The 72089-nt window shown below is 40.1% G+C and overlaps 3 protein-coding genes across 4 annotated transcripts in view; all 3 read right to left on the bottom strand.

Annotated features, from left to right (window-relative positions):
- Nucleotides 1-3408: 3408 nt before the first annotated feature.
- Nucleotides 3409-4019, bottom strand: LOC131833080 (large ribosomal subunit protein uL5-like). Its single transcript, XM_059176313.1, has one exon. The coding sequence runs from the start codon at nucleotides 3988-3990 to the stop codon at nucleotides 3454-3456; it is 537 nt and encodes a 178-aa protein (XP_059032296.1). The 5' UTR covers nucleotides 3991-4019; the 3' UTR covers nucleotides 3409-3453.
- Nucleotides 4020-15536: 11517 nt separating this feature from the next.
- On the bottom strand, nucleotides 15537-41223 carry RSPH3 (radial spoke head 3). The gene is made up of 9 exons (XM_059176433.1): nucleotides 41219-41223; nucleotides 35434-36366; nucleotides 30950-31037; nucleotides 23554-23695; nucleotides 21874-22019; nucleotides 20685-20888; nucleotides 19055-19217; nucleotides 17122-17208; nucleotides 15537-16143 (listed from the first exon to the last, which is right to left on the bottom strand). The coding sequence occupies exons 1-9, from the start codon at nucleotides 41221-41223 to the stop codon at nucleotides 15869-15871; spliced, it is 2043 nt and encodes a 680-aa protein (XP_059032416.1). The 3' UTR covers nucleotides 15537-15868.
- Nucleotides 41224-70570: 29347 nt separating this feature from the next.
- TAGAP (T cell activation RhoGTPase activating protein) overlaps nucleotides 70571-72089 on the bottom strand; it is a 10274-nt gene continuing 8755 nt past the window's right edge. For both annotated transcript variants that reach the window (XM_059176633.1, XM_059176634.1), the window contains one exon: nucleotides 70571-72089. This exon is cut by the window's right edge and continues 574 nt beyond it. In XM_059176633.1, the coding sequence (XP_059032616.1) occupies nucleotides 71396-72089 (694 nt within the window). In that variant the 3' untranslated portion in view covers nucleotides 70571-71395.

The raw sequence follows: 72089 nt of genomic DNA, 5'->3' as shown, positions 1-72089 counted from the left end.
TTTTTTTTTCATTCTCTTGACAGTGCCTTTTGCAGAGCAGAAATAATTAAATTTAATGAAGTCCAGCTTATCATTCTTTCTTTCATGGATTATGCCATTGGTGTTGTATTAAAATCTCATCACCAGGGCACCTGGTTGGCTCAGTTGGTTAAGCATCTGCTTTTGGCTCAGGTCATGATCTCAGGTCTTGGGATTGAGCCCCTCACTGGGCTCCCTGCTCCATGGGGAGTCTGTTTCTCCCACTGCCCCTCCCTCTGCCCCTCCTCCCACTTGTTCTCTCAATGTCTCTCTCTCAAATAAATAAATAAAATCTTAAAAAAAAAAGTCATTGCCAAACATAAGATCAACTAGGTTTTCTCATGTTATAAGAAAGTTTTATAGTTTCACATCTTACATTTAAGTCTTGATCCATTTTAAGTTGAAGAGTGTAGTGTCTGTGTCTAGATTCATTTTTTTCATGTGGATGTCCAGTTGTTCCAGCACCATTTGCTAAAAAGGCTACTGTTTCTCCATTATACCGCCCTTGCTCTTTGCTGGGTCAGTTGACTATACGTACATGGGTTTATTTCTGGGTTCTCTGTTCTGCTCCATTGATCTGTTGTCAATTCTGTTGTTATTACCACATTACTATAACTTTATAGAAAGTCTTGAAGTTGGGCACTTTGTTCTCAGCTTTTAAAATTGTGTTGTCACTATAGGTATTTTCCCTTTTCATATAAACTTTAGAATCAGTTTATTGATATCCACAAAATAATTTGCTGGGATTGTGATTCGGATTTTATTACATCTGTAGATCAATTTGGAAAGAATGGACATCTTAACAATATTGAGCCTTCCTATCCATCAACGTGGAATGTCTCCCCATTAATTTATTTCTTCTTTGATTTTATTCATCAGACTTTTGTGGTTTCCCTCATATAGTTTTTGTACATATTTTGTTATATTTTTACCTAAGTATTTCATTTTGGGGGTCTAATATAAAGGGTATTGTGTTTTTAATTTCAAATTCCGCTTGTTAATTGCTGGAATATAGAAAAATAATTGACTTTTATACATTAACCTTTTACCTTGCAACCTTGCTATAGTCAGTTATTAATTTTCAGAGATTTTGGGGGACTCAGATTTTTCTTTCTTTTTAAAAATTTAATTTTTTAATAAGTCTTAAATTTTAATTCTGGTATAGTTAACATACTTTGTTATATTAGTTTCAGGTATACAATACAATGATTCAACAAGTCTGTACCTTACTCAGTGCTCATCAGGATAAGTGTACTCTTTAATACCCATCAGTTATTTTGCCCATCCCCCTCCCCTCACTTCCCCTCTGGTAGCCATCAGTTTGTTCTCTAGAGTTAAGAGTATTTCTTTGGTTGTCTCTCTCTCTCTTTTTCCTTTGTTCATCTGTGTTTTTAAAAAATTTTTAAATTTTGGGGCACGTGGGTGGCTCAGTGGGTTAAGCCTCTGCCTTCGGCTCAGGTCATGATCCCAGGGTCCTGGGATTGAGTCCTGCATCGGGCTCTCTGCTCAGCAGAGAGCCTGCTTCCCCCTCTCTCTATGCCTCCCTCTCTGTCTGCTTGTGATCTCTCTCTGTCAAATAAATGAATAAAATCTTAAAAAAGTAAAGTTTATAAATTTTATTATGTTATGTTAATCATCATACAGTACATCATTAGATTTTGGTGTGTTCTAAGATTCATTGTTTATGTATAACACCCAGTGCTCCAAGGACTATGTGCCCTCCAATACCTATCACTGGACCAAACCATATCCCAACGCCCACCACCAAACCCTCACTTTGTTTCTCAGAGTCCACAGTCTCTCGTAGTTCATCTCCCCCTCTGATTCCACACCCCCTTCCTTTTCCCTTCCTTCTCCTAATGTCCTTCATGCTATTCCTTATGTTTCATAAGTACGTGAAACCATATGATGATTGACTCTCTTTGCTTATTTCACTCAGCATAATCTCCTCCAGTCCCATCCATGTTGATGCCAAAGTTAAGTATTCCTTCTTTCTGATGGCTGAGTAATATTCCATTGTGTATATGGACCACAACTTCTTTATCCATTCATCTGCTGAAGGGCATCTCAGCTCTTTCCACAGTTTGGCTATTGTGGACCTTGCTGCTAGGAACATTGGGGTGCATGTGCTTCTTTTCACTACATCTGTATCTTTGGAGCAAATACCCGGTAGTGCATTTTCTGGGTCATAGGCTATCTCTATTTTTAATTTTCTGAGTTTTGTTATTCAAACTTCACATGTGACTGAAATCATGTATTTCTTTCTCTGACTGACTTATTTCACTTAATATTATATTCTCTAGTTCTATCCATATTGCTACAAATGGGAAAATTTATTCTTTTTAATGGCTTAATTATATAATTTAAGTTCTTTTTCTGTTGCTTCATTAGTAACAGGAATTCAAAGGATTTCTGTACATTGACTTTGTATCCTATGATCTTACAGAATTTGTTAATCAGTTCTTGTAATTTTTTTGTGGAATCTTTTATATTTTCTACATATATTATCATGTCATCTGCAAATAGTGAAGTTTTATTTGTTCCTTACCAATTTGGATGCCTCTCATTCCTTTTCCTTATCTGATTGCTATGCCCAAGACTTCCAGTCCTATGTTGAATAAAACTGGTGAGAGTGGACATCTTTGTCTTATTTCTGATCTTAAGGGGACAATGTTCAGTTTTTTGCCATTGAGTATGATGTTAGCAGTGGGGTTTTCATACATGGCCTTTATTACGGTGAGGTATGTTCCCTTTAAACCTGTTTTGTTGAGGGTTTTTATCATGAGTGGATGCACTTCATCAAATGCTTTTTTGGCATCTATTGAAACAATCATATGGTTTTTATCCTTTCTGTTATCAGTGTGATGTATCACATTGATTGATTTGCAAATATTGAACCATCCTTGCATCCTGGAATAAATCCCACTTAATCATGGTGAATGAGTTTTTATATGTATTGTTGGATCCAGTTTGCTAATGTTTTGTTGAGGATTTTTGCATCTGTGTTCATTAGAGATATTGACCTACAATTTTTTTTTTTGGTAGTGTCTTTTTTTTTTTAAAGTAGGTTCTATGCCTAGCATGGAGTCCCATGGGAAGCTTGAACTCATGACCCTGAGATCAAGAACTGAGCTGAGATGAAGAGTTGAACACTTAACTGACTGAACCACCCAGGTACCTTTGTAGTGTCTTTATATGGTTTTGGTATCAAGGTAATGCAGGCCACATAGGAAGAACTTGGAAATTTTCCTTTCTCTTTTATTTGTTGGAATGGTTTGAGAAGAATAGCTAAGTCTTCTTTATATGGTTGGTAAAATTCACCTGTGAAGTCATCTTGTGTTGGACTTTTGTTTGTTGGGAGTTTTTTTTTTTTTTTTTTTTTTTTTTACATTTCACTGAAAAGTTTTTATTGGCCTTTTGGATAGAAACGGGGATTTATTTGCCAGGAAGGATGATCCCATCATACTTCTGCTGGAACCAGCGCATGGCCTCCTCTTTGCTGATTCTGTGTTTGGCCCCAGTGCAGCCTGTCCTGCGCTTCTTGTCTGCGATGCTGAAACCTGGCCTACCCAGCACCACATAGAAGTCCAGGCCGTAGATCCCAATGCTTGGGTCATACTTGATACCCAGATCGATGTGCTCCTGGATCCCAAAGCCAAAGTTTCCAGTATCAGAGAAGTTATTTTTTCTTAACTCATACTCTCGAACCTTTAGACCTTTCTCCAGGATTTCTTCTGCCTTGGCCCCACGGACTGTGCAGTGGACAGCAATCTTTTCATTTCTCCTGATACCAAAGGATCTAACCGTGTATCTAGCTTTGGAGAACACGGGGGTCTGGCCTGTGAGCTGCTCCAGCACCTTGGCTGCCCGGGTCAGTCTGTCTCCACTCTCCCCCACGCAGATGTTGAGGCAGAGCTTGCGGATGCGAAGTTCCCGCATGGGGTTCTCCTTTTCACCTTGATCCTGCGCCATGGTGGAGAACAGGAAGAGGAGTTGGGAGTTTTTTTGATTACTGTTTCAATCTCATTGCTGGTAATCAGTCTGTTCAAATTTTCTATTTCTTCCTGATTCAATTTTGGAAGGTTATATGTTTCTAGAAATTTATCCATTTCTTATAAATTGTCCAATTTGTTGGCATATACTTTTTCATAATATTCCATTATCCTTTGTATTTCTGTGACATTGGTTGTTATTTGTCCTCTGATTTTGTTTATTTGAGTCATCTCTTTCTCTTCCTCTTGACAAATTTGGCTAAAGTTTTATCAATTTTGTTGATTTTTTAAAGAATCACCTTCTGGTTTCGTTGGTATCTTTTTTTTTTTTTTTAGTTTCTGTTTTGTTTATTTCTGCTCTAATCTTTATAATTTCCTTTCTTCTGTTGGTTTTTGTGTTTTGTCTGTTCTTTTTCTAGCTCCTTTAGGCATAAAGTTCGATTGTTTATTTGACATTTTTTTCTTGCTTTTTGAGTTAGATCTGTATTGCTATAACATTTCCTCTTAGAACAGCATTTGCTGCTTCCCAAAGTTTTTGGACTGTTGGCTTTTCACTTTCATTCATCTCCATGTATTTTTTTATTTCTTTGTTAATTTCTTAGTTGACCCATTCATTGTGTAGCAGCACATTATTTAACCTTTGTGTATTTGTGTTCTTTCCAGATTTTTTTCTTTTGATTGGCTTCTAATTTCATAACCTTGTGGTTAGAAAAGATGTATGTAATGACTTCTATCTTCAACCCTGAGATCAGGACCTGAACTGAAATCAAGACTCAGATGCTCAACTGACTGATCCCACAGGTGCCCCGTATTATTGGTTTTTGATTTACAGTTACCATTTGGTTTGTATATCACATCTTCTGTGTATAGCAGTTTATGTTAAGTTGATAGTTACTTACGTTTAAACCCATTCTTTACTCTTCTCCTCCCCATGTGTTGTATATATGGTGTTATATTTTATATCCTTTTGTTTTGTGAGTTCCTTGACTGATTTCTACAGATATAGGTTATTTTTATTGATTTTGTGCTTCTTACTTTCCTTACTCTTGCTTATGATCTTTCCTTTTCACTCAAAGAGTCTCTTTAACATTTCTTGTAGGGTTGGTTTAGTGGTAATTTTTGGGAATGTTTGGGAAATTATTTCTTCTTCTATTTTGAATGATGGTCTTACTAGATAGAGTATGTATTCTTGCCTGCATATATATATATATATGTATTTTTTTCCTTTCAGCACTTTGAATATATCATGCCTTCTTTCTAGCCAGGAAAATTTCTGCTGAAAATCAGCTGATAGCCTTTTGTGGTTTCCCTTATATGTAACTCCTTTCTTTTCTTGTTGCTTTTAAAATTCTCTATCACTACTTTTTGCCATTTTAATTACTATGTGTCATGGTGTGGACCTCCTTGGGTTGATTTTTTTGGGGGATTTCTGTGCCTCTTGGATCTAGATTTCTGTTTCCATCCACAGAGTTGGGAATTCTTCAGCTATTATTTTTTTTCTTTCTCTTTTATTTATTTTTTTTTAAAGATTTTATTGATTTATTTGACAGAGAGAAAGAGAGACAGTGAGAGCAGGAAGACAAGCAGGGGGTGTGGGAGAGGGAGAAGCAGGCTTTCCACTGAGCAGGGAGTCTGATGTGGGGCTTGATCCCAGGACCCTGGGATTATGACCTAAGATGAAGGCAGACACTTAACTGAGTCACCCAGGCATCATTATTATTTTTTTTTTCCAAACAAATTTTCTGTGCCCTTTTCTTTCTCTTCTTCTTCTGGGATCCTTGTAATGTGAATGTGATTATGCTTGATGGTCTAACTAAGTTCCTTAAATCTATTCTCATTTTGCATAATTTTTTTTCTTTCACCTGCTCAGCTTGCTTACTTTCCATTACTCTCTCCTCCAGGCCACTGATTTGTTTTGCTTCATCTACTCTACTATTTATTCAATCTAGTGTATTTTTAATTTCACTTACTGTGTTCTTTATCTCTGATTGGTTCTTTTTAATTTTACTGTTAAGGGTTTCACTGATGTCCTCCACTTTTTTTTTTTTTTTTTTTTTTTTTGTGAATGCAGTGAGTATCTTTATGATCTCTACGTTAAATTCTTTAATAGGCATATTACTTATCTCCATTGTGCTTAGGTCTTGTCCTGTGATTTTATCCTCTTCTTTCATTTGGGACATAATCCTCTGTCTCCTCATTTTGTCTAACTCTGTGTGTCTGTTTCTGTGTGTTAGGAAAGACAGTTGTGTTCAGGGAAGTGTTCAGTTCCTGTGGTGGTAATTGGTCAGTTTGGACTGCCTTGGGCTTGAGGTGAGTCAGACTGGACATTTGCTAAATATGCGGTAGCTCTATAAATTGTAGGACACTTTTCTTCTGTTGTTCCCTGAGCAGCTTTCATGGGTGGGTTAGACCTGCAGTCAGACCAGATATCTGCCTCCAGCCCACTGCTGGGGGCTCCATCTGACTGGTGTTGGGTATGATTATCTTTCCTTCACCCCAGAGCAGGAGTCACTTGGAGTGGTGCTGGCCACTGTGGGAGCTGCTTTTGCATGGCCAGTCCTGGGGCACTGCCCTGGGCTTTGACCAAGAGTGCATCAGAGAGAGTAGATTTGAGGAAGCACAGTTGGGGAGTTGTGTCAGGGCCCTCGTGCTAGCAAGCTTTGCTTGCCACCATTACACTCTGGGCAGAGCTGTGCAACGCAGGGTCTGAGGTGGGCCATCTGGAGGGGTGGGTTAGTGGAAGCACTGGGCAGGGAGAATGGGCAGCAGTGCTAGCCAGTTAGGTAGCAATTTCTGCAAGTGGCTGTGTGTTCACACTTGGGGGAAGGGGAAGGAAATGGTGCTTGCCAGTTCCTTTGTTCCTTGATGCCCCTCTGGGACACATGTTGACATTAATAAATACTCTCCTTCCTGTATGGCTTTTCAGACTCCTTCTTCCATGCTGTATCTCCATGGACTGTTTGTGGTGCCATCTATTTAAGGGCAGGGACTCAGTTTCCTCTGCCTACTGGCTTTTCCAGAGCCAACCCTGCTGATTTTTAAAAAATTCCAGGTTTTAAGTCCTACTGGTTGTTAGGACTCATGAAATTCTGTCCCTCTGGTTTTCAAAGCCAAATGTTATAGAGATTCATCTTCGCCATGTGGGCTTCCCAGTGTGGGGGTCTGTTTCTCCCCTCTTTCCAGGCCCATGGCGTCTCTCCCTCCTGTGGATAGTCCTGTGAGACCATTTAGTTTCTGATCACTTCTCTGCCTTTCTAACCATCTTTACTGTATCGTCTTCTCTACATTTATTTGTGGACTTTATTCTGCCAGTCTTCAGATCATTTTTGGGGTTATTTATACGTGTGTGAGTGTTATCTAGTTGATGTGTGAGATGAGGTGAGCCTGTGTCATCTTCCCCAGAAGTCCAGACTCAGATTTCCTACGTAGATAACCATGTCACCTGTGAAGAGAGACAGTTCTATTTCTTCATCCCCAATCTGTATACCTTTCATTTCCTTTTTTTTCTTCTTATTGCATTAGTTAGGACTTCCCGTATGACATTGAAAAGGAATGGTTATAGGGGACATCATTGCTTTGTGCCTGATTTTGTGAGAAAGGTTCTAGTTTCTCACTTTGATGTTAGTTTGTGGCTTTTTATTCCTCAAGTTGAAGGTTTCTCCTCTGTTCCTAGTTTACTAAGAGTTGTGTGTGTGTTTGTTTGTTTTAAATAATGAATCGGCATATATTGAATTATGTCAAAATCTTTTCCTGCATCTATTGATACAATCATGTGATTTTTCTTTTTTAGCTTGTTGATGTCATGGATTCCATGAGTTGATATTCATATGTTAAAAACTAACTTTGTATACCTGAGTTAAATCTCACTGAGGTCATGGTGAATAATTCTTTTTTTAAAATACATGTTGTACTCAATTTTCTAGTATTTTGTTGTGGATTTTTTGCAACTAGGTTTATAAGAAATACTGGTCTATAGTTTTCTTGTAAGGTCTGGGTGGTTTTGGTGTTAGAGTAATGTTAGTCTCATAGAATGAATTAGGAAGTATTCCCCTTCCTCTGTCATTGGAAGAAATTGTAGGGAACGGTATAATTTCTTTGTTACATGTTTGGTAGAATTTAAGTTAATCATTATTGATTCAATTTCTTTAATAGATATAGGCCTATACAGACTATTTCCGCCTTCATTTTTTAAAAGGAGATTTTATATATTTATTTGTCAGAGTCAGAGAGAGAGCACAAGCAGGGAGAGCAGGCAGAGCAGGCAGAGGAAGAAGCAGGCTCCCTGCCAAGCAAGGATCCCAGTGCAGGGCTCATTCCCAGGACCCTGAGATACATTACCTGAGCTGCAGGTAGGCACTTAACTGACTGAGCCACCCAGGCATCCTATATTTCCTCTTTCATTTTTTAAAAAAATTTTATTTTATTTTTTAAAAGATTTTATTTATTTATTTGAGAGACAAAGATCACAAGTAGGCAGAGAGGCAGGCAGAGAGAGAGGGGGGGGAAGCAGGCTCCCTGCTGAGCAGAGAGCCCGATGGCGGGGCTCGATCCCAGGACCCTGATGAGCCAAATGCAGAGGCTTTAACCCACTGAGCCACCCAGGTACCCCTCCTCCTTCATTTTTAAGAACAGTTTTGTTGGACTTTTTGAATGGCAGCCTTTTCTTTTGTAGTACTTTGAAAATACTCATTGTTTCCTGCCCTCTATGGTGTCTGATGAGAAATGAGCTATTACTCTTATTGAGGAGCACTTGTATATAAGTTATTTTTGTCTTACTGATTTCAATATTCTCTCTGCTTCTGTCTCCTAACAATTTGACTATGGTCAAATTGGTAATTTTGGATCTCTTGAGTTTATCCCACATGGAATTCATTGAGTCTCTTGGATGTAAATATTAACATTTTTCATCGAATTGAGGACATTCTCAGCCCTGGTTTCTTTGAATTTTTTTTTTTTTTAAAGATTTTATTTATTCGTCACAGAGAGAGAGCACAAGCAGACAGAGTGGCAGGCAGAGGCAGAGGTAGAGAGAGAAGCAGGCTCCCCTCTGAGCAAGGAGCTCAAAGCCAGACTTGACCCCAGAGCCCTGGCAGCAGCTTAACCAACTGAGCCACCCAGGTATCCCTCTTCGAATGTTCTTTCGGTACTTTTATTTTTCCTCTTCTGGGATTCCCATTATGTGTCTGTTAGTATATTTGTGGTGTCTCACATGTCTCTGAGGCTCTGTTCATTTCTCTTCATTCATTTTTCTTTCTGTTCCTCAGAGTGGATTCTTCCAATTGACTTAACTTCAATTTCATTGACCCTTCTGCTAGCTCGTGTCTGTTATTGACTCTGTAGTGAATTTTTCATTTCAGTTATTGAGATTTTCCATACCAGAATTTCTATTTGCCTCTTTTTAAAGTATTCTAACCTCTTGGTGTCCACTATTTGGTAAGACATCATTCTCATACTTTAATTCTTTAGACATGGTTTCCTTTAGTTCTTAGAACATACTTACACTAGTTGATTAATGCCTTGTCCAATAAGTTCAAGATTTGGACTTTCTTTTTTTTTTTTTTTTTTTTAATTTTTTTTTTTTTTTTAAGATTTTATTTTATTTATTTGAAGGAGAGAGATCACAACTAGGCAGAGAGGCAGGCAGAGAGAGAGGAGGAAGCAGGCTCCCTGCTGAGCAGAAAGCCCGATGTGGGACTCGATCCCAGGACCCTGAGATCACGACCTGAGCCGAAGGCAGTGGCTTAACCCACTGAGCCACCCAGGCGCCCAAGATTTGGACTTTCTTAAGAATAGTTTCTATCCAGTGCTTTTTTTCTTCTGCATGGGCAATACTTTCCTTTTTTTTTTTTTTTAATGTTGTTTTTTTTTTTTTTTTTTTTTTTTTTGTGACATTTGGACAATTTAAAGAATGAAAATATGGTAACTCTGGATATCGGATTTGTGTTCTGCCCCTCCAAACTGGATTTTTTGTTGTTGTTGCTGTTTATTGTTGTTGCTGTTTGTCTCTTTAATAGCCTTCCTGAATTAATTCTCTGAAATCTGGATTTTTTGCTGTGTGCTACCTCTGAAGTCTCTGCTTGGTTAGCTTGGTCTGCTAATGATTAGACAGAGATTTCCTTCAATGCCCTGAACCGGTAAGGCTTTCACCCTTTGCTAAGGGACTTCTGTGTAGGTTGAGACATGCCCTCAATACTTAGCTTTTAACTCCTGCTTGTGCAGAACCTCAAGGTCAGCCAGAGATGAGAAATTAGGGCCTCCTCTTGGCCTTTCCAGGGCATACACACAGCCCTACAAAGCACCCTACATATATATATTCTCAGTAATACATTGAAGCTTTTCAAATCTCTCTATGGTCATCTCATTCCCCAGGTTTCCACTTCAAGTTTGCTGTTTGCTGCAACAGGTACTTCTGCCTCAGGCAGCTGCAATGTTAAACAACTGCTGATTTTTTTTTTTTTTTTTTTAAATTACAAATGCCTTGTGTTAGGACTTTCCTCACTGAGCAAGCTCTGAGTCAGGTCAAATAAAGATAAGCCCTGTTAATGGAATTTTCTAGGGAGCTGCCAGACAGGTCAAACATCGACAATTTTCTGAGGATGTGGCTTTTTGGGGAGCTCTAAGCCCGTTTTGTTCCATTTTAACGGCTGATAGGCTGCTGGTTTTCTCAGTTACCGTGGGTGTAAGTCTGTTGGTTTTCATGGTTATCAACAAACTGGAAAGAAAGAGATGTGAATTGAAGGGCAAATTAGAATGCCACAAGGTTTAGTGTTTTTACTGAGATACAGCCATTTTTCTTGAATAAATGTTCTTCATTGTCTTAAGTTTTTGGTTAATTTCCAGAGTTCTTAAATGTTGATTTTTGACAATTCTTGCCTGTGTTCTCTTTGCCCTTATGAAGGAGATTTCCAGTGGTCTCCACCATTCCAGAAGTGGTTTTCCATAAACAGTAATCTCTGTACTGTGCTGTAATATAATGATGTACTCAGGGCATGCTGAGGAACATTCTACTTTGGATCCAGAATGCTGTGCTTTTTGAGCTATCCCTTTTTTCCCTTTTTCTTATAAAAGTTAGCCTTTGGGTCTTCCCAGAGCAGTCCCTCTTTCCTTGTTAATAGGCTACTTCCAATATGCTGTGGAGTTGATAATGAAATAGCTGAATTGGTTAGCAATATTGTAAAGTAGCTTTAGATGATCCACTGCAATGTGTGTGGACTTTGTGACATAGTGACTGCATACGGATCATTTTGGCTTTTTTTCTCCTATGTTTTAAAAATGAGGTTTCTAGATATCGGAATTTGGAAGTGAGTTGGTGCTGTCCACATCGTGGGAGAGGGCAGTCCCGCAGCACTCCCTGCTGAGTCAAATTACAGCTATAGTAGTCTCCCTAATTCTGGGAAATGGGTTTAAGATGATGCTGAACAGACAGAGGAGTTTCAAGGTAACAGTAACTAGGATGGAGGGTGAGGAAACTCTGAAATTACGCCATATGAGGAATAATTGGGAAGAGTAGTGATACTTCATTCCAAGAAGAGAAACTTTGAAGAAAGGAAAAACTTATTGGAATGTAGGAGAACACTGATATGCAATAAAATCATTGTTTTCTTGCATCATACTCCTACCAAATGGCATGGTTATGATAAAAAAGCATAGACTATTAATGGGACATTCTGACTCAGAAGAAGATGCATTTCTAAAAGTGAGAAATATCCAACAATATAATTGACTAAGCATTTATTTAATATAGCCTGGGCCTGGGGGGACAAAATTAAGTAAGATAGAATTGGTATTCTAGAGCTTCTCATAAAGTGAAAGCCCCATGCTTAGTCATTAAACGAGGACTAAAATGATCGTCAACCATACTGTATTGGATAGAGGCCTTGGGTATATGACAGCTAAGGTCCGTTCTGAAATTACCATTTTCAGGGTCTGCGATACAGGGTGGAGTCCACTGGCAGATGAGTTTAGGGAAAGATAAAATATTCAGTGTGAGTCTAGAGTCTCCAAGGAATACCATGTATTTCTCAACTCTGTCTCCCAAGGCCTCTTCATGGTTATCAAGTGAAGCTGGAGGCAAGTTAACTTTACCTTAGAGTTTTACTGACACCTAGTGGTAAGTATGGATATCAATATAATCTAAAATGTCTGAAGACAATATATACAGTAGCACAAATAAAAATGCTTCATACTTACAACAATTATAGATGCATATAGTGAGGAAAAAGTCATTCATGCTTTGAACTCTCTTCCTGAAAAGACTTAAAACTGTTTAAATATTATCAAGTATTTTCATCCTAAAGTTTCAAACTCTAGTATCTTCATAGATTTTATTTATAAGCAAACTTATAGTGTCGTTACTGTTTCTTCTGAGTCACATATTTCAGTCATTACTATTTTTAATGGTTTATAAAAAACACAAAATATCATCTAAGCTATCAATGTACCAAATTTTAATTACAAATCTATTAAAGTTCATAGCACTAAACTACAAAGGCAAATCTCCTCCAATTCAAAGGGAGAATTACAGTTACCAATCCAATATTATTAACAGTATTTTTTACTGTAGTGGCATCTGATTTGTAACATTCTTGACAAGCCAGGAGAAGGTTGGTTCTGGTTAAATCTGGGAATTATTGCTAAGACACAATAGCTGCTAATTGGTCTGTGGGGGAATTAAACCCATCGGTCCTTTCCAGAATGCCTCTATGCTAAATAAATTGAGATGCGTGGCTACCTAAAATCAATAACCTATTGACCTATAGAATATATATAAAAACTTTCTGTCATTCACCTATAGACAAACTAGAAATGTGCCAAGTTTTTCATAGTAAGTGAAGCATTAGAATATTAAAATTACAGATTTTAAAATGTAGCTGTTGTGGTTGATACAATTTAACAACATGATAAGAAAACGGAAGTCTTCTAGGATAGAAGTGGGTCTCAGTAACATTTTGATGGTTATGGTACCATCGCATTTTGATATGATACAAAAATGCCACTTGTCCCATCCCCATTATAACTTTCTTTCTTTTAAAAAGATTTTATTTATTTATTTGACAGAGAGAGAGAGAGATCACAAGCAGGCAGAGCAGCAGGCAGAGAGAGAGGGGGAAGCAAGCTCCCCGCCAAGCAGAGAGCCCGATGTGGGGCTCGATCCCAGGACCCTGAGATCAAGACCTGAGCTGAAGGCAGAGACTTAATCCACTGAGCCACCCAGGCACCCCCCATCCCCATAACACCTTTCAAAGGAATAGTAGTCTCCAAGTATGTTTTGCTTCTGCAGGTCACCCACCCTCCCACATTCAAAAATAAAACACAACTGATAAACCGGTTCTGTTTCCTAATTTCAAAGGCAAACCACCTTACCTTATGCGTGGAGAAAGCCAGCCCAGGCGTGGCTCCGGTGTCTGCGCTTCCAGTCACCATCCTGAGCTGCTCTGAGTGACTTTCTAGGCCGTGTCAACATCCCTCAGCTCAGCGGAAGTCAGGGTGGCTTGTACAGGAAGATGCCTACCTTGGAGAGAATTACTTTGACCTCCCTGACCTATTTTAGTGATATGGGAATTGATCACTATCAGGGCTGACCATCTCTATAAATGTATTACATAACACGCATTTTACTACTTTTTAGCTTCTGTAAGCTTAGTGTTAGTAGGAACAATGGAAAGGAATAGAACTCATAAGAATAGTATTAGCAAGTGTAGGCAAAGCCAATTTAAAGTTTCCGTTCAATATTGTTTCTGCGGGTAATATATAACCTGTTTCTCTAAGTTTTCTCACAGGGAAGTGACCTAACCACTATTTCTTTTTTTAAAGATTTACTAACTTATTTTTGAGAGAGAGTAAGAGACAGAAAGAGGACAAGTGTGAGGGCCAGAGGGAGAGAGAGAATCTGAAGCAGACTCCCCGCTGAGTGCGGAGATGAACTCGGGGCTCCATCTCAAGACCCTGAGATCGTGACCTCAACTGAAACCAAGACTCCGATGCTTCACTGACTGTGCTGCCCAGGCACCCCACTTAATCATTTTTTTCTCTCTAGCATTGACTAGGATGGCATTAAGCTTAACCAATTTCAGTATGAAGTCTACAGATTTTCATATATTTAATAAATTGAATTAATTCGTGGAATTATCGAGCACAGGTCTGGATGTTTAGCTGAACATCTGCTGAAAGTTTAATGGATTTGGCTATTGTAGAAGAGGATTAGAATTGTAGAAGATAATCAACCTCTAATCCATTTTGAAAGCATTTTTAAAATTGGTGGTATTTGAAAATCAGTAAGAATAATGATTCACAGTGACCCCAATTTTAAAAATGTCTTGCTCTTTTTTTTTTTTTTTTTAAGATTTTATTTATTTACTTGACAGAGATCACAAGTAGGCAGAGGGGCAGGCAGAGAGAGAGGTGGAAGCAGGCTCCCCGCTGAGAGTCTGATGCAGGGCTCAGTCCCAGGACCCTGGGATCATGACCTGAGCCAAAGGCAGAGGCTTAACCCACTGAGCCACGCAGGCGCCCCGTCTTGCTCTTCTTGCCAAGCCCCCAGTCAGGTTCCCTGCTCAGCAGGGAAGTCTGCTTCTTTCCTTCCCCTGCTCATGCTCTCTCTTGCTCAGTCTCTTTCAAATAAATAAATATAAAATCTTTAAAAAAAAAAATCTGTGATTTTCTTTTTTTTTTTTTTTAAGATTTTATTTATTTATTTGACAGAGATCACACATAGGCAGAGAGGCAGGCAGAGAAAGAGGGAGGAAGCAGGCTCTGTGCTGAGCAGAGAGTCCGATGCGGGGCTCCATCCCAGGACCCTGAGATCATGACCTGAGCCGAATGCAGAGGCTTTAACCCACTGAACCACCCAGGCACCCCAAATTTTCAATAGCACAGGTAAACTCTTCAGACAAGTTCAGGTTAAAAAGTTACATGTGAATTCCGTATAACACAGTCATAATATATATAATAGCTTACCGTATTTTAAAAAGAGATTTATATGTACTAATGTTTAAGGTCTAAGATAGATTGTTAGCTGAAAAATGCAAACTATACATTTATATGTACATAAAGAAAAAGGAACCTGTATATTTTCTAATGTTCAAATATATATGTATATGAATATCTTGATAAAGGCCTAGAAGGTACAGCCCTAATTATAACAATGATAACAATGATTATCGTTGAGGAGGGGAGGGGAACTGCCTAAGGCAAAGTAGGGACCAGCTTTACCGGTGTTGTTTGAAATGTTTGAATAGCAGGGATGTGAGAAAACAGACAAGAGCCTATTACCAATTCAAAGAATCCCTTGAACCTTACTTGAACATTGAGGACGGAAGGGGTAGCGATCTATTTAGTCTCACACAGGTAAGGGTGTATGTGTTGGTCCTTACAAGGAGGAGCACTAAAGCTTTCAGTGATGTGACATTTAGGTATTTTTTCATGGGGTAGGTAGAATAGTTTTCCTGTAGAGCAGAAAGTCTCAGTGGCTAACAGCACTGATATCTAACATTAAATATGACACTAAAAAACAAACAAACCACAAAATCAGAAAAATTAAGGGAAAATATATTTGTTAGTTCCATTCGTGGTAACAGAAAGCTTGTAATCAGACATGATTCTCATTAGAGTTACAACAACACAGCTTCTAGATATCTACCATTAAATAAATGAATTAAATTTCATTTTTAATTAGTTTTATTATTTCAACATATTTGATTTGCCCAGTCCATGAGACAATGTTGAGTAAACACAACATAATTTCCATAACCTGAGGGGACCTGCGCGTTACCTGATCGCTTGCAACGCTGACTGGCCGAGGAGCGTGTCCCGGCTCGAAGGCGCCCCTCGGTGGCAACCGTTCTCTCCCTGAGGTCTTCTTATTGCTCATCCTCTTCTTCTTCCATGAAGCTCCCTTCTTGGGGCGACATGTCCCCCACATACCTTCCATTGCTTAGTGTTCTTTGCAGGGAGTCCCTGTCTGAAAGGGGCCCCTGTGGCTGTGACATACTTCGTTTAAGGAACTCCTCATCCGTCAGTGGTGCTCCCATCGCTCCGGGACCACCAAGCCCATCCTCAGGCTTCACCTCTGGGGGCGGGTACTCCTTATGCTCGTACATGGACAGTCTCTTTTCCACCACCTCGCGAATCAGCACTGGAACAGTACATGTGCAAAAGTCACTGTGATTGCTCCTGTTAGAGCAGTTGTAAGGCTGACTTACAGAGGAGCGGGACGCATCTGCCAGACCTCAGCCCTTCCCTGTGTTAGTTCTCTACAACGGCAGCACCACTCCACTTCTACGAGACCTAATGCGCTGAATATGAATTCAGATCAATGCCTGTTCTAACGGAGCAGGATTTATACAGTCAAGAGAGAAGATACTGATTCTGATCAAATTACACAAGAACCAAAAATACTATTGAGGGTAAAAATTGGTGCCTTTGTTAATATAATTGAGCTAATGAAACTTTAAAAATGAAAACTATAAAATTTAACATCTTTCTTCTATTTATTCTTTCTGTTGAAAAATCTCAGAAATGAATGTTTAAAAAAAAGATTATATTTAAGGGGCGCCTGGGTGGTTCAGTGGGTTAAGCCTCTGCCTTCGGCTCAGGTCATGATCTAGGGTCCTGGGATCGAGCCCAACATTGAGCTCTCTGCACAGCGGGGAGCCTGCTGCCCCCCCCCTCTTTCTGCCTACTTGTGATTCTTTCTGTCGAATAAATAAATAAATAAATAAATAATTTAAAAAGGATTATATTTAAAGAATATTTTATTTTTTTAAGTAGTCTCTACACCCAGTGTGGGGCTTGAAATTATAATCCCAAGATCAAGAGTCACATTCTACCAACTGAGCCAGCCAGGTGCCCCAGAAGTGATTTTTTGTTTTTGTTTTTGTTTTTTGTTTTTTTTTTTGAGAGAGAGAGAGGAAGCACACATGAGGGCAAGGACGGAGGGGGAGAGGGAGAGAGAATCTTAAGAAGGTTCTACGACCAGCACACAGCCTGGTACATGCGCCATCTCACGACCCTGGGATCCTGACCTGACCTGATACCAAGAGTCGGATGCTTAACTGACTGAGCCACCCAAGCGCCCCCAGAAGTGACTTTTAAGTAAAATAAAAGAGCTTACTGTCAAGCACTGTTCTTCCCACCATACTGTATTCCATGGTTTTCTCAACTTCGTTCATTAGCCATGGAAGGAATCCCATCTCAATATCTGTAATAAAAAAAGGTTAATTTTGTTACAATGAAATTCAATCATTATACTGATTTTAATAAATTATTATAGATAGGAAGAATCTGTGCCTTCCCCCTAATTGTTGAAGATTCATCAACACTGTTTCCTTAATACAAAATGTCAAATAGACTTACACAGCATTACTTTTGCCACATTCTCTAAGCATGTTGTGGTCCATTTCCCTTCTATTGCAGTAAAAAGAATATTTTCAAAACTATGAGGTCTTCCTTGGTGTCCAGGCCTTTGGAGCTAACTGCACAGGTGCACTCTGGCTTGCTGAAGGAGGTAGGGTGGGGGTTGGGGAGTAGGGAGGAAGATGTGGGTCTGGGAGCAGAACCCCAATTCAAATGTGATGCGAATATGGGATCGAACCGTGCTGATAAAGAGAAGCCTGAAGCCTGGGCCCTAGGACAAGCTCTCCAAGGGTCAGAGAGTGTCTGAGAAGAAGGCCATCCAGAAATGGGTCAGAAACTAGGTGCTTCCACTAGTGATAAAGTTGTTCAAACTGAAATGGAAATCTACTCTACTGTGTGAGCCTTTAAAAAAATATGATCCATTATTATACACACTTTAATGTTTCAAAATGGCTTTTTGCGGGGGGGGGGGGGATGGCATCCATTAGTTTTCAATGGGATGACAATAGAGAATGTAATAGGGTATTACATTCACTACTAGAAATCATTTTTAATCTGAGGCATGAGGCTCATTTTAAGCTTCTAAATGATCTGTAACTGACTTTTCCAGCAATTTCTGAGAGGAAAAAAAAAGTTATCAGCCTCTATGACTACCAGCAGAGGTCTAGCTAGACCCCAGGGGGTTGGCAGGGCAGCACGGAAGGAGCAGTGGGTCTGGGGTCAGAGTCTGAAGCTGAATGGCTGCTTGGGAGAAGGCATTTCACTTCTCTGAGCTTCAGTTTCTACTTCTGAAAAATGGGAATTCATTTGCCCTATCTACCCCCTCCCCCCATCAGGGTTCCTGGAAGGGTCAAATGGAAAAATACTACATAAATGGTAAAGTATGATATAACTGTAAACCAGTGGTTGTGTGTAATCTGACCTCTCTCTATGAATTGAGTATGTATTCAGTGAAGATTAACATTACTAACCTCTGCTCCACAATACTATTAGCCTTTTGAAATAGGACCTGTATACAAAAGCAATGTGCATCTAAGGGCTTTTGAACCTGAGGAAGGAGGGTGAGGTTCCTTTGGTCAGGTTAGCTGAGGGGTGGGTCTGGGTGGGTGCTCACAGAAAGCTGACAGGTGTGAGTTCTCTAAAGGTAGAGACCAGGTCTCCTCATTTTTATCTCCCACACTTAATTCAGTTCCCAGGGTGGTGGAGACACCTAATTAAATGAATTCACGACTTTCATTGCTGTCCCCAAAGGGTTTTTGAGTGGAATAGGAAGTCAGCTGAGAAAAAGTGAACAACTACTTCTGCACATATTTTATACATATTATGTTCCGTACATATTAGGATATTTAGCTCCTAAATAATCCTTGTTTCACCCATGAGGAAACTGAAGGTCATACAGCTGCTCGATGGTGAAACTGGGACCCAAACTCGTTTTTGACATCAAGCCCGTATTTCTGCCTACTACCCAATGTTGCTTCTTAGTACAGACAGACTGACACCCTAAAATCATGAGCTTTATAGTATACCTCTCAATAATAGCAGTACTTACTTAAAACAACTATAATTGACTTAAAAATTTTGTTTTATAAAGATAGATTCCAATTCAACATAAACATGGGCAAGGGACTACTTGGAAGCACTAGGAAGATGCGTATTGCAGCACTGATCCTACACCACCTCCACCAACCCACCTCTTTCAATGGGATCGTAGAAGTAGCCACCGTCCCTGAGACTGTCGAACACGGACGGGAGGAGGTCCGCCAGGTAGCGCTGCGCGAACACTCGGGCGGCCACTTTCTGCGCGGTCTCGTTGTGCTTGTAGACCACTTCCCACTGCTGCTGCTTACGCCGCTCCTGCGCACAGAAAACACCACCGCGCACGGTTACTTAGCCGGTCAGGTGCTCCCCAAACACTGAATCTAGCGAGTGGAAGAATCTGGACACGTATTTGTATCAAAAAATGGACAGCAAGGAATCGGAATGGTTCATAATTTTCATTCAAGATTTAAATGAATTTCAACAGCTACTGGAATTGATTTCAAAAAAGAGATGGAGCTCAAGGGAAGACTCATCTCCTGATCCACTTTTAAGTAAAACCACTTGAAGATGAACATGTTTAACTGTATGGATAATATCAAAGAATAATAGTTATATGTATTTGTGATTTGTATTACCATAAACTATTATCAATACAACAGTTACAGTGGCTCAGACATCTTCAGGTAAAGAACGTGGATCCGTGAGTTGTCTCATTTGTGAGCTTCTCTGAGTTCATAGAGCTCTGAAAATTATAAACCTCCCTTTTGTTGTTGTTGCTTCTTATAGACTACAGGATATCTATAAAGCTAAGGAACCATCTCCTCTACTCCCATGTGGAAGTGGGAGCATTAATATAGTTTCTAATGAAGTCTATTTTCAGAATTTAAGCAAGTATAAATCTAGGTGATTTTATTCATTATTTTCATAGTATATTTCCTAATAGTAAATAAACAAGTACATTTCCTTTGATAAGGATTTCCCCGATTTCAACAAAGCTAATTTTGCCACTGTTCATTTCACATTTGTAAACAAATAGTCTTGCATTTGTATAATCTCTACCATAAGCCCTATGCCCTTTACACAATTAATTATTCATCATGGAGAAAAATGGAAAGTCTATTTGATTAGGTATTAAGTAGAATATGCAAACAACTAAGCTATTCTGTGCAGTAAACTAGACTTTGGGAAATTATTTGAACTCTTTTAGGTATTCAGGCACTCCTATATACTTTATCTATTCAGTGTCCAACATAGGGCAGCAATTATTGCCAGACCCAGATAGACTCTCAAAGATCACAGAGTTTAGTGTTTCCTGACTGAAGGTAATTGGCATACTTTATGTTTTATTTTTACTTTTTAAAAAGATTTTATTCATTTGACAGAGAGAGAGAGAGAGCAGGAACACAAGCAGGGGGAGAGGTAGAGGGAGAAGCAGGCTCCCCACTGAGCAGGGAGCCCAATGCGGGTTCCATCCCAGGATCCTGGGACCATGACCTGAGCCGAAGGCAGATGCTTAACCGACTGAGCCACCCAGGCATGCCTGTTGGCACATTTTAAAAACTAGATTCTAAAACTTTTCTTACTAAAAGTTCTATAAACCTGTAATGTAAATGTAAAAAAGTTTGTAAATGTAAAGTTTGTTGCTCAGTTATCTCCTCTTTTGTAGCAACAAACATTTTCCTGACATATTTGCAAAGATTTTTAGCCTATGACATACCACGTGATTCAGGACATAATCTGTTAAATAGCCAAAGACTAAGAAAGAAAACTAGAATTCTATACTTTTTCTTCTCTGTGCCGTCTCTCTTGCTCTTCAAGTCGTTGAACTTCAGCGAGTTCAGCGCTGCGCAGCTCCTCATACGCGTGCTGACTGGCCCACAGGTTGGCCAGCTCCTCTTCTTCCATCACTTCCAGAAGAGACTGCTCAATGGTCTTTCCCACCAAAACTTCTAACATTGGTTTTACTTCAAGATCAAAGTCAAAGAGCTTAAACACACAGGACAAAGCAAGTTAAAAAAATTTTTTTAAAGCAAGTTTAAAATTTTAATCATGAACCAAATGCTCAAAGAAAGAATATCCAGAAAAGAGGTAATGGCAGGGTTCTCTATTTATTGAGGATCTTCTGTGTGCCAGACGCTGTGATGGTGACTTACTTATGGTTTCCAAAACTCACAACAGCCATACAGGGCACACAGAAGAGCAGCCAAAAATTATAAAAAGACTTACGTACTCATCAGAATGAACTCTGGTACTCAACAATTTTAAGATCAAATTCTGAAACCCAAAAGAAATATCCTTATATTTCTTAATTTTTGCCCTTTCTATTAGATTTTCATTAACAGTTTGAAGAACCAAGGAACTAAGGAACAAGAATAACGGGCATTTTGGTGATTCTTCTCTAGAATTTAGAGGCAAATATACCCTTCTATGTAGTTTGTGAAGACTTACTTTATTTCCCAAATTCAGTGCAATTCCTTCAAGTAAATCTTAAATCTCACTTAAGTCATTATGTGCATAAGAATTGCCCTCTCTTCAATTTCCTAAACTGGTCTATTTGTGCATTCTACATTGATATGAAAATGTAAATATTTTAGAATTTTTTTCCCTAACATAGAGTATCTTCATGAAAACTATATAATTTAAAAGCAACTAATAGGGAACCTCTTATACCAGAGATAGTATTTTTCTTTATTTGGTACAAGTTTACCTTGTATCCCTATATTAAGTATGCAAACACACAAAAATCAAAGTGCAGATATTCTAAAAATATTTCTAATGCTTTTTATTTCTGATCAGCAAAGAGGGTAAATCAGAACATTGTAGTTCAGAATAAAACTATTATAGGTACATTTGGAAAGAAATCCAGTAGGTAGCATCTTTATGATTATGAAGTGGTTTGTAAGCTTTTAACTAAACCTAACTTTACCTATTTATAAAGAAGATAGAAGGAAGTCCAAATAATGTACTGTACCTCTCCTTCCAGTATTTGGGTGGCCACATCTTTGCCAGTTTTGGCAGGAATAAAGAGGGGTGTTGGTGGTCTGTCCAAAAAGGCATCTGTTTGGCATTCCACATCAACTTCTATTATGCGGTCAGCAATTTCTTCAAGGTATATTTCTAAGAGAATACCGTACAAACCGAGTTTGAAATTCTGTTCTATTTCAAGCATATACGTGTATTGAAACTTTAGCTCCTTCAAAACAGAATTAAATAGATCAGAAAAGAAGTGCTCAATTGTGGGATTAAATTCATGCCTTGTCCTAAGCAGTTTTATGTATTTGGAAGAACACTGAGCCAGTTGGGCTAGGGCATTTATGGAACGTTGAGAAAGCACTGAGCTTAGTACTTGAAAATGGAACTAAAGAACATGAAGCTTAGGTGAATGTAAGATGCAAAGTATGATTAGAGACGGAGAGTTAATAATCCATCTGTATAACAGAATCCTAAGATAGTAAACATATAAAGATTTTAAAATTCCTGGATATTTTAAAACTTAGGCACCATGTTACTTGATGTTCCCTCTAGGCTATAGATCATTAAACAGACACACGAAACAAATTTCACCTTAGGAATCATTTATCCTAGGCAAGGGCAGTGTAGTATCATGCAAAGAACATGAGAACTGAAGTCAGATGTTGAACACAGGACCTAGTCAAGTTACATCTTCTTAGAGCCTGAGTTTCTTTATCCGTAAAAGGGATCATAATGACTCATCACAAGGAGTTTTTAATAATAAAGGAGATGCACAGGTAGAGGACTGGAATGGTCTCAGATATAGGAAAACTCAATACAAAGCAGCTGCTACTGTATCACTTGATATTTTGATGTATAAAGAAACACTAAAATTTAGCTCTTGTAGAATTATAGCTACATTGGCTAATTATGGACATATATGCATTCTAGTCTTGGCCTCAAGGTAGGGGGGAAAAGACCTGGAATGGTTTGGTTCCTTTTGTCCTAACTACCCAGCAATAACTGGTAAAACCACTCACCATCTTGGCAAGATGCAAGGTGAATCCTGAGTAGTTACATCAGTCTAAGGAAAACACCACGTGTTGTCTGATTATCAAGATCCTGACAACACCACCGCTCAACCCTAGAGGTCCCGGTAATCCTGGGAACAGCCAAATGAGTAGGAAAGCCTGGCACTGGCCCAGCAGAGCCCATGTGGCCTTGGGGAATGTGTGCAGTGAAAGAAGGACAGAGCAGAAGCGGCTTTGGGGAGAGAAGGGGAGGAGTCAGATCTGGCTGAGTTCATGCCTCTCAAAAGACAAAATGTCAAAGTAGAACTTCCTTGCTCTCTTCTCCTGTAGGTCCAGCAGGGATTCATGTCGGGATATAAAAAAAAAAAAAAAGAGAGAGGAATAATCCCAGGTGGAGAGAGAAGTATGTGAAAAGAGCTAAGAGAGAATTAATTTGGTCATAAATTTTTTTTAACCTTATTGCATACTTCCCGCTATACCCAATATAATAATAAAATACAGTCTATGAATTTGTTGAATGAATGCGCTCTTCCTACCATGTGACTGGGGCAGTACTGCATAGATTAACGGATATGTAAGTAATATAAAAGCCAAAAAAAAAAAAAAAGAATTGACTTAGAAAAGTGAGCAAACCCAGGAGCCATGATGCCAGGGCCATGGTTACATACCTGTTTGCACATCCACGTGCTTTCTGCCTTCCACTGGTTCGGGGGTTCGTGGTCTGAGCTGTTCTTGGGCTCGTTTTCTGGCAAGAGCCCTCCTCTTCGCCTGCTGCTGTCTCTGAATCTCTAGAGGATCAGGCTGCCCAGGCTGAGTGACAGAAAAGGCTTCTAAAATTTAGAAGATATTTCTCAAAGCATACAGAACTGCCATTCCAGAAGTGGATAGCGTAAGAGCATCTGTCATACAATTCTTCCTGATTATCAGTGACTTCATGATTAAAATTCTGTTTGAATTTTGTCAGGTAATTATAAAGTTATCTGATGAAGCATGTAAGTAACTTCAAAGTGTGACTGTTGCCTGGAATAAACAGCTGCAGAATCCCATCTAATAAATTCTTTTTCCTTATTCAAGCATTTTTACCGTGAATTCCTTGGATGCCTCGTAACCAAGTATACTGTGGAATTACTCAGTTACAATACATTTTAATGTGTAGTTAAGGAACTGAAAAGCACTAGGATCTAAAAAAAAAATCTGAATTTCACATAGACAAAATTCCTGAAAAAATATGTGAGGTCACAAAGGAAATATTCTCAGTCCGAACAAAGCCTGTCCCAGCTATTGTCCCCAAACAATAGCTGATTATGGGTTAAAAATGTAATTATTTACAGTAGAGCTCTGCAATATTTAGAGGTCCTTGATTTCATATCTGTATCTCATTCTGTAATCATTTCCTATAGCTAACCTGTCTTATCTCAAGGTAAATATGAAAAGAATGGGGAAATTTGAAAGACTTTGTGTGGAAAAAAATTTTAATATTTAAAATTAGAATTGTAAAAACAATCTGGTAACATTAAAATTTATTAAAAATATGCCATATTCCCATTTCCCTAATACAGTGGCCATTGTCATTTAAATGCATACACTTTTTCTGGTTGTGATGATATCATAGATTTATTTAATTTATTTTTTTGAAAGAGGGTGAAAGAGAGCACATGAGTGGGATGGGGAGGGGGAGCAGGAGAGAGAGAGAGAATCTCAAGCAGACTCCCAGTTGAGTGTGGAATCCCCGCTGGTTTCTCTTTGCTAGTATTTTGTTGAGGACTTTTGCATTGACATTCATGATAGCTATTGGTCTATAGGTGTCTTTGTCTGATTTGGTTATCAGGGTAATACTGATTCCCTGAAGTTTTCCTTCTTCTTTTATTTTCTGGAAGAGATTGTGTAAATTTATGTAAATTGTGTAAAATCAATGAGAATTAAAAAAAAAAAAAATCCTTGGTAGAATTTTCCAGTGCAACTATCTGGGCCTGGATATTTCTTTTTTGAAAGCTTTTTTTTTTTTTTTTTTCTTTTTTGAAAGCTTTTTTTTTTTTTTCTTTTTTGAAAGCTTTTAAATTAGAGATTCAATTTCTTTAATAGTTATTAAACAATTCAGAATATCTATTTCATGTTAGGTGAATTTTGGTAGTTTATAGTTTAAAGAATCAGCCCATTTCATTTAGTTTGTTGAATTATATGTATAGATTTATTTGTAGTATTCTATTATGATCCTTTTACTCTTTTACTAGATACAGAATCTTTACTAGTTACATCCCTGATATTTGCTTATTTGTTTCTCCTTTTCGACTTCCTTTCTTTTCTTTTTAAAAGATTTTAATTAATTAATTTATTTGACAGAGAGACACAGAGAGAGAGCGAGAGAGAGCGAGCATGAGTGGTGGGGGGGGGAGGGGAGGGGAACAGGGAGAAGCTGACTCCAAGCCAAGCAGGGAGCAGACACCGGGCTCAATCCTAGAACCCTAGGATCATAGCCTGAGCTGAAGACAGACGCTTAACCTACTGAGCCACCCAGGAACCCCTCTTTTACCTTTTTTTGTCAGTTTTGCTAGAGGCTTATCAATTTTACTGATATTTTCAAAGATAAGAAATTTAATCTTTTCATGGTTGCAGGATCTATGGTTATATGTCCTGATAGTCATTCTGGTATCTGCTGTTTGTGTTTTCTTTCTCATTTTTAATTTGGTAGTTTTGCTAGAGGTTTACCAATTTTATTCAGAGAACCAGATTTGGGGTCCATTGATTTTCTCTGCTGTTGTTGTATGCTTTTTAAAAAGGTTCATCTATTTGAGAGAGAGTATGTGTGCATGCAAGCGCACACGCATGGGGGAGGAGGATGGGCGGCGGGGAATCTTCAAGCAGACCCTCTGCTAACTGTGGGGCCTGGAGTGCGGCTCAATCTCAGGACCCATGAAATCATGACCTGAGCCAAAACTAAGAGTTCTACACTTAACCAACTGAGCCATCCAGGTGCCTCTACTTTTTTTTTTTTTTTTGAGAGAGGGTGAGTGCGTGTAAGTGGGGGTAGGAGGGGAAAGAGAGAGAAAGAGAATCTTAATCAGGCTTCACACCCAGCACTGAGCCTGATTTGGGGCTCCATCTCACCCCCTGGGATTATGACCTAAGTCAAAATCAAGAGTCCCATGCTTAGCCAATGGAGCCACCCAGGGGCCCCTATTGTTACTGTTTTCAATGTGAGTGATTTCTGCTTTTATCTTTATTACTTTCTTCCTTCTGCTTGCTTTGGGTTTATTTTTCTCATCTTTTCCCCATTTATTGATGTAGGAGGTTAGATTATTGGTTTGGAGTCTTTCCTTTTTAGTTTTTTTCATTTCAGCGCTGTTTTGGCATGAAACACAAATTTGGATTTGTTGTATCTTCATTTAGTCCTGAGTGGTCTTTCAAAATTCCCTTTAGTATTTCCTCTATGGATTATTTGGAAATGTGCTGCTTAATTTTCAAGTGTTTGAAGATTTCCTGTTATCACCTATTATTGATTTCTAGTTTGAAATTTTGAAAGAGACATTATTCCATTATGGTATGATTTCAAATATCCTAAGTATCTTGAGATTTGTTTTGTAACCCAGGATATGTTCTACCTTGGTCAATATTCCACAGGAGCCTCAAAACTGTATGAATTCTGGTGCAGTCAGTTAACCATCTGACTCTTAGTTTAGTTTGGGTCATGATCTCAGGATCATAAGATCAAGCCCACCACTGGGCTCTGTGCTTAGTGCAGAATCTGCTTGAGGTTGTCTCTCCCTCTGCACCCCTCTGCCCCGACTCGTGCTATCTAAAATAAATAAATCTTAAAAAAAAAAAAGCATATGTACTCTTGTTGTTGTTAGGTGAAAGTGTTGTATAAATGTAAATTACAACCTATTGGTTGGTGATGTGTAGTTCTAAATTTTTGCTGATTTTCTGATAGATGGATATTGAAGTACCAAACTAAAATTATGGATTTGTCTATTTCTCCTTCCAATTTTAGCTTCATGTATTTTGAAGCTCTGTGGTTTGGTGCATATATAGTTAAGACTGCTATATCTTCTTGGTATACTGTGACCTTTTTGCCATTTTGTATTGTCCGTCTTTGTCCACGGTAATATTGTTTTCCTTAGGTCTACTTTATCTGTTATTTAGATAGCCACAACTACTGCTTAAAAATTAATATTTATCTTTTCCCATCCTTTTACTTTTGACCTACCTACATCACTGTAATTGAAATGAGTTTCTTGTAGACAGAACACAATTGGGTCATGGTTGGGGTTTTTTTTGTATTGTTTTGTTTTTGTTTTTTTTTATCTACTCTGCCTATCTATCTCTTAATTGGCTTGTTTAGACCATTTACATTTAAAGCAACTATTACAGTAAAGCAAACTATTACATTTAAAGCAACCATTACAACTATTACATTACATTTAAGGCAGCTATTGCCATGTTAGGGTTGTCTTTTTACTTTTTGATTTGTTTGTTCTAATTTTTGTTTTCTTTTTATTTCCTTTCTGTGAATTAGTTGGAACATTTCTTAGAATTCTTTTTTTAACTGTTAAAAAAGTTATAGTTTTCACTATAACTCTTTGCATAGTTTTTAAAAAAATAGTTGCTCCAAGTTTTACAATATACTATGTACCTGACCACAGTCAACATTTAATATCAACATTTTACCACTTTAAGTGGAAGGCAAAAACTGTACTGCCATTTAGATAGCATTATTTTCCTTACTTTTAAAATACAATCAAAATCTAATCATCTTAAGTATTTTATCTACATATATTAAGCACCACATCACATGATGTTGTAGTTTTGCTTCAACCATCAAACACGATTTTTAACACCCAGAAGACAGTTTATTGTATTTATCCCTATTTTCACCTAATCCAGTGATCTATCTTTCTTTCTGAAGTCCCAAGCCGCCTTCTTTTATCATTTCCTTTCTACTTGGAGAGCTTTCTTTAGCTCTTCTCTAAGGGTAAGTCAGCTGGTGGCAAATCCTCCAGGTTTCCTTCATCTGAGAGCAACTTGTTTTCCTCTTTCTTCCTGAAGAACGTTTTCACTGGATTAGAATTAGAGCTTGATAGCCCTTTTCCTTCAGGACTTGAAAAATACTGTGCCACTTTCTCTGGCCTCCATTGTTTCAAATGAAGAACCACTGTTAGTCAAATAATTGTTCCACTTCTGGCAATGTGTCATGTGTTTATAGCTGCTTTCAGGATTTTTTAATCTTAGTTTTGAAATTTGATTTTGTTGTGTCTTGGTGTGAATTTCTTTGGGTTTTCCCTGCTTGGGGTTCAACTGACTTTTTAGATCTGTAGGTTTTGCCTTTTGCCAAATTTGTGGAATTTTCAAACACTAGTTCTTCAAATATTTTTTCAGTCCCATGCCTTTTCTCCTCTCCAAGACTCAGAAAACATGAATGTTAGACATTTTGTTATTGCTCCTCAGCTGTGAAGCTTTTTTAACTTTTTATTATTATTACTATTTTGTGGCCTGTTTTCTAATTGTCATTCAAAATGGGTAATTTCCATTGATTTGGCTTTGAATTCACTGATTGCTCCCTATGTCATTTCTGATGAGTCATGTGACTTTTTACATATTTTCCATTTGGTTCATTTTTTTTAAAAGATATTTATTTATTTGAGAGATAGAGAGGAGCAGGGAGAGGGACAGAAGGGGAAGGGAGAAGCAGATTCCCCGTTGAACAGGGGGCCTGATGTGGTACTCCATCCCAGAACTCTGGGATCATGCCTGAGCTGAAGGCAGATGGTTAACTGACTGAGCCACCCAGGCGCCCCCATTTGGCTCATTTGTATGACTTCTATTTCTTCGCTAATATTTTCTGTTTTTTCATTTAGGAATGTTCATAATTATTCACTTTTGATTGAAGCATTTTTTAAATGATTACTGCTTTAAAATCCTTGTCAGGTAATTCCTACATCTGAGTCATGTTGGTGTCGTCATCTCTTGACTGATTTTCCTCATTCCGGTTGTGACTGCTCTGGTTCTTGGTATGATGAGCGAATTTTCTTTTTTTTTTTGTATCCTGGAAATTTTGGGTGTTAGGATGTGAAACTCTGGATCTGAATCTTTTTTTTTTTTTTTTTTTAGCAGGAAGTCATCCCTTTTTGCTGTGGCATGCAGGCATGGGTGGAGATAGCAATTCAGCCTCCTGCTAGGCCCCATGTGAAAGCTGAGGATCAATTTGTATCAATCACCTTATTGGTGCCTGGTGGGGGTAGAATTTCAGCTCCCTGCTGGGACACCAGTATTGGGGTATAGAGGAGTGGAGCTCTAACACTGCTTTCTCTCACTTGTTTCTCTTTGTTGCTGCCAGATAGGGTTGAAAATTCAGCTGCCTCCTAACTCTGTTGCCGTCACCCCAGGAAAAGCAGGGTACCAACTTGTACCATCTCTGGCCATCTCACTGCCCCTGGGTGAGAATGGAAGGTAAGCTTCCTGCTCAGCCCTTGTTGATACCACCTCAGTGAGTGAATCAGAGCACCGACGAGTACTGCACAGTTGCTGCCAGTGTGGGGATGGAAGTCCAGTTCGCCGGCCACGTCTTGCTGACTCCACTAGGGGGACAGGGCAGTTTTTCCATGGGGGTTTGGCTGGGGAAGGGCAGTAAAAAGGTTTCTGTTCTGCTAGGTTACCCTTCTGCAGTCTTTTGGATAAAGGCAACAGGCGTGTGCCTGTTGGTTGTGCTGGGTTGCAAGCTTCTCCAGTGTTCTGAATGGGATTTAAGAAGACTTAGGGAACTCATCACTATGTCGCTCAAATCCTGAGGTCCCTAGCCAGTCCATTTCCTTCTTTCTACTTCCAGAATCTTCTAGTGTTTTCTTGTGCTATTGACAAATTCCTGCTTGTCTGGACTGGAAGTCTCAGTATAGAGTTTTTAGGTAAGTTGTTGAATAATTAACTAAAGAACTAAAAAAAAAAAAAAAAAATCAAATCATCACAATATTAATTTTAAAAAACTATAAAAAGGTGATTCTCTTTTTTAGTTTAGATCTAGGTGTGCCAGTGTTTATTGCTATTGCCACAAGATGCCAAATCACATCTATATTGCATGTTTGAGCTGTTGTTTTCAAATGTTGGTCCCTGAACTGGCTGTACCGACTGCCTAGAGAAGTTAATTAATGATGCACTTATCTGTGTCCAACCCTTGAAGGTTCTAAATGCAGCAGATCCAGGGTATGGCCGAAACATACAATATTTTTAGTGAGTTTCCTTGATGGCTTTGATGTACATGCTTCAGAATGTCTAATATTCCATATATCACCATGTGGTGGTGGTGGGCATGTATATATCACACAGTGTTTACAGATTAACTATATTTCATCATCACTCTTAATCATCAAGCCACATCCTAATCATCTCTGTATCCTAGGTACTCAGCACAGGACCTAAAACCCAGTAAATATTATAAATATTTAGAAATTAAAGAAACTAAATTAAATTAGAAATTAAAGAAAAGAATTTTGGATTAAATAATGAGGAGAGTATTATAGTATGAAATAATTTAAACAAACCTAAATAGGTTATACCAGTGCTACTCAAAGTGTTATCTGTGAACTGTTTGAACTGGTCTGTAAAAATTTAATTATAGAAATTGAGAGTTGAAGTGTGTAAGCTTTTAGAGCAGTTTTACAAAGTGCTGTTAATCTAGCAAAACATTGGAGTTTTTGTATTTTTTTAAATCATTGTTTTTAATTGTGGTGAAGGCCATTTTGAAGTGCAGAATCTAGTGGCATTAAGTACATTCACACTGTTGTACAACCATTACCATATCCATCTCCAGACTCTTCGTTTCGCAAAACTGAACCCGTGCCCCCACTAAACACTAACTCCCTAATCCCCGCTCCCTGAATCCCCGGCACCCACCATCAGCCTTGTATTTCACATGTCTTTTTTTAAAAATTAGATTTAATTTTTCTAGTAATCGATCAGTATTTTATTTTATAACTGTTTTAGTCTACAGCAAATTAGAAATGAAAACAAACAAACTGGTCGCTCAGCACAAGTACTTTGAAAAGCTGTGTGTTAGAATATTCAAATTTTACTTACCAGCGGTCCCATCTGTAGAGCATAAGTGTTGCCTCGGATCACCCTTCTGTCATACATTATGTTTCCGTAATGCATAGGTTCTTCAGCTCTGTAAAATAGCAAATTCTAAATAACTATTGTAATAGTGTTGGTCTGTGCAGTTAACTCATTTTTAGTTAGATGTAGACTAAGATACAAATGTTAGGAAAACAGATTTTTGTTTGGGCACAGTCCCTGACAAATTACTACCATTTATGGAATGCTTGCTATATGCCAGACCCTTCACATATTTTATTTATTGCTCACAATAAGCTTCAAGTTGGGAACTCTCATTCCCATCTGACAGAAGAGGAGGGAGATTCAGAAAGGAATGTGCCCAAGGTTACCTAACTAGTAAGTGGCAGAGCTGGACTTAGGGCTGTACATCTGTTAGACTACTTGACAAATGTGAAAATGGACGGTTGGAAAGGGGCCTGCCTTAAAGTACTGGTAATTGGATTCAAGGATTGAAAAGATTCACAGAATCGGGCTTATGAAGTAAGTAAATCAAGTTTCTTGTTGTTTCTTTAAACTCAGAGATATATTGTTAAAATGATATTGTTTTAAATCTTAATAGAATTTTGCTTTGGGGGAATCAGAATATCAGTAGTGAAAAAACATACTGTTGATGTTTTCTTTCAAAGTTCTTTAAATGATATCTGATGTATGGCTATGAAGTCAAATATTGACCCATACCAATAACAGCACTCTACTAGAAATGATTTTGAGAGGGGTTGTAAATTGCTTTTTTTTTTTTTTTATCATATATTAAAACCACTTTTGGATAGCCTGACCTCATATTACTTAAAACCCAGGCATGTAACACTGCTCATCTTACTCGCTCTCTGGGCAGGGTTCAGCTCAGCTGGTCACTCCTTCGCTGAAGCACTCTTTTTTCTAGTTGCCGTGACACCGGGATAGTCTTCAGATTGTTTTTCTAGGACTTGTCTTTCCCAGCCTGTGTTTGCTCCTCCTGATCTCAGGGCTAGGCCTTCTCTTGCCCTTCACTGAATTCATCCATTTTCAGGGCTTTCCTCATAATCCATATACCTAAAACTCCCAATTTTATTTTACCTTTAACTCAGAACTCTCCTCTGAGCTCCAGGAATATATATCCAATTGATATGCTCAGTGACCTCTCACTGAGATGTCTCGAAAGCAACCTCAAGATTGAACTAATTATCACTCTCCCCCTCCAACTTCTTAGGTCTTTAGTGTTCCCTGTTTCTAACTGGTACCAATAACCACCCAACTGGCTTAATCTAGAAGCCTGGGAGTCATCCATAATTCCTCTCTCCTCCTCACTGTCTGTATCCAGCAAGTCTTATTGATTCTACTCCCCAAATCTTTTTCGTATCTTTCCATCGCTTATTGCCACCGCTATATTTTACCTGGACTACTGCAAGAGTCTCTTAGTCTTAACTGTTGGGAACATTTTTCTCAGAATCTGTCCTATACATTGTACCCAGTGAATTTTTTAAAATAGAAAAAATTCTAAAGGACACTTACTTGGTTAAAACCTCCTAGTGCTAATTAACATAATCATGAGGAAAATTTTTGTTTTGATTTCAAACTATCAAAAGCCAAAAAGAAAAAAAAAATCCATAAAACCTATTGCTGGTGAGGATGTAAGGAAAAATATGTTTAAACATCACTAAAGAAAAGGCATATTGTTCCATCTGTTCATGTTAAAAATATACATGATCTAACAACCCCATTCCAGGAATCTGCTTCATAGAAATAAAAAGGCCAGCACAAAAAGTTGTTTATTGAGAACTTCCTCATTGTGATAAAAACTTGAATCAAGGGACACTTGGGTGGCTCAGTTGGTTGGGCAGCTGCCTTCGGCTCAGGTCATGATCCCAGCGTCCTGGGATCGAGTCCCACATCGGGCTCCTTGCTAGGCAGTTAGCCTGCTTCTCCCTCTGCCTCTGCCTGCCATTCTGTCTGCCTGTGCTTGTTCTCTCGCCCTCTCTCTCTGATAAATAAATAAAATCTTAAAAAAAAAAAAAAACTTGAATCAAACTGAATACCTAATCAAAAATCGAAAATTTTAAGAATGCATAGTACATTTATGCCCCAGGGGATATCGTGCTATTAAAAATAATTGGAGGGATTTCTACAAAGAATTAAGTGAGAAAAGGAAGATGCTGAGAATTGCGTATAATGTTAGCATTGCTATGAGGTAGACAAAACCCATGTGTGCTTGTATGCATATATTTATATATTTGTACATAAAATGTGAGTGTGGAGAAAAGTCCAGAAACATTCATGTAAGGGCATTAACACGGTTTACCTTGGGGGCAGGAGGGAAAGAAGTTTACAAGGGAAGGGGGTTGGGCATTAAGAATGTACTCAAGCATGAACCACAGGAGTCTGTTTATATAAAAATAAATATGTATGTATATGTATATGTAAAGAAATTAGAAAAAAAAAGAATTATAGGTTATAAAAAGGTGGGGAAGCTAACTGCAGATTAACATGTGTAGTATGATTCAATTTTGGAAATAAACCTCCTATATAACTGTACATATGCTCAAGTATGGAGGTGTAAAAGAATAATATAAGATTTTTTAAAAAGATTTTATTTATTTATTTGACAGAGATAGAGATCACAAATAGGCAGAGAGAGAGGGAGAAGCAGGCTCCCTGCCGAGCAGAGAGCCTGATGCGGGGCTTGATCTCAGGACCCTGAGATCATGACCTGAGCCGAAGGCAGAGGCTTAACTCACTGAGCCACCCAGGAGCCCCAAATAATATAAGATTAAGGGAAGTAGGAAAAGAGGTGAGTGGGAGATAACTTGCCCTTTTCATCCTTATTTTGTTTTTTCATTTGCTTCACAAGCATGTATTACTTTTTTTTTTTTTTTTTTTTTTAAAGATTTTATTTATTTGTCAGAGAGAGAGAGAGAGCAAGAGCGAGCACAGGCAGAGAGGCAGGCAGAGTCAGAGGGAGAAGCAGGCTCCCTGCGGAGCAAGGAGCCCGATGTGGGACTCGATCCCAGGACGCTGGGATCATGACCTGAGCCGAAGGCAGCTGCTTAACCAACTGAGCCACCCAGGCGTCCCGCATGTATTACTTTTTAAATTGAAAATCACCACTAAGGATAATTTTAAACTGAAAAATCAAATACACACACATACACACATACTCCTTCCAATGGCTTTATCAACAGATTGCATCAATATAAGCAAGGTCCTGCAACTTGCTTATCAACTAACTATTAAAAAAAATCATTCCTGATGAACCACCATTGATTCTTATGTGTTGGTGTAATTTAATAGTAATGATTTGTTTGATATTACTTAAAGCCACAAGAAAGTGTTTTTAAATGAAATCCTTTTATAATACAAATAATCCCTCTGTAAATTTAAATTTTGTGGGACGCCTGGGTACCTCAGTCTGTTAAGCATCTGCCTTGGGCTCAGGCCATGTCCCAGGGTCCTGGGATAGAGCCCCCGCCTCTGGGCTCCCTGCAGTGGGGAGCCTGCTTCTCTCTTTCCCCCTGGTTCTTTCTCTATCTCTGTCACTATCTCTGTCTCTCTCTCTCCCTCTGTTAAATAAATACATGAAATCGTTTAAAAAAATTTAAAATGTCCATTTTGGTTTCTTTAAAGTAACAGGCATTTCTTATTTTAAAAAGTCTTTATTTGCCATAATAAAATAATCATGAATTTAGACTCAGTGTTTGAAATACGCATCAAGAGTTACTTGGTTCAATCATTAATTCAACGATTTGTGTGAGGGCCTCTTGTATGTCAGGCACAATCCCAGCTGGACAAAAGACACAAAGGTTCCAACTTCCGTGGAGTCTGCGTTCTTGGGAAGTTCTGCTGGTTCCAAAATTTGAGGCTTATGGAAAGAACTACAAGCTTGGGAAAGGCCCGTAAACATTATTATGGATAACAATGAAGCGGATATTCGAATATTTGCCCATAAATACTTATTGATATAAAAATACAACTTGGGGTTCAGCACGGAAGGATAACCTGACTCCTGATCAAAGACTGGCGTGGAAAGAGCTCGACGTGGCTGTCATTCGGGACGTGCTCCCGTGCCTGTCACCTGTCCCCGTGTCCCCCTCTGCATAACGGAGTTACTCAAGCAAGGTCACGGCACTGTGGACTACGGAGGAAAATGTACGCGAAGGCCGCTCGTGAGGCGCCCACGGCTGGCCACCGGCACTTAGCGGACTCCAAGGTCGTGAACCGTGAGTTTTCGGGCCACGGTAAATCGATCACGCCAGCAACTCACGCTCGTTTAAGGTTCAGGAGGGGAGCCCGCCCGTGCCCCTTCTCGCTTCATGCCTCCACGCACGGGACAGTTCTTTAGGGAAGAAGTTTATTTCGGCAGGTGTGGAGAGGGCAGAGCAGCACAGGGAAGTCTGCGGGGGCGAAGGGGCCCGCATCCCGCGGCTCCGGGACGGGGCAGGTGGAGACCCCACCGGGGCTGCTTGCTCACTCACGGCTGCGTTATGCTGTCCCGGTAACGGCGGCGCTGGCAGGGCAGGGCCCGGGGCCTGCTGGTGTAGGTGTAGGTGTAGGTGCCCATGGCCGGGGAGGAGCGGTCCGGGAGCCTGGAGGCCACGCCTGCGGCCCGGTCGCTTCGCTTCCCGTGGAGACTGGCTTTCAGGCAGGTGGGCGCTAAGTGGTCGTGGGAGCCGGAGACGTGAGCGTGGTGCCAAGGGCAGGGATTCCGCGACGCAAGGAGAGGCGGCAGGAAGGACGGCGGGCGGGACGGGAGGTTGCCGGGACAGGAGGTGGGAGCTACGCTCGGCTGGTTCCAGGGAACACCGAGCCAGCCCGAGGAGCCCGCTTTGGTTGCCCAGCAACCCGGAGTTCCGCCCGGGGGCGGGGCCTCCAGGCACTTCCGGCCGGGGGTTTTCGCGGGCAGGCCGGCCCCCCGGGGCACGTCCGGCCCTTGGCTCCGCCCCTCGGCGCGTCCCGGGCGTGGACGCCTGCGGTTCAGGAGCGGCCTCCCGAGCGAGTCGGGCTTGGGGACTTCGGGGAACTGCGCGAGCAGCGAGGCGGTCCTCGTTCCCACTTTGAAGTCTGGCTCTGCCGGGCTGGTGTCGGCGCCATTCTTCCAGGGCCACGTGCTCGCGTTCCTTAAGGGGCGCCCTCGGCTGTTTCTGTTCCCGCCGCGCCGCTCCCCGGGGCTGGTCAGCTGCGACCGCGCACTCGGGGCGCCCGGGCTCCCCGCTCTGTTACGTGCTAGGGCGCGGCCAGGGCTGCTCCGCGGCTCCCAGCGCCGCCGCCCCTCCACCTTGGGCTGCGGGCTGCCGCCGCGCTGCGCGGCAGTGTCCGCTCTTTCCCGCGCTCCCTGTGCTCTTACCCGCCCGTCGCTAGCTCTCGGCGGATCCTCGGGCGCACGAGCGACGGCGGCGCCCCCCAGACATCTAATGTTGGCAGAGGGGTGGGTGCTTTGTTGAGTCTGTTAGGCCTCCTGTATCTTAATCTGTCGGGCCCCAGACTCTGAAGAAAGAGGCGTCATGGGGTGGGTTTGTGCTTGGAAATGCAGATGCTTTGGTTTCAGTATTAGCAACGTTAATCCTACAGTTTGTGTAAGTGAAGTGTATGTGTCCCTGAATGGTCAGTTATTAGCACTTGCATTCACTCCTCAGCTCAGCTAAGTGCTGTCTGGTTTTGAACCCAGGTTCTGCGGGGTACCAGGTCCACAGCCTCTGGCAAGTTAACGCTTTTGTGCTTCATTTCCCTGGTCTGTAAAATGGGGGCGATAGAATTTATCTGTTAGGATTTGTCATGAGGATTAAAAGCATTAATAAGTATACTTCAAACTGTCTGGTAAATGATGAGCTAGATTCCTCCTGCACTTTGAAGATTAAGATCTAAAGCCAGTGTGTAGGTATGGTATAAGTAATTCTAAATAAAGGTGTATGGTGAATGCTAGAGGTAAACACTGCCTGAAACTTTTAGGTTTGATCTCTTAATTTTGAGGTAATTTATGGAAGGGCTATAGGAGAAAGTGAAATTTTAATTGTTTGATGGGTGGTAGTGTTTTCACCGGTGAGAGACTTGGGGATGTACATTTAGAATGGCTTGATCAAAAGCTCAGAAACACAAGGTCCTTGGAGAACTCCTAAGTGAGTAAAATATGTATGTTAGATAATTATAAGAACTAAGGATAAAACACAGCCTAGGAGGTATCAGAGGTGGAGTGGGACCTAGAGATTTTAGATTGGTCAGAAAAGGCTTTACTGAGAAGGTGGAATTTGAGTGGAGCTGTGAAGGAGATGGAGCACTGAAACTCTAACATTCCAAGAAGCCATCAGTGCAAAGTTCTAAGGCAGGTACAAACCCGGTGTGTTCTAAGTAAGACTAAGGAGGCTAGAGGGGGTGGAGCAGGGAAAAGCATTAGGAGATGAAGTCAGAGGGAATGAATTCAGATCCTTGTGCCTTGTTGGTCAGCGTGAAGATGAACTTTTACTCTGAGGTTAAAAACCCCAAAGGCTTTTGAATAGAAGCTTAACATTTATTTATTTATTTATTTGAGAGAGGAAGAAAGAGAGAGAGCATGCAGGAGCAGGGGGAAGGGGGGCTGGAGGGAGAGGGAGAAGCAGACCGCCCGCTGAGCCTGGAGCCTGAAGACCTGGGGTTCCATCCCAGGACCCCGAGATCATGATGTGAGCCAAAGGCAGGCACATAACCCATGAATCACTTAGGTGCCCTGACATAATTTAATTTTTTAAAAAAGCATATCTGTTCTAGTTGCTGGGTTGAGAATAGACTGAAGCAGGGCAAAGCAGAAGCAGGAGACTAAATCAAACAGTAAGCCTGGCTGAGAACGTGGTTTGGATCAGGGGCCAGGCAATGGAGCTGTCAGAGAGATCCTGAATCTATTTTGAAGGTAGATACAGATGGATTAGAAATGGAACACTAGAGAAGGAAAGGAGTTAAAGATCACGCTAAAGTTTTTCATAAGATGTTAACCATTACGCAGAAGAAATTGTGGAGAGGCTCTGGCTGATGTCTTTCTGGAGGATTTAATTTTATTCTGGCTGGCAATTAGAGTAGGGGTAGGTGACTTTTTTTTTTTTTTTAAAATATTTTATTTATTTATTTGACAGACAAAGATCACAAGTTGGCAGAGAAGCAGGCAGAGAGAGAGAGAGAGAGAGAGAGGAGGAAGCAGGCTCCTTGCTGAGCAGAGAGCCCAATGTGGGGCTCCATCCCAGGACCCTGGGATCATGACCTGAGCCCAACACAGAGGCTTTAACCCACTGATCCACCCAGGCGCCCTGGGGTAGGAGACCTTTAATCAAGGATTCAGGCATTGGGAGGGCTGATTGCTTTCTGGTTTGCTCTGATCCAAGAGCATAAGTCTTTAGGAATCTCAGCAGAAAGCCTGGGATGTTCAATAGGTACCCATCTCTAGGAACCTTGCACTCCAATTTTTGTATTCCCAAGTCCACGAGGTTATTAAAAGCCCTGCTTGCCTTTTTAGCCACTTTGCACTGTCTTGGTTTCTTGATTTTTAGTGTCTTTTCAGCTTAGAATTCAGTAAACACCTTAAGGATAAAAACCAAATTGTCAGGCTTATTTCTCTGTGAACCTACTTTGTCTGGGGTCTTGTCCCTTCAAGTTCTGTCTGTAGTTCTCAACTGTAATTTTTATCTGCCCAGATCTGAAAGACTCCTGACACTCTTCACCACTGCTTTCTACTTGCCCGTAAACTCAGCAAATGCCCCAGGAGAAAAACAATGGAGAAGTTGTATATCCCTAGGTATTTTCTTTCTCCCTGGGATCCCAGTTCCTCATTTCTTCACTGGCTGGCTTATTCTCGAGCCTTCAAAATGTCTCTGTGGTTTTTATTTTTGTTTTTAGTTTTAGTTTCGGCCTTTACAGTTGTTCCTGTAAGAGAGTTGTCTGATTGAAGCTACTGCTCGGACTTAGAAGCTACACCAAGAATGGCGTTTCCATTTACCGATAGAGGGAACACTTGAGAGGAGCAGGTTTTAGAGGGAGCGTTTTTTGGAGGGAGTTCAGTTTTGGGTGCATTAGCATGAAAGACATGTTAGTCATCCAAGTGGAGGTGTTGAGTGGACAGTTTGATATGGGAGACTGGGGTGTCAGGGGATCGGTCCAGAGTAGAGATCCAGATTTTTGCGTTAATGGCATAAAGATGCTATTTAAAGCCATGACATTTGGTGAGAATACTAGGGAGTCAAGAGAGAAGACAGATGGGCCCTTGAGCATTGTTAGAGGCTGGAAAGATGAAAAATAACCAACAAAGGATCCTGGCAAAGAATGGCCAGAGAGATGGAAGAAACTGCAGAGAGTCCGGTCACTGGGAATCAAGTGATGAAAGTGTTTTGAGGAGAAGGGAGTAAGGATGCCTAACGCCATACGTGGATCAAGGCAGCAGTAAATGTTGGATTAGCAATGGTAGAAATCTTTGGCTGTGGAGCAGAGGGTGCCGATAGTGGAGTTAGGGAAGACAAAGTTCAGTTAGAGATTTAGAAGAGAGTGGGAGGAGGGAGATTTGTGCCTGGGAGTTTGCTGCAGAGAAAAAGAAAGAAACAGGTTGGTGCCAGAGGGAAACAGCCAAGAGAAGGTTTCATATTTTTTAATGGGAGAGTTGACTGTACGTCGGTATGGTCTAGGAGTGAGTAGCGAGGGCAGAACGGATGTTGTAGGGGAGAGAGCCAACGATGGAGTAATGTAGGCAGGAGGGCATCATGGACAATCGGAGGGGCTCGCCTGCCCTGGAAGTGTGCACAGTTCATCATAGTAATACAAAAGGTAGATGTGACTGCCAATGCAGGTAGGTAGATAATAATTTTCTTTTTTCCTTTCTTTCTTTGACAGAGATCACAAGTAGGCAGAGAGGCAGGTGGAGAGAGAGAGAGGAGGAAGTGGGCTCTTCGCCGAGCAGAGAGCTTAATGTGGGGCTCGACCCCAGGACCCTGGGATCATGACCTGAGCTGAAGGCAGAGGCTTTAACCCACTGAGCCACTCAGGCACCCCTAGATAATCATTTTCAAGATCCTTACCAATTAGCAGGTGTTTCTGATACAGCAGGCACTATCTTCAGCACTTAACATACATGATTTCACTTAGTTCTTACCATGACCCCATGAGGTAGGTTCTTAGATCATTTCTACTTAACTTATAAGGGGACAGAAGCTTAAAGAAGTTAAAGTCACTTACTGAAGTCATACAGCAAATGAGTGACAAAACTGAGATGCAAACCCTGATCTGCCTGGGTCCAGAGCCTGTGCACTGAAGTATCAGCTTAATGTTCATTATTTTCCCATCCCCAAACCTCTCTTGCTATGCTTCTCTCTCTCTCTTTCCCTCTTTTTCTCTCATTCTCAGTAATCACCAAGTCCGGCCTGTCTGACCTCCTAAATGTTTCTTGGTTCTGAGACCTCTTCTTTGCATCCGTACCTACTATTCTTACCAGCTTTTGACTTGCTCTAGACAGCCTGAGTTGGCTCCTCTGTGCCACCACAGGATGGTCAAACTGAAATGCTCTGATCATGCTGGGTCCCTCTTCAAACATTTCTGTGACCCCTTCACCCTGTGAATCCCTGTAATTTAAGCCTCATGGCTTAGTGTCTGGCTTTAGTAGTTTATTGAATGAATGAATGAATGAATGAATGAATAGCACAGGTTTACATGTGCTGTAAGCTCTTCACTACCTGGTGCTGCCTCTTTTTCCAGTCTCAGATCTTGCTTGTTTCTCCTTGTACTTTCTTCCCCCAGAGTAGCTGAACCTGCACAGTAGTGCCACTGGGCAGACTATTTTGTTTTCTGCCTCTGTGATTTATGCTTTTCCGTTATCCCTTCTTTTTCTTTCTCTAAAGATTTATTTATTTATTTTAGATTGAGGGAGAGGGAGAGTGAGCACAGAAGAACAGGGGGGAGTGGCAAAGGGAGAGAGAACCTAAGGCAGACTCCATGCTGAGCAATGAGCCCGATGTGGGGCTCGATCTTATAACCTAGGTCTCGACTGAGCCAAAACCAGGAGCCAGGTGCCTTAACAGACTGTGCCACCCAGGCACCCCCTCCCCTTTATCCCTTCTGGCTGATTTTATGCTCATCCTTTAAGCCATGGCTCCTATTGTTTTCTCCAGGATCACATTTCTAACACCTTTAACTGGGGCTCGTGTACTCCTTGATCATATTTCCACCTTTTATTTACCGCGTGGCATTTATAATAACTTGCTAATATGTTTGCCTCCACAACTAGGCCACAAGTTTCTCGAGTGTAGGGATTGGCCTTACCTCATGGCTTAATGTCTGGCTTTAGTAGTTGAATGAATGAATGAATGAATGAATGAATAGCACAGGTTTATCCAAGAAAAGAAGGGGGGGCTTCTTTTCCTTTTAGAGTATGAAAATGAGTGAATGGCTATAGTTTCTGAAATATTTCCTTTTTTCTTTTAATGGTTTTATTATTTTTTAAATAATCTTTACACCCAGTGTAGGGCTCAAACTCACAACCCTGAGATTAAGAGTCACACACTCTTCTGACAGCCAGCCAGACGCCCCTGCACTATCTCTAAGCACAGGTAAGAGAAAGCAAGAGAGGACTTACCACACTTCTTATCAACAAGCATCAAGCACCTTCCTTGCTCCAGGTCCTTCAGTAAGAACTAGAAATAGATGTGGCTTTCATTCTAGCAGAGGGAGACAGGTAAGAGGCAAATGAATTGAAAACGAGGGAAAACGATTTCGTGGAATGATAAAAGCTATGACGAAAACACAACAGGGTATTAGGATAGGGAGTGCCTTAGCCGCTGCTTTAGACTTGACTGTAGAAAAAGGCTGAGAAGGCAATAATTTAATGTGAGACCTGGATGCCACAGGGAGGGGCCGACTACGTTGAGTTGTGAGGGAGAGCAGCGGGGCAGAAGGGAGTAGCTGGTGCACTGTCCCAAAGGCAGGAGCAAAGTTGTCAGGTTTAAGTAATGGAAGGCCAGTGTATCTAAGGACATGGAGAGCAAGGGGGAAGAGTGGTTAGAAGTGAGTTTTTAGAAGTACTTAGGCGTCTAGTCAGGGATGGCCTTGTAGAGTGGGGAAGATTGGATTATGGGGAGCCACTCAAGGGTTTTAAGGTGGGAAGAGAGTCCGTTCTAAGTTCTCTTTTACAAAGATCACCGATTGCCTTCTGAGGAATGGACTGTAAGAGGTGAAGAGTAGAACTAGTCAGGAAGGTGCTGCGGCTAAGAGAGGGGGATGTGGCTTGAGTTAGGGTGATCGCAGGGAAAATGGAGAGAAGGGGCACCTTGGGGTCATTTTGGAGGATGAGTCCAGATAACTTGATCATGTAGAGTGGGAGGAGTAGAGGAAGAAAGATGACCTCTAAATTTTTGACTCGAGCAAAATAACTATGATAATCATGTCATTCACTGAGATGTTGATGGAGTGGAAGAAGCAGGAAATTGAGAGTCCCTTGGGGGCATGTTCATTTTGAGAGGCTATTGGACATCAAATGGGTGTGTTGAGTTGGTAGGTTGGAGATCTGAGTCTAGAGTTCAGTGGAAAGGTTGGGGCCAGGGTTTTAAGTTTGATACTTGTGAGCACTGAGACGGCTTTGAACGACTTTAGAGGAAGGAGGGAAACAGCGTAACGTTGCTAAAAGCCAGGGTTTCAAGAGCAGCGGGCTCAGCCTGGTCAAATAGTTCAAGGGCTTAAGCAAGATCAGAACGGAGAGTAACCATTGGGTCTGCCCACGTGGACAGCATCTGTGCATTTGACAATAACAGCAGTTTTGGGACAAGGGTCCTGAAGCTCAAGTACAGCACTTTGGAGAGAGATCTAGTTATGAGGAGGACCTATAGCCTTAGATGATTCTTTTCAGAAATTTTGCTTTTGTTGTAATGACTTAATAAGGCCTTTGGGCAAGTCTGTCAAGTGAACATGGGTGGTAGTAGCACACGAATTCATACGTTTTGCCACAAGGTGTCACTAATTCATTATTAGCTTTTAGTAAGTAAAATCAAGGCCTCCCAAGGAGACCTCGTGCTAAGGAGATGCTGTTTGACAGAATCACGTCAACCAAATAGACCAAGTGGAAAGTAGATCTTTACATTGTGGGTAGGTTTCCTTTCTAGAGCGAGTCTCTGAGGCATATTCGACCACGTGCTGAGGCATTGAGCCATGCATGGAGCAGCAGGCTAGGAATGAGCACCCCGGGGGTGTGGGATGGGGCTTGGGGGTGCAGAGCCTTGGGTGTCTACACTCCCCCCACCAGAAGACTCCAGCTCAAATCCAGTTTTGCTCCTGCATGCTTTGTGACTGTGGACAAAGTTTCCATGATTCTTTCTCTTAGCGATAAAGACTTTTTTTTTTTTTTTGGTTGTCCTTTTAAAATAATACTATCTCTAGGGTTGATGCTGCTTTACCCGTCTCACCCAATGATTTTTACGTATCGAAAGATACGTGTGTAGCAGAGACACTGTATGTAGCAGTGTTTAGGCAATTGTGAAGGACTGTGTAAATATCAGATTAAAAATCATAAAAATTGTTTATGCCCAACTTTATAACAAAATAAGTATTACCTAGTGCAGTTGTGTTAGTGAAAGTTGGGTTGCAGATGGTAGACACTCAGTTGGGCCTTGCCTGCCAAGAACGGAGTGTTTCCAAGTTGATAAGGGTAGTTCATGTGACTTCAGGAATGGTGGCACCATGGGGTGGGAGCAGTGGAGGGGCTTTGAGTTGTAACCCCCTGCTCTGCTCTTTGCTTCCATCTGGTGTCTGTCTTCTCTTTGGCTCCAACTTGCTTCCTCTACTGGATGGGGGACATTTTAAGACTATGAAATGGTTGTAGGATATGCACATGACAACTTCCTATGGGTTGAGAAGGTTAGAAGGCCGAGCTGGAGAAGTAGATGCCATAGAATTACCTTGATTCCAGTGAAGAGAATATAAATTTCGATTTTATGAAAGCCAAAGTCAGCTAATACTAACCTTCAAATTAAACAGCTAAAACCCAAATGTTCTGAAACAGTCTAATATCCTAGGGTCTGCACATCTTTAATTTTTAAAATTCGACCCTATTACATCATTATCTTTTTCTTTAATTAACATTATAAAGGGTTAAGATAATGGAGATAACACCTAATTTAAAGAGAGATTTAAAAAAGAAAATTTACCTAAAATAAAAAGACAGTTATAGGGGCGCCTGGGTGGCTCAATGCATTAAAGCTTCTGCCTTTGGCTCGGGTCATGATCCCAGAGATTGAGCCCCGCATTGGGCTCTCTGCTCAGCAGGGAGCCTGCTTCCTCCTCTCTCTTTGCCTGCCTGTCTGCCTACTTGTGATCTCTGTCTGTCAGGTAAATAATAAAATCTTTAGAAAAAAATTTATAATTTTTCAAAAGAAATCTTCACTTACAGAATTTCACAATGTGATTCTTCTAAAAGGTCATGAGCTCTGAAATACATGTTAATATAAGAACCTGTTTTTACAAAACTCTTCAGGAACATAGACACCAATATTATGAGGTATACCTGCTAGATGTGATATATATATTTAACTTCTTCTCAATCTAAACAAATACACTAACTGCTATTAACAAAAAAAAATAACTAGAACCATTACTAAATATTTTTTCTACATATGCATTAATGAATCACAAATCACTTTAGTTATCTGTGAGATCTTATCAGAAAATAAATTCTCATAACCTGAATTCCCTCAGCAGGAAGCAGAAGCCAGTTTTCATACATGCTCTTGTATTGAATGAATGGAGTCTCTCAGCTCTGAGATTCTGTTGAAATCCAGGCGATGGAGACAGTGGTAGGTGAGTCCGCTGCCTGCCAAAAGGGAGATATCTCAAAAGTGGAGACCATTCTCTTTCCTGGGAGCCTAGTGTCACCCTCCTGGCCATATGGCTTACATGATGTCTGAGAATACTAATAACATTGGTGGAATTGTGCTTTATTGTATATGTGCCTCAGCTATGTCTGTGCATATTCTGATGTATTTAGGTCTCTTTGATTAAAATCTGTAATATAATATGTGGACATAATGAAGACTTGAAACTGTGTTCCAGAATGCTTCTTGAAATGATCTAGTAATGTCCGGGTCCCTGAGGTTTGTTTAAAAAGGCAGGATCAAGGACTCCTGGCTTAAAATGGCATTGAATGAAGGGGGAAGGTCTTCTGACTTTGAACTAAATATCCAGGACAGCGGGGATAGGGTGGGTCCCATTTCTGTCTAGCAGTGGATGTGGGCAAGGGATGGGGAGGGGAGTTGGGCACAGCAGGCTGGGCTGTAGCTTGAGAAGGAGGTTTCAGACACACCCAGGTAGGCAGAGCAAGGCCAGGAGCAATGATGATGCTGTGTCTGCTGGCAGACACCAAGTGTGGATTTATTCCTTTTTTTGGAAGGTGGGGGTGAGGAGGAAGCAGAAGAAGAAGAGAAGAAACATGAAGTGAAGGGGGAAGTGTTCTGGGGAAAAGAGTACCACGTGTGAAGCCCTCAAGGTATGAGAATGCCCAGAATTTCGGGGAGTTGAGAGCTCAAAATGTCTGAATCAGCGCAAGGCAGAGTCTCCAGAAATACAGGATTCATGGAAAATTAAAGATGCAGTAGCAGAGATCAGTTCTACATACTAGAGGAAGTTGTCAAATGTCAAATCAGTCATTTAAAGAACACAATGAGGATCTCAGAATCTCGAGGAAAAGATTACAAATATCGACCCGGCATGGGAGGTGATATTTAGAGAGGGGATAACAATTAAACCTATGATTCCTATTCTTATGGAAAGATAGAAGCAACAACTAAAGGCTTAATTTAACATGTGTTTCCTAAATGCACAGATCAAGAGGATTCGCTGCATTCCAAGAAAAAGAATGGCAACATTTTTATATTATAAGGACAAGGGAAAGAGATATTATGAGCATTTAGGCAAAAAGAAACAAGTTAGCTGTGCAAGAAATAAAAATCCCACTGGCCTTAGGCTTTTCTGCAATATCCAAGTCCCTTCATTAAACAATGCTCAAAGACTTGTACTACCCAAGAGAGTGGTCAAACTAAGTAATGAACAACTCAGTAATGGGGAACTATGAGCTACGGGATTTATAGGACCAGCCTTACTCACTTCGGACCAAAATGCAGATAATTGATTGGCGGGCGTGCGGTCTGGTTGCGTCCGGAGGGTGGAGTGGGGAAGCTGGGTCTGCAGAGCCTCCCTGGGCACTTCCTCCTCTCCTCCCATTTCCCAGGAAATGTCTTTCTTGACCCTCCTGCTTTACCCCATGTTTCAGAAGAAATATCATGTGATGACCACTTAAACTGACTTGGTTCTCGTATGTGTTAATATTGGCTTAACTATTTACCCGGTTGAGATACTAACACTCCCTCTTCCTCAAGATGAGGGCCGAATCATGTGGCCTGTGGGTCGTTTTTGTTTCTAAGAGGCTCACATGTTTTCTGCATCTGTTAAGACTTCCCGATGTTTACCTGACTTGTATTTTAATTGGGTCAGATTCATAAATCACGTGTTAGCAGCCGTTGAGTTAAGAGGCTACACTTCGTCTCTTCTTCCCTTGGAACTTGGGAAATCCCCCATGTCCCCTATGGTTGGGATCGTTACATTCATTATAGATGATGCTGATGTTTAGAAATATAGCTTATCTGCTTTTGTATTTCTTAAAGAAAATCTCAGAATCAGATAAACAATTTATCATTTCCTTTTGATCTGATAAGTCAGTGACTCACTTCAGGAAGATATAGTTTTAAAGGCACATTAAAAAAAAAAAACTAAGAATGATAACATTTCTAAGTATTATTTCTGTGTAACTAGTTCCCCCAGAAATGAGTGGCTTAAACAGTTTTCTTGTGCTCCGAGGTTTTGTGGGTTGAAAATTAGGACAGGATGTAGTAGGAATGTCTTTACTCAGTGAGGTCTGGGATCTCAGGTGGTAAGACTCAAACTGGGGGACCTGGCAGTTGGGGCCGGAAGCATCTGGAAGCTCTTTCACTCTCTGTCTGGTGCCTGGGCTCTGATGAGTACTAGTACCACTGGGCAGAGCTGTCGCCGCCTTGCCTAGACTCAAGGAAAGGGGCCATGGATCCCATTTGCAGTGTCAGAATAATCTGTGGCCATACTTTTAAAAACTACCAAGAGGGGCACCTGGGTGGCTCAGTGGGTTAAGCCTCGGCCTTCAGCTCAGGTCATGATCTCAGGGTCCTGGGATCGAGCCCTGCATCGGGCTCTCTGCTCAGCGGGGAGCCTGCTTCTCCCTCTCTCTGCCTGCCTCTCTGCCTACTTGTGATCTCTCTCTCTCTGTGTCAAATAAATAAATAAAATCTTTAAAAAAAAAAAAAAAACTACCCAAGAATAAATTGCCAACACTGGTTTTCTTTCACTCATAGGTTTTGGGATAATGTGATGGGTTGCATTGTTTCCCTTTAAAATTCATGTCTTAACTCCCTAACCCTCAGCCGATGTGATCTTATTTGGAAACAAGATCTTTGCAGATGTAATTAGTTAAATCAGAATGAGGTCATTCTGAAGTGGGGTGGGACCCTAATCAAATATGACTGATGTCCTTTTAACAAGGACACAGATCTGCACTCAGGGAGAGCACTGTGCAGACGTAAAACCGGAGATCAGTGTGATGATTCTAAAGCTGCAGGATGCCACAGGATGCCGCAGACTGCCAGCGCCCCGCCAGCAGCTGGGGGAGAGGAGTGGAGCTGATTCCTCCTGACAGCCCTCAGAGGGAAGCAGCCTTCCTAACAGCTTGATGGTGGATTTCTAGCCTTCATAGCAGTGAGACCTTACATTTCTATTGTCTAAGCCACCCATTTTGCTAGATTTTGTGATAGCAGCCCCAGAAAACTAATACAGATGGTTTTTAGTGCCTTTTAAGATTTTTCCCATTTTTGACAAGGAACATATGTTGCTTTAAAAATGAGGAAATATGGATTTATTTAATGTAATAATTTCAATTTCTATGTTCCATAAAACATGGAAATATACCAAAATCTTACTAAGATTATGTCTGGGTAATGGGACTATAGGTAACTTATTTTTTTAAAATTCCTTCTTTATCTCTGTACTTAAATGTTTCTATTCTGTCACAAAAGAGACCGTAGGAAGCAGCCTTTGAATGTAGAAGGACTTGGGGCTTCTGGGAGTTTGCTCTGGGTCCTGCTCTGCTCCTTTGGGACTCTGAGCCTGTTTCCCAGTCTGAACGTGGGGCTGGTACTCCTCAGTGTCGCTGTGACACGTAAATGAATGTGTATACGTGAAACTACCTAACCTGCTGCCTTATGTCTGTGTGGGTGAGACAGCAATCAGTCTCCACTCTCCATGATGTATTTGACAGCTGCTAGGACTGTAATTATGGAGAAGAATTCTTGAAGAGCTCATGCATGTGTTTTTCACTGATTGTTGGTGGCAATTTGAGGGCTGAAGACGTTAGGGAGCCCAGAGGTGGCTTTCACTGGGAAGCAAAGGCAACTTGAGCTAAGTAAGGGCCTGTTGCATCCCCAGGTCTCTCCTAAGGCTTTGGAAAGGATCAAGGCCAAAAATGAATTCATGTGTTAGGTTGGTTTATAAAATTTGCAAAATATATTTTAATTATAATCAGTTAAGACTCCTCTCTCTTTCCATTCTGACCCCCTCACCAACCCCCTTTGGAGTGGAAAATCCCATGGGGATTTTGGGATTGGGCTCAGGGACTGTTGACTTACGGATACTTTAAAATTTGGGTTCTGTGAGATTTACTTATATGGTTGGCGATCACTTCCCTGAATGGGTAAGCTCTTGCTAGTCCTGAGGTACGAAAGGCTTCCAGAGATATTCCCACTGGCCATGGTGCCTACTCACTCAGCTTTCTGGACAAGAACACACACAAGAATGCTTTTTACAGAGCCTCGTAAAAGAAGTATGTGGGTAGTAGAGGAGAAACAAGATTTGAAACCTATAAAGCCAGTAAATAGTCTGTGGGAAAATTTCCCAGATTTTATAGCTCCTATATGAAACCTGAGGGGCACGTGGGTGGCTCAGTCGTTAGACATCTGCCTTTGACTTGGGTTGTGATCCCGGGGTCCTGGGATCGAGTCCTGTGTTGGGCTCCCTGCTTGACAGGAAGCCTGCCTCTCCCACTCCCCCGGGTTGTGCTTCCTGTCTCTTACTATCTCTCTCTGTGTCAAATAAATAAATAAAATTAAAAAAAAAGAGAATCCCAAATTTCAATCAAGTTAAAAATAAATCAGGATTAACTTTTATTCTCTCTACAGAAAATAATACAAAAACTATTTACAGGAAGAAGTGATTAAAAAGGGTACATAGCAAAAATTGTAGGAAAAAAAGCATTACTGAAATGTGTCAGGAGATTGTTAATAAAAATATTATATAATTTTGAGGGGGTGGATTTTGCTTGCTGTTAAACAATAGCTTCATTAAATTTATAATTTGTTTAATATCACTTCCATTAAATTGATAATTTATCATGACCTGAGCCAAAGGCAGACACTTAACCACCTGAACCACCCAGGTACCCGCAATTTACATTTTTTTAAACTCATCTACTCTTCATGGTAACCTTGAGATTGGCATGATGATTAACCCAGCCAGAGTTGAGGTCACAAAGCTAGTATGGATGGAGCTAGGATGCAGACCAGAAACATGATTCCAGATGCCTAACCAGTATGTTCCTGCTTACTTACTGCTAATATTGCATTTTCCAGTTTGCATTTCTAATTTTTAATTAAATTTAAGAATTTTTGTTACAGTATCATTTTATATAGGATTTTAAAGTTTCTGCATGGAGAAACTACATGTTGTTTATGAATGTAACACGTGGAACATAATAGATTCTCAAATATGTGTTGAAGAAATGAGAATAAACCCATTAATAATCTCTTGATCATGGTGACCTTTTATTTTCTATATTATAGTTCCTCTTTGAAAGGGATTCCCAAGGGCTTCATAAATAACTTACTCTTTGGTTTTGATGAAATGCAATATGCTTATCTGTATTAGTTTTTCTGAAAAGTCTATGGGAGTAACTCTTTCTTTAAAAAGGACCATGTGTACTTAAGCAAGTGTGAATTGTGAAGAATGTGTATTATTATTATTTTTAAAAGATTTTATTTATTTATTTGACAGAGATCACAAGTAGGCAGAGAGACAAGCAGAGAGAGACAGAGAAGCAGGCTCCCTGCTGACCAGAGAGCCCGATGCGGGACTCGATCCCAGGACCCTGGGATCATGACCCGAGCCAAAGGCAGAGGCTTTAACCCAATGGGCCACCCAGGCACCCAAGAATGTGTATTATTGACAGTGATTTGAATTAGAGATTCAAGTGAACTAAAATATGTGTTTTGGTACTAGGAAAAAATTATAATTTATGATTTTGTTTCTCATTCTGTGCAAATATTTGTGTTCATTCTTAAATTTGTATTTGTGAGTTTGCATTCTTTTTCTTACAGGGAGTCTCCAAAATTGCATGAGGGGCAGGCCTCTCAGAACCCGGGCCGGGCTTGAAACAGCCTGTTTGCAGATCAGGCTTGTTCCTCTGCAGAGCTGTTCTTGGAGCCTGACGGTAACATTTAGGATTGCCCCTTCTCTGTTTTTCCATTTGCTACAAAAAAACTCAGAATCAAAGTGTTTACTGATCATTTCCTTTTCAGCTGAAAGGTTTCAGTGGCTCTCTCTAGTAAGAGTTTCGGGATGCATGCTGTTTACCTCATCAGAGCAAAACCGTGACTCAGAGTGTGAGAAATGGCTCTCTGCTTCCTAGGAAGTTTTCAATATAAAAACATGCTGTGCTTTTGAATGAAAAGTAAAATTAAAAGCCAGTGGATGGAAATTTCTTGTAAGAAGATATAAAAAAATCCCCTAACTCTTCCTATTCATAAAAATAAGAGTTGTTTTTGTCAAAGGGCCTGAGATCTGAATGACACTTTTTGAAGTGTCTTTGGCAGATTGTGAAAAGGTCCATGAATCTCTGGTCCTTCCTTGGGGAAACCCCTCCACTGCCCTCTTTCTGCACCCACTGTGCTAAAGACAGAGGAAAAGGGGTCTTGAGTAATACAATTACCTTTGCATACATGTGGTTTTAGTTCACAGCCAGGAGCTTCTTTGCTTTTATCTCTTGTCAAAGATAAGCTTTACCCATTTTGATGGGAACTACTCTGTGGCTTTAAAAGTATTTTAAGTCTGTGAAACATAGTAGATGTATTATAGGAAGGATGTAAAACCAGTATCCAGTCTAGAATATTTGTCCCTCATCTCCTGTGCTGGGGTGGAGAAAAAGGATGTGTCTTCAGAATATGGTCAGAATATGGTTCATATTAAAGGGCTGCCTTCAACTCTCATGACCCATGTGACCTTGGGAAAGTTACTTAATTTTCTCACCTGTGAAAACATGGATATTTGTATTCACCTCACAAGGTTGTTGTGAGAATTAAATGAGATACCCCCCCCCCACCCTTATCTAGTTGTAACACCTGGTACAAAGAAAGAGCACAGTAAATGTTTGAAGTTAAAGAAAGACAATGCCTTCCGTATCTTGCCAAGGGGTTTGGGAACCTAGACTATAGTAGGAGAGAAGGATCAAAGTGAAAGTGTTGACTCACAGAGCCTTTGAAGTTGATGAGTATCGAAGGAAGTGGCAGAAAGATGAGTTGTAGTTGGAGAAATTCTACTTCAGAGGAAGTTTTGTGTAAAGTTGAGATGTAAGCAGGTGAATTCTGTGCAGGGAACCACTGTCCTATTTTCCTGGTTGGGTTAAAGAGTACATGTTGATGTATCTGTTCTTTCATTAACTACATTTGACATTGGTAACAACATGTAACTTGTAACGAACACGTAACATATGTGAGGATGACTTTTAGGACTGGGGAATACAAAGAGAAATGTGATCCATGTTTGTCCTCAAACAAGTTATACTCTATTAGGGGGAGAGAACCATGAAAAAATAAGGTCATTAAAATGTGGGGTTCAGAAGAGGAAGGGTCAGTTTTACTTTGGAGAGGACGTGGGTTCCGTGAAGTGCTTGGTGGACGAGATAAGGTGTCTGCACAGCAGCGGAGGCAAGAGAGTGTGGACTGTGCAGATAGTCCAGGTAGAGGAATTGGCATGAACAAAGGCACAGGTATGGTGTTGGATGCTCTGTATGCTTGTGGGAGCTGCACGCAGGGCAAGGGCTGGGGGTGCAGGGAGCTCCTGGAGCAATGGGCCGGGGAAATAGCCAGAGTCAGGTGATGGAGGGCCTAGCCTGCCATGCTTCTGTGGCAAGGCTCTGAGGGGCCCCATCCAGGAGTAACGACAGTGACTCTGGCAGGGACTCCATGAGCACATAGCCATCTTCTTTTTTTTTTTTTTTTTTTTTTTTTTTTTTTTTTTTTTTTTTTAAGATTTTATTTATTTACTTGAGAGAGAGACAGTGAGAGAGAGCATGAACGAGGAGAAGGTCAGAGAGAGAAGCAGACTCCCCATGGAGCTGGGAGCCCGATGCGGGACTCGATCCCGGGACTCCAGGATCATGACCTGAGCCGAAGGCAGTCGTCCAACCAACTGAGCCACCCAGGCGTCCCACATAGCCATCTTCTAACGAGCTAGGCAAGAGGGTGAGATTTGAAAGTTTTGGTAAACATGGTGAAGTGGGACTTGGAAGGTGAGTCTTCCAATCATTGCATGATGAATAAATTGGATGGGGAAGACATTTTTTAAGCCTTGGAATTCGGTATGAGCTGGGACCAGTAGATTGGAGTTTAGATTTTGCCTTTCTGTATTCTGACTCTTTAATCCCTAGGAATGGTGGGAAATGTAGAACAATTATGATCTCTGCTATGAGAATGGTTAGTCAGACACCAGTGTTTACAAATTAGACTTGAAACCTGGCTCAACTTGTTTAAAAGCTTACGTAGCAAAGGGAATCTTACACATGCAAATGAACACCTGTGAAAATTCTTAGGCAAGAACTGCTAGGTTTAGCCACTCCAGTTTAGCGGTTTGAGAGGGGACGTATATATTTATAGATTACTTTGATGCTTGGATCTGCCATGATGTTTGTTGAATGGACCATTTCTGTCTTTAAAGGTGTTACTGAACTTGCTTTGTAAATTAAATATCCTGAAAGGAGCAGATTCAGGTAGCATGCATCTCCGTGTACTCTAAGACCTGTGCATGTTTGTTGTCTTTTCACACTTTGGATTTAGACGTCTGTGTCTTGTCATATACAATTTTTCTTAGGAACTAAGTGTATACAACTCAAGTGTCACACCACCTACAAATTTGCCAGAAACCAAGCCACACATTTTCTCATTTCCAACCACAGTGAAAACCTTATCACTTTTTGCTATGGATTCATGGATAAAAATAATTAAGGTCATGAACGAAATGACAAGTGGGCCTCCCCGTCACCCTACAGTGAGCATCTCCCCCCATCCATGTTTCTGGTTCCTTAAGACTTCAATATATTTTTCTTAACATTTGTTTGGGCCATATTTACATCTTTGAAAATGGCCAGTTTCTATATATGTCTAAATGCCTGTTTTACTTAACAAGTACACTTAATGTGCCAAAAGATTTTTCCAAGATCTGATTACATTTTATCCTTTTAATAAATCTAATGGGGACCAGGGTCACCAGTCCATGTCATACTAGCTAATGCATATGCAGTGTTGAAGAAGAAACGTACCAGTGTCCCGGTGGAGCAGCCTCCTAATAGGCCAACGCTTTCAGAAACTGTAACCATAAACTCTAGACAGATAAAACAACAACTCCCCAAGGGCTCTGGAGAGTGAACAAAAGCAGATGGGGGAGTTGAAACCTGGGGGAGGAGAGTTTCCTGGTACTCAGCTTTGGCCAGCGAACAAGTCATGGTTGCAAAGATTGTGTAGGTGACTAAAATTCCAATAGAAAGCTTGTCATGTTTCTGGCCTGACAAATCAGAGGATGGAGCACAACCAGGAGAGAGTGGGGGATCACCCAGAGAAGGAGTGACCTGGAATCTGTATTGGGACTCTATCCAAGTCTCTAGCTGGCCCACACACCACACATGTACAAGGCAGACTCACAGCTGCTTGCAGCTGAGGTTTAGAGTAGTGAACTGAGATTTAATCACTACCCACCACAGGTGAGTCAGTCTTTGAGTCTAACCAAGCCAATTGCCTGTTAGAAAGAAAGAAATTTTAACAATGGGACCAATGCCACAGAAGTCAGTTTTGATGCTGTAACATTCACAGTATCCAAGATATAATCCCAAACTATTCAGAATATGAAGAAACAGGAAAATGTGACATATTTTCAAGAAAGAAGACAATCAAGAATTTTAAAGCAGCTATTATAATTCTGTTCAGTGGGGTAAAAAAAAATGCTCCTAATAAATGAGAAGACAGGATATTGCATAAGAGAAATTGAAAATGTATAAAGTAGAAATTTTAGAACTGAAAAATATAACCTATTAAATAAGAAACACATAAAGACAGGGGCTCCCGGGTGGCTCAGTTGGTGAAGTGTCCAACTCTTGATCCCAGCTCAGGTCTTGATCTCAGGATTGTGAGTTCAGCCTGCATTGGGCTCCATGCCCAGCATGGAGCAAACAAACACACATATAGACACAAAAAAGATTGAACATAAAATGGATAGAAAAATAAATATTATGCAGAAAAGGTAAGAAGATGAGGTGGCTATATTAATATCAGTTAAAGTAGACTTCCGAACATAGTATTACGGAAATAAGTAGGCACATTACATAATGAATAACCCTACAAGTCAGGATGATATAACAATCATAAATGTGTATGCATCTAAAACAGACTCTAAATAAAAGAAACAAAAATTGATGAAATGTTATCATAATCATAGTGGGAAACTTTAACATCTCTTACAGAGTGATTGATATAATAACTAGACAAAGTATCAGTAAAGACATAGATAATCTGTAGATCAATCATCTTGATGTAACTGATTTTTAAAATTAATTATTTTTACTTAGATGTTATTTTTTTTTTTAGAGAAATTTAAGGTTCAGGGTAAAATTGAGAGAGGGGGCTGGAAATGTCCACATATCTTGGCCCCCCACAACACACAGCCTTCCCATTATCAATATTCCCAACCAGAGTGGTACATTTCTTACAACTGATCAACCTACATTGTCACATCACCCAAAGTCCATAGTTTACATTCTGGTTCACTCTTGCTGATTCTATGAATTTGGACAAATGTATAATGGCATGTATCCATCATTAGGTGTCAGAGTATTTTCACTGCCCTAGAAATTCTCTGTGCTATGTGTACTTATCCTCCCCCAGCTCCAACCTCCACTGTCTGGCAATCGCTGATCCCTTCACTCTCTCCATACTTTTGTCTTCCAGAAGGTCATATACTTGGAATCATGCAGTATGTAGTCTTTTCAGATTGGCTTCTTTCACTTAGCAATATACATGTAAAGTTCCTCCATGTCATTTCAGGTTTTCATAGCTCAGTTCTTTTTAGTCTTAATAATATTCCACAATTTATTCTCTCAAGGACATCTTGAGATTTTTTCCAAGTTTTAGCTTCAAGATTCTCTCCCCGGCCCCCACCCTATCTAAAATAAATAATCAAATTTTTTTAAAAAAAAAAAGGAGCTCAGGAAAGAAGAGCAAAGCAAATCAAACAAGTTAGAAGGAAAAAAAGAAGATCAGAGAAGAAGTTGATTAAATGGAACAGATAAACCGATAAAGGAAATTAACAGCTGGAAGCTTGTTTATTGAAAAGGTCAATATAACTCATAAACCCTGAGTTAGGTTGATGAAAAGAAAAGGAGAGAGAGAGATACAGAACACAAGTTACCAATATCATGATTAAAAGAAGGGTTATCACTACAAATCCTGCATATATTAAAAGGATGATAAGAACAACTTGATTATGAACAACTTGATTCCAGCAAACAATAATTTTGATGAATTGAAAAATTTGAAAAATATAACTTACCAAATTGGCCCAAGATGGAGCAGAAAATCTGAATAGCTCCATAACCATTAAACTACAGTAACTGTAACTATCAAAAACCTTCCTATAAAGAATACTTCAGGCCTGATAATGTCACTTTTTTTTTTTTTTTAAAGAAGATAGAAGACAAATCAACACTTTGCAACACTTTTTTGTTTTTCTCCAAACTGGGCAGCTGGGTCTTGGGGGAATGGTGACAGGAATAATGTGAAGGTATCTTTGCTGCCTACTTCAGTGTATCTTATCTTTTCTTTTCTTTCTTTCTTTCTTTCTTTTTTTTTTTTTTTTTTAAGGTTTTGTTTATTTATTTGACAGACAGAGATCACAAGAAGGCAGAGAGGCAGGCAAAGAGAGAGAGAGGAGGAAGCAGGCTCCCCGCTGAGCAGAGAGCCTGATTTGGGGCTTGATCCCAGGACCCTGGGATCATGACCTGAGCTGAAGGCAGAGCTTTAGCACACTGAGCCACCCAGGCACCCCTTCATTGTATCTTTGCTTATTCCTGTGTTCCATCTAAGTGCTGTAATCTCTTACCCGGAGTCTTTAGTCTTCGTAAAGGTATTTTTGTGCAAGGAGAGTTGTTCTAAGTAATATTTCTGTGAGGGTATAAGTGCTGAAAACTCCTGTTCCACTATCTTGCTGATGTCATTCCTCTCTCAAAGTTGTCTTAATATTAGAAAACCAATGTTTTGCTCTATTAATAAAATAAAATAAAGGAGAAAACCATATGATCATTTTAATACAGAGAAGAAAAAATATGACAAAATTCAACATCCATTCACAAGAACAATTCTTACCATACAAAGAATATAAGGTACCTATTTCAACTTATTAAGACCATCTATGAAAAACCTCTGGCTAACATCACATGTTTATGTTGAAATATTAAATTATTTTCTATTAGAATCAAGAACAAGGCAATGTGTTCAGTTTTGTCACTTTTATTCAACATTGATTTGGAGGTCCTAACCATTGCAATAGAGGAAGAAAAAGAAATAAGACGATAAAGATTGAAAAGGAGGAAGCAAAGTTGTCATCATTTTCAGTGTAAAATAATAGGAAAAAATATATATTGGTTTCTGTTCCCAGTTCTTGGCACCCATGCAATTTCCTAAGTGGTATTAGAACTAGGAGCATCTTTTGTTCTAATATTCGGTCTTTGAACCTGGTTCCTGACACAGGGCTCTTGAAACCCTTGTAATTTCCTGCGTGATAGGAATGTTTTTTATTCTAATGAGGTGACTCCAGCTGGGCTCCTTGATAAGGACTGATCACAGGAAAGACCAAGCTATGATTAGAAGCTTGAAATTTTCAGCCGTATTTAACCCCACCCCATTCTCTTGTGAAGGGAGGAGGGCTAGAGATAGAGTTAATGATTGATCAGATCTGTGTGAGGAAACCTCCATCCAAATTCCCAAAATATAGGATTCAGAGAGCTTCTAGGTTGGTGAACACGTCTACATACTGGGATGGTAGCCCAGGCCAACTCCATGGGCCCAAAAGTTTCTGTACTTTGCATCCTCCTGGCCTCACCTTCGATGCCTTTTCGTCTGGCTGTTCATCTGTGTCCCTCATCTTATCCTTCAGTAAACCGGTTCACATAAAAGTTACTGTTTCCCTGCATTCTATGAGCCACTCCAGCCAGTCAGTAGAATCCAAAGGAGAAGAGGCCATGGACACCATGATTTGTAGCTAAGTCAGGCAGAATTGTGGTCAACCTGGGGACCTACTACTACTTGCAGTTGACATCTTGAAGTGGGGAGCAGTTTTGTGGGACTGAGCCCTTACCCTGCAGGATCTGATGCTGTCTCTAGTGTCAGAATTGAGTTAAAATGTTGGAAATTCTGCTGCCCTCACAGAGAATTGCTTGTTGTGGCGAAAACCCTCACGCAGTATTGAAAATGTGAGGTCGGTAGAGGTGTAAGAGTAAAGGAGACACACAAGAGGACTGGCTTTTTTCTTAACTAGCAGCTAACATGATTGTTTGCATAGAAAACCCTGGAGATCTGCAAAACAACTAGAAGTAATATGTGAATATGCAAAGTCATAGTGTATAAAGCTAAAATTTATAAGATCAATTCTATTATTATTTTCTAAAAGGAAGTAATTGTGAAATGAAATGAAAAAGGAATTTTGTTTATAACAGGTCCCCAAATCAGACTATTTAGAAAGAAATGTAAACAGATAACATATTGAAAACTACAAGACATGACCAGGAGAAATTTTAAAAGACTTAAGTGAGTAGAAGGATATATTATCTTCATGGATTGGAAGACTCAATTTTAAGATGTCCATTCTTCCTAAATCGATCTATACATTTAATTCAATCCTGATAAAAATCTCTAGAAGTTTATAAAATTATTTTAATATTTCTATGGATGCAAAGGGCTTTGAATTACCCAAATTATTTTTTTTAAAAGATTTTATTTATTTGACAGAGGAAGAGATGCAGTGAGAGAGGGAACACAAGCAGGTGGAGTGGGAGAGGGAGAAGCAGGCTTCCTGCCCAGCAAAGAGCCCAATGTGGGGGCTCTATCCCAGGAATCCGGGATCATGACCTGAGCGGAAGACAGATGCTTAAGGACTGAGCCACCTAGGTGACTGGCCCAAATAATTTTTTAGAAGCAGAATAAAGTTGCAGGACTTCCTATAAAGTTCCAATAATTAAGACTGTACTATAAAATAAAAGGACAGGTATATTGATAAACCAGAGTCCAAAAGTATCTTTACACATGTTCAGTCAATTGGTTCTTTAATAAAGACACACAGCAATTCAATGGGGGAAAGGAAGTCTTTATTTGAAAGTGCATTAGAGGGGCGCCTGGGTGACTCAGTGGGTTGAGCCTCTGTCTTCAGCTCAGGTCATGATCCCGGGGTCCTGGGATCAAGTCCCACATTGGGCTTTCTGCTCAGCAGGGAGCCTGCTTCCCTCTCTCTCTCTCTGCCTGCCTCTCTGTCTACTTGTGACCTCTCTCTGTCAAATAAATAAATAAAATCTTAAAAAAAAAAAAAAAGAAAGTGCATTAGAGTGTAGATCTTAAAAGTTCTCATAACAAAAATTTTTGTGACTATGTGTGGTGATGGATGTTAGTAGAATTGTGGAGATCATTTCATAATATATAGAGATAATGAATCATTTTGTTATGTATCTATTAAATAATAAACTAATATAATGTTATGTGCCAATAAAAAAGCAGTCTTTCCATATGGAAAAAAAAAAGGAGTTGGCTCTTACCTCATATCACACACAGTAATTAACTTGTAATGGGTCATAAACTAAAATATGAAATCTCAAACTATAAAACTTCTAGCAGAAAACAGGAAAAGAATTTTGTGACACTATTAAGGAAAATATTTGTTAAGCAGAAGATGAAAAGCACAAAGGAGAGACATATTAGAATGGACCTCATTAAAATGAAAAGCATTTAGTCCCCTGAAGACATAGGTAGGAAACAAAACCAAAAGACAGCCTGTCAATTGGAAGAAAATATTTGCAAAACATGTATCTGTCAAAAGATTTATGTGGGAGAAAATATTTGTAAAACGTGTCCGTCAAAGGGTTCATACCTAGAATATGTAAAGTACTCTTAGCACTCAATTCTTAAAATAAAGACAACCCATTAAAAAAAATGGGCACAGGATTGGCTATTTCACAAATGACCAGTAGACGCGTGAAAAGATGCTCAACGTCACCAGCGAAGGGAGGGTGCAAATTAGAAGCACAGTGAGGTATCACTACATACCCACCGGGACGAATTAGACCAAAATGTGTTCCATATTTTGACAGTGGTGATGTTTTCATGAATTTATATATAAGGCAAAATTAATTACAGTGTAAATTTTATTGGATATTGCTTATTGTATGTAAATTGTACCTATGGAAGAAAAACAATTTTTATCCCAGTGGACCAAGATATAAAGATGCTTGGTACCCGCTAAAGCAGTATGTGTAGCTGGGATCAGACTTTAGTTCTCAACCCAGAATATTTTCCCTTCCCATTAGATCTGAGCACAGAATGCAAGATTGTAGGAAGGAAGAAGCAAGAAGGGAAACAAGTGTCCTAAGGATGGATTTGCTGTAATCCAGACCCTTGGTCTTGTCCCAACCAGTGATGTCAAAACACTTCCCCACAGGACTGGAGACACGCCTTGATTTTAAAGCAAATTGAAAGTTTTTCATCTCTTAAAATAGCTTCCTCATTTTTCTTTCTCTTCCCTAGTCATAACACAGTCAACTTGAATTATATGGCCATATATGGAAACAAAGTCCAAGTGATTTAGAGTATGTACTGTTAAGGGACGTGAATAAAGAACTTTGGACACCTCTCCTGCCAGTTTTATGAGTGAGTGCTCCTTGCAACCTATTTCAATTATGTAAATGGATTAAAAGTATGTGAAGAATTTAGGGAGAATCATAAAATGCAGAGAATATGTTGAGTTAATGCTTTTTAGAATTCACATGTAAATTTGTCAACTTCTTCCCAGCTTATTATTTATAACATTTTAATATCCTATATATTTTACATTTTTTTTCTCTGTGCTTTTCTTGGGCTTAAAAAAATAGGTTCATTGAAATACGATATTTTTTTCTCTAAGAAGACATCATCTTGTAATTACTGAGGTGCTAAACTGCTGTCACATTATATCTGACGTTAGTGTGCAGGTTTCACTGTAAGAAAAAACATGAAAGATAATTCAGGGGAGGATTACTTACTTAAATATGCGGTCACTGGCCTTTGTTGCCTAACGGAAGTGAAATCAGGTCATCTTATAGGATTTGCAATATGGAACTGCGTCCATGAAGGGCTTGAGCTGCATAGGTTACATTTCTGAAAAGCTCCTCTGTTCAAATAGTAAAAAATTACTTTGAGAAATTGGAAAATGTCCTCTGTGAGTCTGAATTTTTCAACTTTTTTTTTTTTAAGATTTTATTTATTTGATAGACAGAGATCACAAGTAGGCAGAGAGGCAGGCAAAGAGAGAGAGAGGAGGAAGCAGAGAGCCTGATTCGGGGCTCGATCCCAGGGTCCTGAGATCATGTTCTGAGCCGAAGGCAGAGGCTTTAACCCACTGAGCCACCCAGGCGCTCCCGAATTTTTTTAGCATACTTAACTTGAATTTATGGGAAACAAATAATGTAACAAATGAATTCATGGGAAATAATCTGAATTTGATGTTCCAGAGAAAACTAGCATTTATTCAACACCAGCTGTGCCTTGGCTACTGTATAAAGTACTTTATGCATATGATCTTATTTAGTCCTGTCGGCCGTATGGGGTAGGTAGTACTCTTATCCCCATTTTGCAGATGGGAAAATGCAGGCACAAACAGATGATGTAGTTTTGAGATTTTAGCTCTGGCCTCCTTTCTGTGGAGCCTGCACCCTTCACCCCGGGCAAACTTGCAGGACCAGGTCTTCCATCATCCCTGAACCTTCCCTGTTCCTTTCCACCCACATTCATCTTATTTGTCCTCCTGGAGAGCCCAGCCTGCCCCCTCTGCTGGTCATGTCCTGTCCACCCTTCACTGTCTGGGCACTTAGACCTTCTGCATTTCCACAGTAGCTACCCTGCCTATTGCCTATAGCCCAAACATAATTGCTCCCTAATGTTTGGGTAATAACTTCAGAACCAGCTGACCTGTCTCACATTGTTCTTACTCCAAACCATCCTATGTAATCCCCTTAAATACATACTCTTAAAAGCCTTGGGTGGCTCCCACTGTTCTGCTTTGAATCCTAGTTTGGAGAACACTCAAGGACTCCTAGAATCTTTGATCTGCTTTTCAGTTCTATTCACAGGTGGAAACTCCAACCCCAGACAGGTATTTCTCAGGTCATTTCAATGTGCTTGGCATATAATAAACACTTAATGTTAGTTATTGTTTTGTATTTAATGTTTGAAGATAATACACATAGTTACGTAGTTCAAACACTAAAAATATAGAAATGGATTGTTGAAATGTCTTCTATGTATTCTTGGCCACATGATTCCACTTCCCATTCCCCATCCCCACACATTAAACTATTATAATTAATTTCTTTTTTTTTAAAGATAAATGATAGCATACAATATACCTTGACCTACATGTTGCCTTTTTCTACTTAACATATCTTAGACATATTTTGTATCAATAGCTGAAGAGCTTGCTCATTTCTTTTTCGCAGCTGCATAGAAATTTTTATAGCTGCATGAATGGGTCATAATTTAATTAGTTATAATTTAATTATTCTCCAATGATACACATATATGTCATATCCAGTGTTTTACTGTTACAAACAAAGCAAAATCCTCATTCATGCCGCATGCATGAAAACTTACTTGTAAAGTACATTCCTAGAAAAATGATTCATGCATTTGTAATTTTAATAGATACTGCCAAACTGTCCTACATAGGCAACATATCGATTTCTACTTCCAACAGAAACAAATGAATCAACAGTTTCCCCATAGCCTTGCCAACACACTCTGGTATTAAACTTTTCATTTTTGCCTATAGATGGGAGAAATGGTGTTTTAGTGCAGTTTTAGTTTGTCTTTAAAAAAAAAAATGAGTGAGTGTGAGCATTTTTCACATGTGTAAAGGCCATTTGTTTTTCTGTTTTGGCTCTTCATACCCTTTGCACATTTTAAAATTTTTCTGCACTTTCCATTTTCAATTTACAGATAGTGTATATTTTATGGAAATTAGCCCTTTTTCTGTTATATGAGATACAAACATTTCCCCATGTTTGCCATTTTTCTCATTTATGGTGTTTTATTCATGCAGATATTTTTATTTTGACATTGTTAACTTGTCATTTTCTTTCATGCCATCAGGACTTTCAAGTCATGTTATAAATACCTTTCCCACTCTGAGATGCTATGAATTTTCCCTTATTTCTCCTAGAAGTTTGGTTCTTTCACTTCCCACATTTAAATCTTAGAGCCGTGTAGAATTTATCCTGGCACATATTATGAGAAAATGTTCTCCCTTTTTCCCAGATGGCTGCTGATTTATACTGACACCATTTATTAAATTATCCTTATATTCCCCACTGCTTTGAAATACCACCTTTACGTGCTAACGTCTTGCACGCACCTGCCTCTATCCTTGGGCTTACTCTTCCGTCTGGCTGGTTTGTTGACTGTTTATGCCAGGAACCATCTGTTCACATTCTGAGCATAGCTGAGAATCAAGCAGGACTGTTTTTCCCTCGCAGATCCTTCTTTCCAGAGATCTCTTTCCTATCAGCATTTACCGATTCTTTAAATGTGGTTTTCAGTAAGTAACAACAGCAATAATAAATGGCAAACAACAAAAATCCTTCCTGTTGGATATTATTTCATGCTCATGTTAAGTTTATAAGTTAACTTAGGAAAAGATGATTTTGAATCTTACTCTCTAAGAATATAGTCAGTTCTTCTATTTTTGTTCTGTTCTACATCTTTGTCCTGCAAGAACATTTAAAGATTGTTGTCAAATTGGTTTTGTTACATTTCTTCCTAGATATTTTTATCCATTTGTTGCCAATATACATGAAGCCTTTTCTTTCATTATATTTTCCATTAGTTTGTATGGAGACTTTTGGTTTCTGTATATTAATCTCACAGCTTGCTAGCTTAATGTGTTTTCTTATTTCTAGTGGTTTTGTTTGTAATCGATTGTCTTGATTTTCCAAATACTCTATCATATAATCTACACGTAGGAAAGCCTTGCCTCCTCATTTACAATATTTATTCCTCTGGTTTCTTTTTCGTCTGGTTGTTTATTTATTTTTAAAGATTTTATTTATTTATTTGACAGAGAAAGAGAGATCGCAGGTAGGTAGAGAGGCAGGCAGAGAGAGATGGGGAAGCAGGCTCTCTACTGAACAGAGAGCCTGACATGGGGCTCGATCCCAGGACCCTGAGATCATGACCTGAGCTAAAGGCAGAGGCTTAATTCACTGAGCCACCCAGTCTCCCCTGTTTATTTTATTTTTAAAGATTTATTTATTTTTGAGAGAGAGCGAGCAAGCACATGGGTAAGGGGCAGAGGGAGAAGGAGAGAGAATCTTTACTTTGACTCTGTGCTGAGCCCAGGGCTTGACATGGAGCTCAAACTCAATAACCTGAGATCATGTCCTAAGCTGAAACCAAGAGTCCGGTGCCCCACCAGCTATGCCACCCAGGTGTGCCATGTCTGGTTGCTTTAGATCGTTCCTCCAGAGCAGTGATAGTTAATGGAAATAGTACCAGCCTGAGTTTTTTTCTGGCTTCAGTCAGAGTTTCTAGGGTTTCCTTATTAAGCCCATGCAGCTTTTTGGTCTAAGACTGACATCTTTAAAAAAAAAAAATCATGTTCATCAGTTTCTGTTCCATTAAGACTTCTTTTAAAAATTCAATACTGCAGGTTAAATAATGGTAGCTGATTTTTCAGTATCTATGGAGCTGGTTATATTTTCCCTATAGCTTACCAAAATCATGAATCATGTTAATAAATTTCACATTGAATCAAACTTTTACTCCCGTACTAATTCCAGTTGGTCTTCATACATTCCATCTACTATATTTTATTTAGGATTTTTGCATCAATATTCATAAGATCTGTAATTTTCTCTGTCTCTTATATAAATTCCTCTTTTAAGATTTTCTTTCTCTTCTAGAATTAGATTAGTAAATTATCTTTTTTTTATAGATTTATTTATTTTAGAGAGAGAACATGAGTGGGAGGGGCAGAGGGAGAGGGAGAGAGAATCTCATGCAGATTCTGTACTGAAATGGAGCCTCATGCAGAGCTGGATCTCTCAACCCTGATCATGACCTGAGCTCAAATCAAGAGTCAGCCCTTAACAGAATGTCCTACCCAGACACCCCGGTAAATCGTGTTTTTCTAGACTTGGATTATCTCATTCACATTTTCAAATGCATCGGCATGGATTTCAGCAAAGGAACCCTTTGATTCTTTTAATTTCCAGTCTCTGTTGATATTTCCCATCATCATTCCTCCTGTTGTGTGCTTTTGACGTTTCTTTCTCTTGCCTTTAGGCAGAAGTATGTTTTCAGAGAGCCAGCTTTCATTTTATTTATTAGTCCTACTCTTTTTTTTTGTTTCTGAAATTACCAATTTCAACTTTATTTTTATTATTCTCTTTCTACCTTCATGAACAGTACGTTGAATGCATTCACTTTTATTTTTGTTTAATACAATTGTATAAGGACATGAATTTTCATCTAAACACAGCTTTGGTTGCATCTCCAGTTCTGAAAGGTGGTATTCACATGCATCTTTCACATTAGCTATTGTTATTACTTATTGTGGAAAGTCCCTGGAGGATTAAGGAAAGAAGTAAGTTGGGGTTCCCAGGATGGGGCTTGGTAAGACAGGCCTTGAGTGGTAGGAGGTAGGTGATGGGTTTTAGACTTGATGAAAATGATATTAAGAAGACACCTCAGTGGCTCAGTTTGTTAGGCATCTGACTCTTGGTTTTGGCTCAGGTCATGATCTCATGGGTTGTGGGATTGAGCCCTAAGTCAAGCTCTGCTATCAGCAGTGAGTCTGCTTGAGAATCTCTCCCTCTGCCGCTCCCCCCACTCACATGCTCTCTCTCTGTCTCTAAAATAAGTAAACAAATAAATCTTAAAAAAAAAAAAGCCATTGGAGATTTCTGGTTTGGAAAGTAACAAGATGTAAGTGTTGTTTGAAAAGATGGACATCCACCCATTAGCAGTTATCTTATATAGCACTTCATCTTTTCCAAAACCATTTTGGACAGGAAAAGCCTTTTCGACAGGAATGGAAAAAAGAAGTCACCTACTTCCTTCTAAATAGTGATGTGCTCAGATCACATAAATGAATGCCTTCCTGGAATCTCTTGTGATTACTTATTTATTCACTTAAAAAATATTTTATTTATTTCAGACAAAAAGAGAGAGCATGAGTGGGAGGCAGGGGCAGAGGGAGAAGCAGACTCCCTGCTGAGCAAAGAGCCCAATTTGGGGGCTCGATTCTAGGATCCCAAGCCCAAGTCAGATGCTTAACTGACTGAGCCACCCAGGGGCCCCTCATGATAATTTTAAGTGTCCTGCACTTGGCCAGAAATCTTCTGTTACTGATTCTGGAGTTTCACATAGGAATCACCTTTCCTAAAATAAATTGGACCATGAAGCAGTTATTCATTTCTACTACAGCACTTGGTGTGATTTCTCATTTGGAATGTAGCTTTGCCTTCAGTGGCATCTTATTTCTCTACTAGATTGTGAATTCTTTACAGAAGTACAGTATGTTTTAAGCTTGAGGTCAATTCATATTTGTTAGTAATTTATTTTTACTTAAAACTCATATAATTATAGAATTCTCACAATGTGCATATGAATGATTGAAATACTTCAAAATTATTGTCTGCCTTGTCTTTATATTATCCCTAATCATAGTCAACATTTTCAGTTGTATAGTTATACTAAATAATCTGTGCTTTATCCTGCTTTCTGTTATTTGAGCAACTAAATTAGCATGTGTTGTATCATATCCATGATCTATTTTATTTGATTTTTGTGTCAAGGGCTAATAGTTTATGTTCCTACTGGTTTTTGTTGGGGAAGGCAACATGCCTAGGAGAAGCTATTTCCTAGACTCCCTCTGTGGGTAAGAGTAGCTGTGGGAATAATTTCTGGCTGCTGGGATGTGGGTAGCAGTTACTGAGCAGAACATTCCTGCCTGGAATTTGGAGGTTAAAGCTGGAGGAGGATGCTCTTGCATACGGAAATGATGGAAGGCCACAAAGCGTGAATAAGACGGGCTACCTACCTCGTTTGCAGGGAGCAATACAAAGGGAAAGTGAGGGGCCCTTGTTCAATAGTTACTAATAATGAAAAAATGCCTGCAGCCGAGCATTAACCCCAGTGCCAAGCCCTTCTTGGCATGGGGCTCCGTGAGACAGCATAAGTTCCATACCCGTGAAGCTGGCCTTGGTGTGAAGGAGCCCGGGGCCCTGGGATGTCCTGGAGCTGCCATGTCAGCCCTGGACTGCCTGTCTGCTCTTCTTTTAATGGGGAGCACAACCCACTTCTTGTTTAAGCCTCTGTTATTTCAATTTTCTATTATGTGGCTCCCACAACTGATGTGTTGCAGTTACCCACGTTGTACAGATGAGGAAACTGAGGCTCAGACAAGTTTAGTACTTTAGGCTATCTGGGGTGTGGACTCAGGCCCTGTGAATTGGGTCATGTACTCTTTTGCTAACACAATGTCTTTCCATTCCTACAGAGATGGTATCATTCTGCATTTCCTTTTTCCGGCAAGACTTAACACTCTGCAGCCTTGCTTATCTCCCAGGGGGCCCTCTTTGTAGTCTATTAATAGGAGAAGGCAGCACTTCATCCCACTGATTTTTCCTCCTTCACATTTAATTTGTACTCTGGAGTAGAAAAGATGCAGCATCTCAGTCCAGATTTAAAATATGGCCCCCCAAAAGTGATTCACTTCCATCCCTAGCAAAATGTGTATAGTTTATTTCTCTCCCTTTGCAGATAAAGAGTTAAGATCTTATATAATTCAATTAAAAAAGAAACTCAAAATATGTGAGATCCCATCTGATGAGGGTTTCTGTCTACTTGACCCTTCAAGAGGAAGGCATGTACTGGCAGTCATTCTAGTGAGATCCCAATCAGGAAAATGCAGCTAGAATTTATTCCTGTAATAGTGCATCAGGGTAAATCATGTTTATTGCCCTTGGATATTCGCATCTGTGATCATGGGAAGCACTGTGGCCATTATTATGTGCTATCTCTTATGTGCTATCTCTTTGATTAGCACATAAGTCGTGGCTGTCACTTCACCTGCTTGGGGATCCCATGTGACACAGGTGTCATATTTTCTAGACTCTGAGATGATTTCAGTTTGGCTGAACTCCAGCATAAGCACCCAGCCTTGGTTAACATGAACAAGTCAAAATTCTGGACCACGTCGTGGGTGGTTTTGGGGTCAGGGGGACATAGCATGTCTTCACAGGTAATCACACAGCATCATGTGGGAGGCTGGCAATGGCATGTGGCAACCTACTTCTCTCCCTCTTTATAGGAGGAGAGGAAATTCCTTATCTTCCCTAAGAGGAAGAAATTCTAGTCTTTTTAGTCAGATTCTAGGGCAGTGAATGCTGCGTATTTCCCAGCGGGCACAGTAACTGTACATGCTCCCTCATCTTTCACTTGGTAAGAGGGCCAGAGTCCTTAAACTAGGCCCAGGAAGTAATGCATGGATGCTGGGGAGGCCCAGCGGCTCAGAAGCTAGAAATCAGACCTGGATTTAATCTCAACCCCTACCTAGCCCTTGACTTCCAAACTGATGTTACCATATGCCTTGCGTTGGGGTGTCAGGCACACTTGTGATTGTCCCATTTGTGACTTTGTGGCGCCTAGAAGATCCATGGAGGATAGGACTTTGGTGTTTCTGGGCCCTTCATAAGAACATATATATTTTTTAAATTAAAATTCAATTAACCAACATATAGTACATAATTAGTTTTAGATGTAGTGTTCAATGATTTATCAGTTGTGTGTAACACCCAGTGCTCATCACACCATGTGCCCTACTTAGAGTATCATTTTAATATCTAAATCATGCCATAAGCTTGGGCCCTCTGGTTATGGTGAAGCATTAAAAACTGTTGGCATATGGAAGGCCTCATGAAGTACTACTTGGTGAAACTTAGTGTAAGGGTTCAATTGTGTCCTTCCCCACTCTGCATTCATTTGTTTCAGTCCTAACTCATAGTATCTCAGAATGTGACTATAAAGAGGTAAAAGGGATCACTAGAACCCTAATCCAATGACTAACTGGGGGTGTCCCTCCAGAAAGGGAAGTTTGGGGATGATTACACACAGAGGGAAGACAATGTAGAGACCCAGAGTGATGGCTGTGTTTGAGCAAGGAGAGAAGCCTGGAACAAATCCTTCCCTTGAAGCGTCATAAGGAACCGACCTGCTGATACCTTGATCTCCGCTCTAGCCTCCAGCACTGTGAGACAATACATTTCTATAGTTTAAGTTACTTGTTTGTGATATTTTGTTATGGTAGCCGCAGCCAACTAATGGGCTTGGCCAGCAGACTGGGCAATCCTAAAACCAGTGGACTCCATGGATAGATGTGGGAAGGCCACTCTGCGATATTTGAAGTGGTCACCACACCACAAAGACAGCGACATTAATGACATCCGCTTGACTGCTTGACTGCAAGAAGTTCTTCAGTGTTTGCCAGCAACTGCACTACTTACATGTGATAGGTAGAAGACCTTGGTCTCACACGAGTTGTTTTAAAATAAGGAAACTCAGGACAGGTTTTTTGTGATCTGAGTTAGGTTATACAGAGGTCAGGTCAGTGGTAAAGTGGAATAGATTGGAGACTTCCAAGTCTTAGTTGTTTATTGATGAGAATTCTGATTCTCAGTAGGAAGTTGCTAGGCTTGTTTTAGTCCTGAAATACTTAAAGAGTGCTTGGCACACAGTAGGTGCTAAAAATTATAACCATTACTATTCGTGTCCGACCCTGGAAGAGGATTATTTTTGTGAAGTTAGCAGAGGGGAGTGTCTGCTCCTTGAAGTTTGTACACTTTTGCTGTACTTAATAAAGTATTTTTTAAAAAAGATTATATTTATTTACTTGACAGAGAGAGAGATAGCCAGAGAGGGAACACAAACAGGGGGAGTGGGAGAGGCAGAAGCAGGCCTCTCGCAGAGCAGGGAGCCCGATGTGGGCTTGATCCCAGGACCCCGGGATCATGACCTGAGCCGAAGGCACACGCTTAACAACTGAGCCACCCAGGAGCCCTTTAATAAAGTATTTCTAATGACATTTTGAGGTCTGAGCATATTGCCTTGAGCAATCTGGGTTACATTTTTAACTTTTTACCACATTATCAGTAAATCTCCTTTGAAAAGAGTAATAGGTCTTCACCATCGGGTGGTTGACCAATGCAAAAATATTTCTTGAACAAATAAAAAACACACAGTGTTTTATGAAAGAGGTTGATAAAATAAGGAAAATAGAAGTCTAATATCTCCAAGGTACTAGGTAAATATCCTAACTGTTGAGCATTAAAGTTCTAATATATGACAAATGTTTTACCATTATGTTTGTGAATAAACAACCTGAGTATAGTAAAAATAAGGTTTGTAAAGGTACTGAAGAGTTTATTCCACTCAACAGGAAATATTATATTCACTATATTACCCTGTATTTGCATACTAAATTATTTTTACCATCTTTTTTTAAACAAAGATTTCATTTATTTATTTGAAAGAAGGGGGGAAATAGAACATGAAATGTGGGGGGAGGGACAGAGGGAAGGGAGGAGCAGACTCCCTGCTGTGCAGGGAGCCTGATTCGGGACTCAGTCTCAGGACCCTGGGATCATGACCTGAGCTGAAGGCACACTTCACTGAATGAGCTGCCCAAGCACCCCCTGCATTCTAAATTTTCTAGCCTCTGAGTTACTGTTGAAAAAAAAAGGCTTCAAGTAGGTACATTTTTATGGATTTGCAAACCATCGGAGAACTGGATTCATCTTTTCTTTCTAAAGACAAGGTCCCAGACAACCTATTACCCTAGAGTAATGAATATATATTATAAATGTTGAATGAACCAATGTGTGAATGCTTTTCTTGGGTTTCTATGGAATCAAGGGAGCGAAGGCAGTATATCAGTCAAGAATGAACATTTTTACTTTGAAACAAGGAAGACAATTTATTGTAGTGAGATTACACTGAAATTCTATATATGGTCCCCAATCAAATAAAGTAATTTCCTGCACACTGTTGGAGAAGACATTACTAAGCCACCAAGAAACTCAAAGTGCTATAAATCAGTTAATATTGAGGTATTGCATTTTTACTCATCTATCCAAATTGAAAAAGATGGTTGAAAGGACAATTTAAGTATTTTTCATAAATTTTAACAAATATATTTTTCATTTACTGGAGTTTGTAGTGCCTTTGATAACTCCAAACACCGAAGTCTATTCCTTGCAGTCTGCTCCTTTTTCTTACCATGTGAGTAATATCCCAAAGCTGCTTACAGGAGTAAACTTCTAATAGAGATTTAAACATTTTCCCCTAAATGGGGTTTGTGGAAAATACGAAAAATGGCATGACATTTAAGGCAACATGAAAATAGAAGAAAAATTATTTTTGAACACTAATAGAAAAGTGCCCCAGGAGGCAGGGAACAGCAGTGCCATTGACTACAAGTTCACAAACAAATATACACACACTCATGTAGACATCTTTGCACCTAACACCTTGTCTTCACTGAAGAATTTTATATACTTTCTATACACTTTTATACACATTTTATACACTTGCTACATTTTGCACAAATTCAGGCACACACAGACACTACATAGCTAGCCCCACTGAGGAGGGCTTACACTACTTCTCTAAAGGAGCTTATTCTTGACTTTCTTGGACACAGAGTCTAAAGCAGTTCTTCATACAGTCATGCATTTACAAAGATACCACAAGCCATGGTGTCTGCTTGGTCTTCCTAAATGTAGGATTCTTTTGCATACTGGAGCTGGTCAGCTTCAAAGGCCGGCTGGTTACATCGCCATACTAGGTGGTCCAGCTCAGTCTTCTGTTTTGACTCAGACATAGGTCTCAGATGGTGCGGCTCCGGTCTCCCTGTGACAGTCACTTGTCCTATCGTTTCAATAGAAGCGTGGATAGTCCTGCTGTGCTTCCAACTCTCAGTCCTGGGAGATAGTCTGTGCCTGTCAAGTGGCTCTTGACTGCATATATCTCTTGAGTTCCCTTTGTGATACAAAGGTAGGAGAGGTGGTAGTTGAGTGTCCTGGCTGAGCATTCTGGCCCTCATGCTGCCAACTGTTTGGCCCCTGTAGTCCAAGAGGTCCAATGCCTGGCACCGAATGGCCTCTTCATAAGATGGCGGACTCCCAGGGCTTCTCTGGTCCACTTGCTGGAACACATCCTCTACTGAGAGGGCATAGGATCTGGAGCTAAAGTCTAGAGCTGTTTGGCCCTGAATTTCAGAAAAGTTCTCCTGGATGATTCGCCCAGCAAGCTGGCTTTCTTTTTTAAAGCCTTTCTTTACTTGGTCTCTTGTAAAGCCTTTGGATTTCATAGACACACAGCTGGAAGTTTTGGTCAGCACTCTTTTGTGAGAGGCAAAGGAGAATGACATGGAATGTTTTTTAATCTCTCTGTTGGGCTTAATTTTC

This window comes from Mustela lutreola, chromosome 6, assembly GCF_030435805.1.
Source record: "Mustela lutreola isolate mMusLut2 chromosome 6, mMusLut2.pri, whole genome shotgun sequence".
Taxonomy (NCBI): domain Eukaryota; kingdom Metazoa; phylum Chordata; class Mammalia; order Carnivora; family Mustelidae; genus Mustela; species Mustela lutreola.
Note: the sequence above shows the minus strand (reverse complement) of the source record. Positions and strands in the feature narration are given on the sequence as shown.

Coding starts and splice junctions, on each gene's coding strand:
- LOC131833080 (XM_059176313.1), bottom strand. CDS start 3,990: ATGGCGCAGGATCAAGGTGAAAAGGAGAACCCCATGCGGGAACTTCGC.
- RSPH3 (XM_059176433.1), bottom strand. Junction 17,209..19,054: donor CTACGATCCCATTGAAAGAG/GTGGGTTGGTGG, acceptor TTTTTATTACAG/ATATTGAGATGGGATTCCTT. Junction 16,144..17,121: donor GGGAAGAACAGTGCTTGACA/GTAAGCTCTTTT, acceptor GTACTGTTCCAG/TGCTGATTCGCGAGGTGGTG.